The sequence below is a fragment of the Lolium rigidum genome, chromosome 4 (genome assembly GCF_022539505.1).
Source record: "Lolium rigidum isolate FL_2022 chromosome 4, APGP_CSIRO_Lrig_0.1, whole genome shotgun sequence".
NCBI classification, from domain to species: domain Eukaryota; kingdom Viridiplantae; phylum Streptophyta; class Magnoliopsida; order Poales; family Poaceae; genus Lolium; species Lolium rigidum.
The window spans coordinates 42,748,063-42,820,151 of record NC_061511.1 but is presented as its reverse complement, the minus strand read 5'-3'; the positions used below and the strand labels follow the sequence as shown (position 1 = coordinate 42,820,151).

At 44.8% G+C, this 72,089-nt stretch overlaps 1 protein-coding gene across 1 annotated transcript; it reads right to left on the bottom strand.

The window, feature by feature from the left end:
• Positions 1-40,984: 40,984 nt before the first annotated feature.
• On the bottom strand, positions 40,985-49,647 carry LOC124646963 (disease resistance protein Pik-2-like). The gene is made up of 5 exons (XM_047186988.1): positions 48,592-49,647; positions 44,262-44,481; positions 43,903-43,988; positions 41,835-43,631; positions 40,985-41,329 (listed from the first exon to the last, which is right to left on the bottom strand). Exons 1-5 carry the CDS (start codon positions 49,645-49,647, stop codon positions 40,985-40,987), a joined length of 3,504 nt encoding a protein of 1,167 aa, XP_047042944.1.
• Positions 49,648-72,089: the final 22,442 nt, after the last annotated feature.

Sequence of the window (72,089 nt, the reverse complement as noted above, 5' to 3'; positions counted from 1 at the left end):
GGGTTGAAATCCTTATGCGGCTTGCCACCGAATCCAATTTGAGTTTTGGGCTGACGAGATGCGTTGCCGCTCTGTTGTTCAATTCCAGGATCGAGTCACTCAAACCCGTGCATTTGTTGATCATTGCTGCAGTGCGCTAGGCATGGTGTACAAGACTATGTTTCCTCGCAATTCGCAACCCGAAGAATTTACTGACCTTTTGGTGAAATTCAAGAGCGCCGAAGATGTTCGTGGTCTTGTGAGGGCGCAGATGATCGCTGGTGCAAAATGTGCTCTTATCTGGATTAGAATCTGTCACCCGAAGATTGATCTTGACGAGGTTGTGAGTAAGGTCCTTCTGAAGTGCTCAAAAAGGCGGATAAACATTGATCGTTATATTGAAACGGTACAAGGTCCTGCCGAACAGATAGTCGACAAATTACTTCAGCTGGATTCTGATTTTTTCAGGGGTTCCTGATATAATAGTATCTTCCTGTAAACACCTGCTTCTGATATGTATAGATGAATGCAATTTCCTTCAGTACTATGTATAGCTATATTGAATTATGCGTGAGGTTTTCCTCAAACCAAGACGCACACTTGTGATCATATACTTTATTGATTTTGGTGTATCCGAGATAACTGGTCATATACGCTATGTTGCCAAGCCCCCGAGCGTCGGGTGGCGAGGAATTTGCTTGCGAGACTTTTGTGTAAAGCCAAGGCGAATATATTGTTTTGTCGAGTTAACTATATTGAGTTCTGCGGGTCAAGCCCCCGAGCGTAATTTCGGCAAAGGATAAAAGACCAAGATTTTCGATATCAGTATTTTTATTCCAACCATGCTATATTTCAGCAAAGCAAGCCCGCCTCATTAAAAACCTTTCAGTCCCACTCGGTACCCTGAAAGGAAAAGAGTGCGTCTCAAAACTTGCGAGCTGTTCTAGTACAATGTATGTTCACATGGTGCTACCAGATTCTGTTTGCTTTCTTTTACGCGTAGAAGCGCCACAGCTGTGCGACGTTCCACGGGTTCCCTTCGTCTTTGCCTGTCTTCTTGTCTTTCAATCAATAAGCTCCACCAACAATAACCTCTGTGATGATATATGGTCCCAACCACGGGGACTCTAGCTTTTCATGATCATCTTGCTTGAGCCGAAGAATCAAATCACCAACTTCAAAAGATCTGGGGCGGAGTCGTCGACTGTGGTAGTTTTTCAGATTCTATTGATATGCACTTACTCTGGATAACACGACATCCCTTGCTTTATCGACTGCATCAATGTCATCTTTGAGTGCTCTTTGTGAGGCTTCTTCTTCATATTCCACAACTCGAGGAGAGTCGTGTGCTATTTCTATCGGAAGTACAGCTTATGCACCGTGAACCAGGAAAAAAGGAGTCTCTTGAGTTGCTGTGTTCGGCATTGTTCGCAAGCTCCACAACACGAAGGGTAACTCGTCGATCCAAGCATGTCTTGCTTTTTCGAGTGGCGCCAGTAAATGTTTCTTGATGCCATTGCAGATGAGGCCATTTGCTTTTTCGACTTGACCATTGGTTTGTGGTTGTGCTATGGACGCAAACTGTAATTTGATGCCTAGCCTTTCACAATAATCCTTGAACTCTCGGGAGGTGAAATTGCTGCCGTTGTCTGTTACTATGCTGTTTCGAATGCCGAACCGAAAAACTATTCTCTTGATGAAGTTGAATTCTGCTGTTGCATCTGCCGATGTTACTGGCTTTGCTTCAATCCATTTGATGAATGTGTCGACTGCCACAAGTAAATAAACGCGTCCTCCTGACCAAGACTTGTGCAGTTTTCCCACCATATCTAGTCCCCACTGGGCAAACGGCCATGCCAAAGGTATTGGCATTAATTCGGCTGCTGGAGCGTGTAGCTTGGATGCAAATCTTTGGCATGCTTCACAGGTGCACACAATATTCTTCGCATCATCTATGGCTGAAAGCCAATAGAATCTGGCTCGAAAAGCCTTGGCTGCAATTGCTCGGCTGCTTGCATGATGTCCACATATCCCATCATGTATATCCTTAAGTATAAGCCTTCCTTCTTCGGGTGTGACGCATCTCTGCAGGACACCCGATATGCTGCGTTTATAGAGTTCTCCCTTGACCACTGTAAATGCTTTGGATCGCCTAATGATTCTTCGCGCCTCCACTGGATCTTCCGGTATTACTTTCTTTGTGATATATGCCAGATACGCTTGCATCCATGGGATTTGTATCATCATCACCTCTTCTGGCTCGTCTTCTTCGTCCGAAGTCGATGACTCTAGGGCTGCTGCAGCCCCCGTGGCTTTCTTTAACCTATCTTTTTTCTTCGGCTGCTTCTACACTATGGATTTCTTCGGCTTGGTTGATCTCTCGCTGATTTCTTCCCAAAACACTCCTGGTGGTACGGGCAAACATTGTGACCCAATGTTTGCGAGAACGTCGGGTTCATCGTTTCTTAGTCTGCTCACGTGGTTTACTTCACACCCGTCGAAAGTTTTTTCGAGTTCATTGTATGCGTCTCTGTATGCTATCATGCTGTCATTCACTGTGTCACACTTGTTCATTACTTGATGTGCTACCAGCTGAGAGTCACCGAAGATTTTCAGTCGTGTTGTGCCACACGCTTTTGCCATCTTCATCCCATGGAGAAGAGCTTCATATTCTGCCTCATTGTTTGATGCGTTGGGGAAAGTCATTCGTAATATGTATTTCATCTTGTCACCTTGTGGGGAAACAAGTATTACGCCTGCTCCTGCTCCTTCTGCTCTCTTGGAACCGTCAAAATTCATGTGCCAGGTACTCGATAGGTCTGGGGGTCCTGTATTTTGGAGTTCCATCCACTCTGCTACAAAATCTGGCAAGATCTGCGACTTGATTGCTTTTCGTTTTTCGTATGTGATGTCCCGAGGGGAAATCTCTATTCCCCAAAGGGAGACACGTCCTGTGGCTTCCGGATTATTCAGGATATTCGAGAGGGGCGCCTTGTTAACTACTACGATCGGGTGTGCCGAAAAATAGTGCCTTAACTTTCTTGCTGACATGAAGACTCTATACGCGACTTTCTGATAATGCGGATACCGCTGCTTTGACGGTGACAAGACCTCGCTGAGGAAATAAACTAGTCGTTGAACTCCATGGATTTTTCCTTCCTCTTCCCGTTCTACAATGAGGATTGTGGTGACCACCTATGGTGCGGCTGCAATGTACAACAACAGGGGTTCCTTTTCTTGTGGCGCCACTAGTACTGGTGGTGTCGAAATAGTATGCTCCAGGTGCTCAAAAGCTTTATGTGCTTCTTCATTCCAGTCAAACTTTTCTTCTTGCTTTATAAGCGCATAGAAGGGTAACGCTTTTTCTCCCAACCTGGCAACGAATCTGCTTAAAGCTGCGACTCGCCCCGTTAGCTGCTATATCTCCTTGACCTTGGTTGGTTTCTTCATTGTCAGGATAGCCTATATTTTCTCCGGATTTGCTTCAATCCCCCTAGCTGACACCAAGTATCCGACAGGGCCAGTTTGGATTTGTTTACCTCCGTCCATTGCATTGCTTGCTGCCGACGATGATGATGATGATGGTGCCATCGAGATCAGGACCTTGCTACCTCCAATTTCCCACAGACGGCGCCAATTGACGAGGGTTTAACTCATCAATGCCTACAAGTAGTAGACTTGGGTTTCGCGGAAAGTAGAGGGCAAGTAGATCTCGAAGGTTGTCAGATGAACAAAGGCGTCCCACTCAAGGAAAAAGTAGTGGCTAGGTTAACAATGATTCGATCCCTATTTCGCCCTCAGCTTCCCCTTTATATAGGAGGTGAAGCCGACGGTCTTTCCGTGTCGTACAAGTACAAATTATCGGGCCACGTTGGGCCTTTCCTATATTGATACAAGTTTCCTATAATAACTCTATTTTCCTAATCCGAGCATCTTCAATCTCCTGGGCCTTGAAGTATTCGAGTCCATGGGCCTTCTGTACCAATTATAAACCAGGGGTACTCATGCGACATACCACTTAGGCATACCTATGTCATGTCCTTCTCATAGAAAACCTGAGCCACGTCATTGGCTAGGACGAATGGTTCATCTCTATAACCAAGATTATTGAGATCCGCAGTTGTCATTCCGTACTGCTGGTCTACCTTTACCCCTACTCCATTCAGCTTGACCGATTTGCACCGAAACAAAGGGACCTTAAAAGAAGGTCCATAGTCAAGTTCCCATATCTCCTCTATGTAACCATAATATGTGTCCTTTTGCCCATTGTTGTTTGTTGCATCAATGCGGACACCACTGCTTTGGTTGGTGCTCTTTTTATCTTGGGCTATCATGTAAAATGTATTACTGTGTAGTGTGCTTGAGTGAAAGAATGCCCGTCCCAACATATTACTGCTTTCTTTCCTAGCGTGCCTTTTCCATCCAGTCTCCCCTCATGCCGCGATTGAGGAACACCAATTGGCTTAAGGTCAAGAATAAAGTCAACACAGAACTCGATGACCTCCTCTGTTCCATAGCCCTTGGAGATGCTTCCTTCTAGCCTAGCACGGTTATGAACATATTTCTTTAAGACTCCCATGAACCTCCCAAAGGGGAACATATTGTGTAGAAATACAGGACCGAGAATGGCAATCTCTTCGACTAGGTGAACCAGGAGATGCGTCATAATATTGAAGAAGGATGGTGGGAACACCAACTCAAAACTAACAAGACATTGGACCACATCATTCTGTAACCTTGGCAGAATATCTGGATTGATTACCTTCTAAGATATTGCATTGATGAATGCACATAGATTCACAATGGGTACTCGAAGATTTTCCGGTAGAAGCCCCCTCAATGTAATCGGAAGCAACTGCATCATAATCACGTGGCAGTCATGAGACTTTAGGTTTTGGAATTTTTTCTCTGCCATATTTATTATTCCCTTTATATTTTACGAGAAGCCAGACGGGACCTTGATACTGCTCAGGCATTCAAAAAAGATTTCCTTCTCTGCTTGTCGTCGTGGTGGAACGGCAGATGCCATGGGATGGCTTAAGTTGGGGCCGGATGTACGCTTGAGGATCCGGGTGAGGGTAAGGTTTAGAGAGAAAGAGAGATAGAACTCAAGATTGTATTGATGAACTTGGCCAAGAGCCAGAGGTTGACGATGTACGGCTATAAGCTGTTGGCCAAATTGCTACAGAATGAATCTGTCCAATGTTTCTTCGTCTCTGTATCCTCTAATGGTTGATCGTCCCACGCAGGGGTGCCCCTCCTCTCCTTATATAGGGGAGAGGAGGCTTAGAAGGGAAGGAACCCTAGGGGTATCTTTGCTGACCTAAGCTACTTTATAAAGCTACTTTGGCTTCTCTTGTCTTTAATCACAGGGCTGATGTCCTCCGGTATCTTTTAGCGTCAGCTTCTCCTTTGGCGTCAGGGCTTCGATTAAAGTTGTAATGCTTCGCTCATCTTGTCCTTTAGTCCTGGAGAGAATCTTTGACTGGAGTGCCGACATGCTACAGTTGAGCCTATGCCGGTTCTCCGGTATCCTATGCCAGTTCTCCGGTATCCTAAGCCGGTTCTCCGTTATCTTTATCCGTGAGGACCGGCTTCTTACCCTTTGTATCTCAATTTCTCCTCTTGGGCATATCTCCAGCTTAGATATCACCGGTTGCCTTTACTCCGGCATACCCCTCCTGGTATACCGGATTGTTTCATCCAACACTGTTAAACTAAGCCATCATAATCCAGTTTATTCTTTAATCCGATTTTGTTTATGCCGGTATCACCTTTTCCGGTATACCCCTTGGGTATACCGGTATACTTCTTCGGTATACCGGATTGCTCAACCCAGGCGACCTTCAAACCGGTCACCCTTATCTTTGGTTAGAAACGACCATGTCCGGATTACCTGTGTAAACCGGTTTCTGGCTATCTTACTTAGCCAAGCTTGGTACACTCTTGACCTACCGGGGGTCACCCCCCCAACATTAGTCCCCGAAGCTGGTGCGGGTCAGCGGCGCTAGCCGATGGGCCGTACCAGGTTCACTCAAACTCCATACCGGATTAGTTATTCCGGTTTCTATTTTTACCGCTCCGAACATCATCTGCGTTTTTCCAACGCAGGACCGCACTAAACCGGAAACATTCATAACTTATACGGTTTTTAACCGGTGGGCCCCCTTAATCAATTCATCCTCGAAGAAGGGCCCTACTGCACCTCCTCCGGTTTCTTTTATCAACAAGCCTCCGTCCGCTGAAAAATTTGCACTCTCATAGCATGATATTAACCAATACCGGTTTACACATGAAACCCGATGTACATATACTCACAGTCCCCGAAATTCGGGTTAAGTGAGAAACACTTAGCGTGAATCTTCTAAAAAATCCGGTATGCATAGTCCCCGAGTTCCGGGTTAAATATGCACATAAAGCACTTCCCCTTTTATTTAACCGGCATCTTTTTCATACCGGTATATAGCCTTCTTGGGCGTTTACCGGAATAGATTTTGCCAGCTTGGGCATGTTTGACACTTTGCCTGCTTGAGCTTTTGTCATGTACCGGTACATAACCTTCTTGGGCGTTTACCGGAATAGATTTTGCCAGCTTGGGCATGTTTGACACTTTGCCTGCTTGGGCTTTTGTCATGTACCGGTATATAGCCGAAGAACCCGTTGAAGATACTGCTGAAGATACCACCACTGCTGACAACGAACCGGCCACCACTGGCCAAGCTCCGGAGAGCTCCTCTCCGGAATATGTCTGATGAACTTTATCCATGTGTCTCAAAAAACAACTCGTGAAATCCCCAGTATGCCGGGTGGGATGATGTAATATACAGTTAAGTCCTTTTGGTGCCTTGAACTAAGTAGCTTTTAGGTCTGGTATGTTTAGACTATGTTTGGTTTCCGTGAACCGTTATGTCAAGCACTCCGGGTTCAATCCCGAGTTCAATTCGGTGTTTTCTTAGCTTTCTGACTTTAGCTCTGTCTACCTCTTTTGGGTGTTTTGACGTATGAGGTCCAAAGTCTTTTTGCCAAATACACAATTTCTTAAACTTAGAGAAAAAACTTCGAGTAACTCGAAAATTTTGCAAAAAACCGGTATGACCGGGGTTAGTTAAATTTTATTCCGGATTGTTTGCTTTCGGTTTCTTTCTCGTCGTTCATGTGTTCAAATCCTTCCGGTTTGTCTTGCATGCCATGAAGCCGGGTTGCGGACAGCAGCTAAGTCGAAGATTTACCTTTAGGTTAAACACAGTACTAAACCGGAAAAGAGAATTTCAAACAAACAAACCGGCGTATAGAAAAAATAAACACATTGCATTGATAGAGGCCCAAAGTGGTAAAGACTCCGGATTCATTCCCGAGTTCAATCCAATGTATGCTCAGATCTTTTACTTCGGCTCTGTCTACCTCTTTTGGGTGTTTTGACGTATGAGGCCCAAAGTTCTTTTGCCAAGCAAACAATTTCTTGAACTTAGAGAAAAAACTCGAAAACTTTACAAAAAACCGGTATAACCGGGGTTAGTTAAACTTTCTTCCGGATTGTTTGTTTTCGGTTTCTTTTTCGTCTTTCATGTGTTGAAACCCTTCCGGTTTGTCTTACTAGCCATGAAGCCGGGTTGCGGACAACAGCTATGTCGAAGATTTACCTTTAGGTTAAACACAATACTAAACCGGAAAAGCGAACTTTAAGCAAACAAACCAGTATACGGAAAAAATAAACATATTGCATGCAATTTCGATAAAGGCAGTTCTCGAGATACATTCGAGGTGCCGGCATGTTATTGATAGCAAATAAGGTACAAAAAGAACTCCTTACATTACGCCTTCAACATGTTCTCGTCCCGCTCGGTCGGAGGCTTTGCCTGGCGCCCGGACTTGGTGCGCCCGGCTTCTTCTCCAGCAGCTCCTTTGCCAGCACCTCCTGCGCCGGCCATCATCACCTCGACGCTGCCGGCGGTGCGGTCGATGCGCAACCCGCGGGCAGCTGCAGATCTTGGTGGATCCGGCGCCACCAGCACCAGTGATGGTTACCGGGGCTCCAGCACGGTGCCGAGGTAGACGCGGTATGAGCCGAACTCAATGATGCGGCCGTTCTTGGGGAAGCGGCCGCCGTTGGCGAAGCAGCTGGCGTTGTCGTTGATGAAATCCAGCGAGCCGAGGCACTGGACGAAGCCAGATGCCACACGCTCGCCGGAGACGATGAGGAGACCCGCCCGGATATGAACTCCAGCAAGCGCAGCTGCTGGCCCAACGGTGGGCGCCAACTGTCGTTATGGTGGAACGGCAGATGCCATGGGATGGCTTAAGTTGGGGCCGGATGTACGCTTGAGGATCCGGGTGAGGGTAAGGTTTAGAGAGAAAGAGAGATAGAACTCAAGATTGTATTGATGAACTTGGCCAAGAGCCAGAGGTTGACGATGTACGGCTACAAGCTGTTGGCCAAATCTCTACAGAATGAATCTGTCCAATGTTTCTTCATCTCTGTATCCTCTAATCGTTGATCGTCCCACGCAGGGGTACCCCTCCTCTCCTTATATAGGGGAGAGGAGGCTTACAAGGGAAGGAACCCTAGGGGTATCTTTGCTGACCTAAGCTACTTTATAAAGCAACTTTGGCTTCTCTTGTCTTTAATCAGAGGGCTGATGTCCTCCGGTATCTTTTAGCGTCAGCTTCTCCTTCGGCGTCAGGGCTTCAATTAAAGCTGAAGTGCTTCGCTCATCTTGTCCTTTAGTCCTTGAGAGGATCTTTGACCTGGGTGCCGACATGCTATAGTTGAGCGTATGCCGGATCTCCGGTATCTTTACCGGTGAGATCCGGCTTCTTTGCCTTCGTACTTTAATCTCTTATGTATCTCGAACTCCGGCATACCCCTGCTGGTATACCGGACTGTCCCAGCTTAGCACAATTCAAGCTTATCTTTCTGGATCCGGATTGATCCTTAAACCGGTATACAAATGGTTTATCATGGCATTGCCATAGTCTTGGCCTACCGGGGGCCGTCCCCCTGACACTGCTTTGGTAAGAGCGTAGCTGGCAGGACTTAAGTAATGACGTCCTTTATCCTTCGCGTTCTCTCGATGCATGATGTCTAGTTCTTTCATACATTGCTGGTCCTGCCGTGCTTCCGGCGTATCTTTTATCTTCCCATACATGCCCAAGAAGCCTAGCAGGTTCACGCAAAGATTCTTCGTCATGTGCATCACATCGATTGAAGAGCGGACCTCTAGGACTTCGCAATAGGGTAGCTCCCAAAATATAGATTTCTTCTTCCACATGGGCGCGTGTCCGGTAGCGTCATTCGGAACATATTGACCGCCAGGACCCTTTCCAAAGATTACTTCTAGGTCTTTGACCATACCAAATACATCATCACCAGTACGAAGGACAGGCTTCTTCCGGTTATCTGCCTCACCTTTGAAATACTTTCCTTTCTTTCTTACGGGATGCTTGGTGGAAAGAAATCGACGATGCCCCAGATACACAACTTTCTTACATTTTTCTAAATATGCACCTTCAGTCTCATCTAAACAATGTGTGCATGCATTGTATCCCTTGTTTGTCTGTCCTGAAAGGTTACTAAGAGCAGGCCAATCATTGATAGTTACGAAAAGCAACGCTCGTAGGTCAAATGGCTCCTGTTTGTGCTCATCCCACACACGTACACCTTTTTTGCCCCACAACTGTAAAAGTTCTTCAACTAATGGCCTTAGGTACACATCAATATCGTTGTCGGGTTATTTCGGGCCTTGGATGAGCACTGGCATCATAATAAACTTCCGCTTCATGCACAACCAAGGAGGAAGGTTATAAATACATAGAGTTACCGGCCTGGTGCTATGACTGCAGCTCTGCTCCCCAAAAAGATTCATGCCATCTGTACTTAGACCAAACCTTAAGTTCTTTGCGTCATCTGCAAAGTCCGGGTACTGTCTCTTGATTTTTCTCCACTGCGACCCATCAGCGGGGTGTCTCAACATCGCGTCTTTCTTACGGTCTTCTTTGTGCCATCGCAACAACTTGGCATGCTCTTTGTTTCTGAACAAACGTTTTAAGCGTGGTATTATAGGAGCATACCACATAACCTTAGCAGGAACCCTCTTCATGGGGCGCTCGCCCTCAACATCACCAGGGTCATCTCGTCTGATCTTATACCGTAATGCAGTGCATACCGGGCATGCATCCAAATTCTTGTACTCCTCACCGCGGTGAAGGATGCAGTCATTAGGGCACGCATGTATCTTCTGCACGTCTAATCCTAGAGGGCAGACAACCTTATTTGCTTCGTACGTACTGGCGGGCAATTCGTTATCCTTTGGAAGCTGCTTCTTTATTATTTTTAGCAACTTTTCAAATCCCTTGTCAGTCACACCGTTCTCTGCCTTCCATTGCAACAATTCCAGTGTGCTACCTAGCTTTTTCTGGCCGTCTTCGCAATTTGGGTACAATAATTTTTTGTGATCGTCTAACATGCGCTCCAACTTCAACTTCTCCTTTTCACTTTCGCATTCTCTCTGCGCATCAACAATGGCCCAGTGAAGATCATCTGCGGGCTCATCTGATGCCTCTTGATCTTCAGCTTTCCCCGTTGCAGTATCATCGTATTCAGGGAACATAGGATAGTTGTTATCATCCTCTTCTTCTTTATTGTCTTCCATCATAACCCCTCTTTCTTCGTGCTTGGTCCAACAATTATAGCTGGGCATGAAACCAGACCGAAGTAGGTGGGTGTGAAGGATTTTCGAGGAAGAGTAATCCTTCTTATTCTGACAGACACCACATGGACAACAAATAAAACCATCCCGACTATTTGCCTCAGCCACACCGATAAAATTATGCATGCCCGTAATGAACTCGGCAGTGTGTCGGTCACCGTACATCCATTGCCGGCTCATCTGCATTATATAATTAAGTATATCAAAAACCATTACAGAACATCATGAATAGAGACATGAGCTGTACATCGACACATGCATTTTATCAATGACTGATGAAAGGATAAAGTTGCTAACCTCGATCGAGGAGAAAAAAAAAGAGGAGAAAGCTTAAGTGTGGCTCGGACACTTCATATCATGTTTGTTTTGTGTGAACTCAAGTGGCATCATACTCTCAGGCATTTCATCGAGCACCTCTTGTGCATAGGAATGGAAAAGCAAACCAGCATACACCTCTTAAAGCTAAGAAGGAAAAAGCAAACCAGCATACACCTCTTGGGCAGGGGGATGATAAATATGGAGAAAATTTAGATGGACTTTTAGTCCCAGTTGGTGTCTTCAACCAGGACTAAAGATGGACCTTTAGTCCCGGTTGGAGACACCAACCGTGTCTAAAGGTGCTCGCACCGGCCACAGCCTGCCGCACCCCTTTTAGTCCCGGTTGGTGTCTCCAACCGGGACTAAAGGTCCCGTTTGAACCGGGACTGATGCTGGCCGTGCCCGGTGTGACGTTCTAACCGGGACTAATGTGAGCATTAGTCCTGGTTCCAAACGCGGCCGGAACTAATGCTCCGGGCAGCTCTGAATGGAAGGCTTTTTTCTAGTAGTGGTCATGGGTGGACCCATTCACTGGTGGAAAAAAGGGCTTTGGTCGCGGTTGGCAACTGCCATTAGTCGCGGTGGCCCAACCGCGACCAAAGCAGCGCGACTAAAGGCCCCCCCCTTTAGTCGCGGTTCCTTACGAACCGCGACTAAAGGCCCGTCCACGTGGGCCGCGAGGCGGCGCCGGGCGGAGGACCTTTAGTCGCGGTTCTTCGGCCAACCGCGACTAAAGGCCTCCGCGGGGTTTAGGGTTTTAGCCCCCTCCCCCTAAATCTGGTTTCTTTTTAATTTGTATTGTTTTATTTCTTTTGGGTTTTAATTTTGAAGGAGTTTCACATATTCTACGATGCTTGTATACATACATGCATATGAATGTACAATTTCAAACAAATTTGAAATTAGAACCAAAAAGAATTCAAGAGGAATATACAATATATATTCAATATCGGATCACCATATACAATATATATTCAATATCGGATGACCATATACAATTTTGAACAAGTTAGTTACAAATTCTGGTGCATATAAAGTTCTACGTCATCGTAATAGTGTTCTCCTCTAGGATCGATGACTTCCCTCGCCAACCATCCAGCTAGTTCCTCTTGAAGTGGTCGGAAGCGAGCTTCGGACTAAGCGTCTTCCGGAGGTTATTCCTCGGGATGTTGTTCTCACACGTCCGGTCCCGCTCATTGCGGTATCTCCGGATCCTCTCACAAACATAGTATCCACATAGATTGGTCCCCGGTGGCTGAGTATCCCCAGTCGTCCGCACTGCCATTTTAAAAGATAGCTCTTTTTTGAATTCACCGACCTTGGTATCTACGAACCGTCTCCAAACCCTACGAGGCAAAGAAAATTAAATAAGCAAGAGAGAGTTATTAATTAGTTACTTGATATTAGGAAATGATGAACGAAATAGGCCGATCGATATAGAGCGCAAATGAATGAAAATAATTACTTTTGCAACATTTTTCTCATGTCGCCCCAAAGCGCCGGATCCATATTCGAGAGAGTCGTGGACGAGAGCCGAGGAGGTCTGAACTTTAATTACCATAAGAATCCGAGTGGAACCTGCGGACACGATACATGCACGATCATGCATAACTCATCGATTAGCCACATACCATGCATGGAGTAAACAAAAGAGAATGTGCTCAAGACAGAAACACTCACCCAAAATGGTAAGGAAATAGAATATCACTTTTACTGTTGCTGTTTTCTAATAAACCGCCACAGGTCATCCTCCACGTCGGCGGGGTGGTGTTCTAACACATGTGAATTAACGATGTGTGGGTCAATGAACCCAACATCATGGATGTTCCTTATTCGCATTTCCCGCTTCTTCATTCGCATAATAGCGTACACAACAAGATAGTTAGGACAGTGCGAGGCAATGAACGAGATGGGGTAGAAATTAATAAATCACTTACGAACGTAGCAATCGATGATAGATTTGTCGAGGTCGCGCAGATTGAACAGTCTGGAACAATTCACTCGGAGGAATTTGTACCCGGTAATGTTTGAAGTGATGCTCATATCTAACTTCCGCATAGATATAGTCTTTGGCGTTTTTATGTTTTATGTAACCCTTGTACCAATTTAGCGGACCTAGCATTTGTCGAGGTAGATCCCCTTCCTGCGCGAGGCTCGACGAGAGGGCCATTCTTCACATATGTAAATACTACGTCCTTCATTGGCGCCTCATCAAGGCCTAGCGAGTGCACGAAGAGTGATACCTAACTCGGCCGCTTGTTCTACGGCACTCGTTACGGTCAATCCATGTCGCTGCCGCAGCTGCTATGATATCGGGGGCATCCGGATCGGCGGCTTGCACTATGAGCGGGGCGATCGATTGTTTACTTTGTTCCCCGAGCTGGGCAACTTCTTTCCCCCTTTCTAATTTTGACTCGGCCTCGTCCTTCACGGCTTTCTTCTCCGCCAACTCTTTCCTGTTCTTGAACGCGAGTGCTTGCCTACGAAGTTCACGTAAATAGTCGTCAGGCAGATTCTTCGCGGCTTGGGACGGTGTGTTCAAAAATGACTTAGCCCACTGCTTTTCCTTGTCAGAATATACTGGCTTGGGCTCGCCCTCTATTTTCCTCTTGACGCTCGCCTTCCATTTCTCTAAATCAGCAGCCGCGCCGCCTCGACTTCCTCGGCACTACTTTCCCAAGGCCTCGTGGGGAGAGGCTTCGGTGATACCTCCGGTACCTTTGTTTTCTTAGGTACGTAAGGGTCCGGGTTAATAACCCGGGACTGCTTCACGCTTCTTCGCCGGAGGTGGATTGGGGGCGGTACCGGTGTCGATCACCCGCCGGACGAGGACCGGGGGCGGCGGCGTGGGCTGACGTGAATGAGGTGTATTAGGTGAAGCACCACCGCCACCGTCACCGCCACCGCCACCGTCACCGCCACCGCCACCGCCACCGTCACCGCCACCGCCACCACCACCACCGTACGGGGGTGGACTTGTTGGCGCCTCGCACTGGAAACTTGATAAATTTCTTCCGCCATAGAATGAACTGGCGCTTGACATCTCCAAGTCTTTTCACCCCTTCAGGTGTAGCAATGTCAATGTCCAGGTTCTCAAACCCTTGGACTATCTCCTCCACCGTCACACGAGCATAGCCATCTTGAATGGGGTTGTTGTGGTGGAGTGCTCCAGGTGGTAAAGCACTGCCGATGGCTACCTTCATGGACATGTTCCCGATAGGATAATACAGATGACATGCTTTCATCTCCTTTATATCGTCCACGGGGTAGCGAGGAGGCTCCGGTGCAGTAATTTCGACCACCAGAGGCTCCGGTGCAGTAATTTCTATCGTCGGTGCACCAGCCGGTGAGGCCTCCGTGGAAGCCACGCTGCTTCTTCTCTGCTGGCTTCCGAGATCCATTGGATGATCTTCAGCATGCTGCGCCCGAGCTGCATCTCTTTCGGCGACTAGTACACTCACGGTTTTCTTCATCACATCCATTTCAGTTACCAACTTCGCCACAACATCTGCATCCCGATCCATCTTTCTCTTACGGCTTACGTAACCGTACGGGTCATCGTTCCGGGGAACCCTATTTTCCACGGAATGGGCCCCATGCCTCGTATACGTCCTCCGTGTTCAGGATTCCCGAGGGCTTTTGTCAGGGCGTCGTTCTCTCTGTTGAACCTGATCCTCCCCTCTTGAGCCTCCCTCATTGCCTCAATAAGCTTTTGGGTGGGTGTAATTATTTTGCCCTGATAAACACACTCCCCTGTCTCCGGGTTCAGCGATCCCCCATGCCCGTACCACCAGCTTTTGGCCCTTGGGTCCCATCCCTCCGTACCTGGACGGATTCCTCCCGCCCTCAGCTCGTTCTCCATCTTCTCCCACTTAGGCTGCCAAAAGCGATACCCTCCTGGCCCCATTTTATGATTGTACTCCTTCTTGGCCGCATTTTCCTTATTTTTTCTCGATAGTTCAAGGAACTGCTCCGATTTCTTTTGCTTCACAAATTCTGGCCAATCATGTTGCAGTTTCTCATATTGTCCTATGAAATCCGGAGTCTTGCCCTGGTTGACAAAGTCATGGGCTAGATTTTGCTTGTATTTCCGGAATGCGTTGGCCATCCTAGAAAGAGCGAACTGTTTGACTAGCTTGCGCCTCTCCTTGTTTTCCGCAATCTTGTTACCCTCCTCATCGTATTTGCGGTATTCCGGAGGTAGAACGAAATGTTCCATAAGCTTGTTGAAGCAATCTTTTTTCTCTCTTATCGACAAAAGTGAAACCAACACGTGCCTTCTTTGGCTCATTCCACTCCTGGCGGGTGATCGAGACGTTGTCTCTAACAACGGCTCCGCATTGGCCGACAAACTTGGTGGCGTTCTTGCTTGGGCTCCAGCGGCCTGCCGGTTGCTTCATCGACAACATCGATGGTGCATGTTTCTCCTGCTTTCATCGTCTTGGTTGCGCCACGCTTTGACGACGTACTCGATTTTTCGACGATCCGGCCGAGGGCTAAAATAAGAAAGAGAGTCGCGCGCGTTAGTACACACACATTTATTCAAATCAGACGCTCAATATGTACATATATATATATACCTCGGCGCCGGAGGTGGTTGCTACTTCCAACTGAAGATCGTCGTTTATCGACGTTTCTTCGGCATCATCTGCTTGCTGACGGCGCCCTTCATCTTCACACTCAAGGTTCGAGATAAGAAGAGATATCATCTTCTTCTTCTCCGGTCGGCACATATGGAATATCGCCTTTTATGATGCCGAACATATGGTCTTCGACGTCCGGATCATAGTTGTCCGAGAATCGGGTCAGCTCTATCGTCCGCCATATGTCAGTCCTGAAAACATGTAGTCAAAACAAATTAATTAAGTGAAGAAGGGGTGGTGGCGGTGGCGAAAGGGCGGTGGCAAAAGGAGGGGGCGAGGAAGGGGTGGGAGAGGGTGTCGCGGTGGATGGATGGCCGAATCAAGACGATGGGCCAACAGGGCGAAAAAGAAACTCGTGCATGCGTTTTCCTTTCATTTTTTTTATAAGAAAGAAGAAGGAGAATAAACGGAAGGGAGCGGGCCGGAGACGTGCGGATTCATCGGACAAGTGCCGTGGCGAGGGGGGGAAGGGCGACGTGAACCGGTTGGGCAAACAGAGAAGGCAACCGCCAACCGGGTGGGCACGCGCGCGGATTTTGATTACGATTTTTCGGGAAGAGAGAGGCCCGAGAGGCGGAATGCGTTTCGTTTCGTTTCGTTTCGTTGGCTAGCTCAAAATTAAACTTATTGTATTAAGTTTAAACTTATTGTAATAAGTTAAAATTAAACTCAAATTTTAGTTATGTTTTTTTTGTTAACTGTAGTTTTTTTGTTAAGTCAAATTTGAGTTTCTTTTTAGTCAAATTTTAGTTTTTTTTAGTTATTTTTTCTTTCAAAATTAACAAGCAAAAAACTAAAAAAAGAAAAAAAAAAGCCCCGGCGGCCCCTTCGATCTCTCTCCTCACAGAGAGAGCAAAGCGCGCGCCGGCGCGCCGTGCGTGCGGCAGAGGGACACCGGCGGCGGGCTGTGCGTGGTGAGGGCCGCCGCGGCGCCCACGGCCGGGAACGGCGGCGAGCTCCGCGCGCGGGCCTACGGCGGAGGCGGACGGCGCGGTCTCGTGCGCGCGCGGCGGCGCGCGGCCGCGGCGTCTCGTTGTGCGTGCACGGCCGGGCGGCGACGACTTACGGCGGCGGCCGGGCGGAGGTGGCGGTTCGTCGGCGGCGGTTCGTCGACGGCGTCGTCGGCGGAGGAAGGCGGAGGAGAGGAGCAGCCTGACGGCGTCGTCGTCTGCGAGGAAGCTCGATCGGCGGCGTCGTCTGCGAGGAGATGAAGTGTGAACCGCCGCGCGAGTTTAAATAGGGTAGGGCCTTTGGTCGCGGTTGGGGTCACCAACCGCGACTAAAGGGGTACCTTTAGTCGCGGTTGGTGACCCCAACCGCGACCAAAGGGTATTTTCGCCGGGTTTTCGTTTCCCGCGGAAAAATAACCTTTAGTCGCGGTTGGTGACCCCAACCGCGACCAAAGGCTATTTTTCAAATTAGTTTTCATTTCAAAATCTGAAAAATACATATAATATATCAATAAATTCAGAAAATTAAAACTAATTCATTTAAAAATCTTAAAAATACAAATAATATATCAAAAAATTCAGAAAATTAAAACTAATTCATTTCTAAATGTTAAAAATACAAATAATATATGAAAAAATTCAGGAAAATAAAACTAATTCATTTAAAAATCTTAAAAATACAAGTAATATATCAAAAAATTCAGGAAAATAAAACTAATTCATTTATAAATGTTAAAAATACAAATAATATATCCAAAAATTCAGGAAAATAAAACTAATTCATTTCTAAATGTTAAAAATACAAATAATATATCAAAAAAATCAGAAAAATAAAACTTATTCAATTCAAATTCTTAAAAATACAAATAATATATCAAAAAAATCAGAAAAAATAAACTAATTCAATTCAAATTCTTAAAAATACAAATAATATATCAAAAAAATCAAAAAAATAAAACTAATTCAATTCAAAAATCTTAAAAATACAAATTATCAAAAATTCAAAAAAATAAAACTAATTCAATTCAAAAGTTCGTTGGCCCCCTCTTCCCGCCTCTTTCCGCCGACCCCCTCTTCCCTCCTCGTCTTCCCGCCATTTCTTCCCTGTCTTCCCGCCTCTTTCTTCCCACCAATTGTTTCCCGCCAATTTCTTCCGGCCTCTTTCTTCCCGCCAATTTTTTCCCGCCAATTTCTTCCCGCCACTTTCTCCCCGCCTCTTTCTTCCCGCCTCCTGTCTTCCCGCTCCCATTTTTCCCGCCATTTGTCACTACATATAGGTAGCCCGGCTTGGCCAGCATCACATCTCTACAATCTCTCATCACTCTCTCATGGCTTCCACCGCACCCACTCTAACCTACCAGCCAGGTGGAGGAGCTTTGCGCCTCGAACTACCCTTGCCCTCCGGGCTACCGCGTCCTCGCCGGCCGGAGCCTAAGCGCCGGCGGCGTGCCGGTCCCTCCCGTCCCTCGTGGTACCGCGCGCCGGGCGGCCATCACGAACCACTACTACCTCGACCTCACGCCGGAGCAGCGGATGAATCCCCGCCGGCATCCCGATAACCAGCATACTTGGGACGCCTTCTTCATCAATCGGCGTGAGAGGGCGCTCGCCAGTATGAGGAGGACGGTCCGCCTCCCGGAAACTTCCACGAGGCCGGCCGTCGGCTATGGTGGTACGGCCGGACTGCTGCAGAGCGTCATGGACTACATCACGGCCGGCGATATCCCCGCTCGCGCTACCCTCGGTTCGAGCCACGAGCGCCGCCCGACGACAGCGACGACAGCAGCGACGACGACGCCGGCAACTTAGAAGGCGACGACTACCAGTACAATGGCGGCGGCTATGAAGACTACGAGTATGCATATTATACGCCTAGGCAGGAGTATGACTAAATCACTCCAAATTTCAAGTATGTAGGAGTATGACTTAGTCACTCCAAATTTCTCGTATGCGGGAGTATGACTTAGTCACTCCAAATTTCATGTATGCAGGAGTATGACTTAGTCACTCCAAATTTCATGTATCATCGGTGCTATCTCGAGTCAATTGAATCATTCGAAAATGGACACCAAACACATCACGGGTAATATAATTCACATGATTCATTCAACAAAGTTTGGTACAATAAATTATTACACATCATTTCTTCCCTTGTGTCCCCGCTTGCTTACGATTGTGCCGTATCCATGGAGCATCCTCATCATTTAACTTAATGCTTGGGTCGGTGTTCACTTTGAAGGGCGGAATTTCAGCAAACATATTATAATCTTCCGACATGTCCGTCTTGTCCTCCACTCCCACGATGTTTCTTTTCCCTGAAAGAACAATGTGGCGCTTTGGATCATCGAACGATGTACCGATCGTTTTCTTATCTTTCCGTTTCCTCGGTTTGCTACTCATGTCCTTCACATAGAAAACCTGAGCGACATCTTTCGCTAGGACGAATGGTTCGTCAAGATAACCAAGATTGTTGAAATCCACCATTGTCATTCCGTATTGCTGGTCCACCTTTACCCCACCTCCCGTTAGCTTGAACCATTTGCACCGGAACAAAGGGACCCTAAAGGAGGGTCCATAGTCAAGTTCCCATATCTCCTCTATGTAACCATAATATGTGACCTTTTGCCCATTCTCGGTTGTCGCATCAAAGCGGACACCACCTGTTTTGGTTGGTGCTCTTTTTATCTTGGGCGATCGTGTAAAATGTATTCCCATTTATCTCGTACCCTTGGAAAGTCGTTATAGTCGAAGATGGTGTCTTGGCCAACATGTACAGCTGATCTACAACCTTATTGTCACTCATTAAATGTTTTCTCAACCAACCGCCGAAAGTCTCCATGTGGGCCTTCCTAATCCAGGATTCGAGCTTCCCGGGGTTGTCCGAGCGTAAAATATTCTTGTGTTTCTCAAAGTACGGAGCAACCAAGCTGGAATTGGTCGAACCGTGTGGTGTGCTTCGGTCGGAGAATGGCCGTCCATACATATCATTGATTTCCTTCCGATCGTGCCTTTTCCACTTAGTCTCCCTCGTGCCGCGATTGAGGAAGACCAATCGGCTTAAGGTCGGGAACAAAGTCAACACAAAACTCAATTACCTCCTCATTTCCATAGCCCTTGGCGATGCTTCCTTCCGGCCTAGCACGGTTACGAACATATTTCTTTAATACTCCCATGAACCTCTCGAAGGGGAACATATTGTGTAGAAATACGGGACCGAGAATGGAAATCTCATCGACTAGGTGAACCAGGAGGTGCGTCATAATATTGAAGAAGGATGGCGGGAACACCAACTCGAAACCGACAAGACATTGGATCACATCGTTCCGTAACCGTGGTAGAACTTCCGGATTGATTACCTTCCGAGAGATTGCATTGAGGAATGCACATAGCTTCACAATGGCTACTCGAACATTTTCCGGCAGAGCCCCTCAAAGCAATCGGAAGCAATTGCGTCATAATCACGTGGCGCTCGTGAGACTTCAGGTTTTGGAACTTTTTCTCCGCCATGTTTATTATTCCCTTTATATTGGACGAGAATCCTGACGGGACCTTCATACTCGCTCGGCATTCAAAAAAGATGACCTTCTCTTCTTTGGTCGAGCGTAGCCGGCACGACCTTGAAACCGTTCCGGATCGCCGGTCATCGGTGGTCTTTCAAACTTTGCTCGGTCCTGCCGTGCTTCCTTTGTATCATTTGACTTCCCATACACGCCCAAGAAGCTTAGGATGTTCACGCAAATATTCTTCGTAACGTGCATCACGTCGATTGCGAGAGCGGACTTCTAGGACTTTCCAATATTCTAGCTCCCGGAATATAGATTTCTTCTTCCACATGGCTACGTGCCCGTCGGCTCCCTTCGGAACCGATTGTCCGCCAGGACCCTTTCCAAAGATGACTTTCAAACCCTTGACCATATCAAATACCTCAGTACCGAGTGTGTTCCGCAGGCTTCGGCCGGTGATCTGCCTTGCCGTTGTAATGCTTGCCTTTCTTTCTTATCGGATGACCTTTCGGAAGAAATCGACGATGCCCAAGGTACACGTTCTTCTTACAATTTGGCAAATGTACACTTTCGGTCTCATGTAGCAGTGCGTGCATGCATTGTATCCCTTATTTGACAGTCCCGAAAGGTTACTAAGAGCGAGGCCAATCGTTGATGGTTACGAAAAGCAACGCTCGTAGGTCAAATTCCTCTTCTTTGTGCTCATCCCACACACGGACACCGTGTCTGCCCTCACGACTGTAAAAGTTCATCAACTAATGGCCTTAGGTACACATCGATGTCGTTGCCGGGTTGCTTCGGACCTTGGATGAGCACCGGCATCATAATGAACTTCCGCTTCATGCACAACCAAGGAGGAAGGTTGTAGATGCATAGAGTCACGGGCCGAGTACTATGGCCGGAGCTCGCTCGCCAAAAGGATTCATGCCATCCGTACTTAGACCAAATCTTATGTTCCTTGCGTCAGCTGCAAAATCTTTGAACTCTCTCGTCGATCTTTCTCCATTGCGTTCCATCTGCGGGGTGTCTCAACTCCCCGTCCGACTTACGGTCCTCTTTGTGCCATCGCAACAACTTGGCATGCTCTTTGTTCCCGAACGGACGTTTCAACCGTGGTATTATAGGAGCATACCACATCACCTTGGCGGGAACCCTCTTCCCGGGTTTCTCGGCCCTCAACATCGTCACCGGGGTCATCGCCTCGATCTTATAACGCAATGCGGTGCATACCGGGCATTCATTCAAATTCTCGTATTCACCGCGGTAGAGGATGCGATCGTTGATGCATGCATGTATCTTCGAACCTCTAAACCTAGAGGGCGGACAACCTTCTTTGCTTCGTACGTAGTGGCGGGCAACTCGTTATTCTTTGGAAACATATTCTTCAACATTTTCAGCAAGTTTTCAAATGCCGAGTCAGCCTACACCTGCTCGTGCCTTCCATCTCAGCAAATCCAGTAGTGCAGCCCAGCTTTTTCGGACCATCATCGCATCCGGGGTACAGCGCCTTCCTGTGATCCTCTAACATGCGATCCAAATTCTCCTCTCTTTTTCAGTTTCGCAGCGTCTCCGTGCATCAGCAATGGTCCGACCAAGATCATCAACGGGATCATCACGTGCCTCTTCTTCACCTTCCCCTTCATCGTCCCCTTCACCTTCAGCATCCTCCATGAAAGTATCACCGAAATGAGCAAGATAGCTTTCATCGATGAAATCATCCCCTTCTTCATCTTCCATTATAACCCCTCTTTCTCCATGCTTGGTCCAACAATTATAGCTTGGCATGAATCCGTGCCGAAGCAGGTGCATGTGAACATCTCTTGAGGAAGAGTAACCCTTCTGATTCTTACATTTAACACATGGACAGATAACAAAACCCTCCTGCTTGTTCGCATTAGCCACTACGAGGAAATCTTTCAAACCCGCACTGAACTCGCCGGAGAGTCGGTTACCGTACATCCATTGTCGATTCATCTGCATTATTATAATATAAAATATATAATTAACCATCATGCATTTGTTAAACTAACTAGCTACAAACAATATAAATTAAACAATGAACTAATGCACATTTTATCAACGACACATCAAAGGTTCAAGTTGCTAACCGCGATCGAGGAGGAAAAAATAAATGAGAAAGCTCAAGTGTGGCTCCAACACTTCATATCATGTTTGTTTCATGCTCTTGGGGCATTTCATCAAACACCTTATGTGCATAAGAGGAACCAAAATCAAACCTAACACCCACTTGTGAAGCTTGTGAAGAGAATGGCACCAAATGGCTAAGTGTTGGCTCGCTGGATGGGTATATATAGGGGAGGGGCTTTAGTCCCGGTTGGCCTGGCCAACCGCGACTAAAGGCCTTCGGACACTTTTAGTCGCGGTTGGCCCGGCCAACCGCGACCAAAGACCCCCCACGTGCACCGGCTGGCCACCGAGCGCCCGGGCCCAGGCCTTTGGTCGCGGTTCTCCTCCCGAACCGCGACTAAAGGTACCATTTGTCGCGGATCCTGCAGCATCGCGACTTATGGGGCTCACCCGAAGCCTGTTTTTCCACCAGTGATTTCAAAATATTCAGCGGCCTGGCCGGCCCGTTGGGCATTGTGGGTCGGTCTAAAATCTAGTTTTACTTTGCCTTATTAAGTGAATCGATTCTGTGGCACAGGAAAAACATACATAGATTTTCGTCAAGAAAAATAAAAGACAAAACCGAAGGAGACATATTGCTTATACGCTTTGTGTCTGAAGATCTCACAGCCGGTCAGGGAGATTGGTCCTTGTGCTAGTTACTAGTGGAGTACTAGTTATTTGTAAAAAAGATTCCGTCCAGGGATTTAACTCAAGAAATTGCCCAGGCGTTGTACCTATCATGTATTCCTGCAAAAAATACAACTAGCCATCTGCTGTTGCTAATGGCTCATAGTACTACCTCCATCTCATGAAACTTGTCTGAGATTTGTCAAAATTTAGATGCATCTAGATGCTATTTAGTGTCTAGATACATCTGAATTTAGACAAATCTTAGACAATTTTCGTGAGACGGAGGGAGTAATTAACATTTGAATTACAAGAACTACCGACTAGTCTCACATGTGCATGGTAGCGGCTCCAGGAAGGATGGAAGCGGCCGGCGGGATGGCGAGGTGCTGCGAGCCTGACAACGAACGAGAGGTAGCGCCACCACTGGTGCATAAGGGCGTAACTGCCGTGAGATATGACATTGCAAGGTGGGTCGGCCCCGCTAACCCAACAGGTCGTTCGGTGCCGGCTCCATTGACCCAAATCTCGTTCAAGGCCAACCCATTTGGCCCATTATTGGTCTTGAAGTTTTGGGTTGGGCCGGTGACCCGGCGGGTCGACCCAACCCATTCCCAAGACCTCTCCCACAGCTCCACCTCGACCTCAGCAGTCCTGCCGCCATCATCATCATCGCCACTATCGCTGTTGTCATCATGGGTGCACCCATTTACTGGTTCTTCTTCCGGGACACCCCCGCCAAGAAAGACGCGCCGCTGAAGTCCACCAGCGGGCTGTAAGATAAGGTGGTTTGAGCCACCGTCCTGTAAGCTGGTCGGGCTGAATGAGTACATGATTGCACTTGTGCATGCATGCATGAATAATTAAATATTTTTGATTCGACCTTCCTTAATTAAATAGTTTGATTTGGAAGCAGGCCTTATATAGTTCTATACATGGTTTCGAATCAATACACCTCTATCCTATGCTAGCTGTGCCCTAGCTACGCGGCACTTGCTGCAGCTGGGAACATGGTCAGGGGCATAGGGCCCTTGAGTAAACAGTTTATGTTTTCGTAGGGAAGGGGACATTGGCCCCCTACCACCTTATTGTTGTGGGCCCGGACGGAGTGCGGCCCTGTTAATGAGTTCGACCTTCAATCGGTGATTCAAACCCGTCGATGTTCCTACAACTTCCCGGAAATGCTATATGCCGCTCAAAGCCGAGCGGATGGCTCGTGCCCGCATGGAGCGTTCGGCGGTGGGCTAGGCCTATTTTGTCATTGTGTTTGTTTTCTCAAACGTGTCACGCCCGAGCAACACCCGTTTTTTTGGCTCAAGTTTTTCTTGTCCGTTTTTATTTTCTTTTCTTTTTCCTGCTTCCTATTTTCCTTTCTTTTTTTTCTTTTTCTTTTCTATTTATTTTTTCATACATTTCGTTTCCTTATTATGTTCCTCGCGTATCAAAAAAAATCAAGTAGTTTAAAAAATATTTCACAAGGTTTAAAAATGCGTTCATAGATTAAAAAAAATAGGTTTTACATATTCGAACAAATGTTCATGAGGTTCAAAAATTGTTTATGGGTTCCAAATAAATACTTATACCGATGCAAAAAATGTTTTCTTCCATATTTAAAAATTGTTCATATAGTTTGAAAAATGTTCACGATTTTTAAGAAATGTTTTCATTGATTCCATAAAAAGGTTCACAGATTCAAAAAAAAATGTTTGCAAGATTCAAAAAAATTGTTCATGGGTTAAAAAAATATGTTCAGTAATTCGATAAATTGTTTCGGGGTTCGAAAAAGTATGTTCATTTACTCGGGAAAATGTTCGTGCTACAAAAAGTGTTCATGTTGCGTATAAAACAAAAAAAAACTTTTTCGTAATAGTAATAATATTGATGAAAAAATGAAACATAAACTGTAGAATATAAAAATGGAACGAAAAAAATACACATTAAACATAGAACGAAGTCTAGAAGGCAGTCTGGGTCGGGCCAGTACAACAGCCCGGGTGCGCGGCGCGGGCAGGTATTGCCGGGCGGTGTCAGCAGTTTGTCGCCTCGTCCACCCGAACACAGCGATTTTACCGGCAACGGTACCTACCGGTGTTACATCTACTGTTCAGTCCCTGCTTTGAGATTGGTGAGCCTTTTGATATTTATCTAATATAAAATTAATAATTGAAACACAAGTGAAATTTTTATGAAACAAAAGTGATACATGAAAAATATTGTGAAACATTGTGACAAAAAGTGAAACTGATGATGTTACTACTGACGTCACTCCAGTTTATTTCACAAAAATATTCGTGTTTCAGTTATGTTTCAATTATGTTTCAGATTTGTTTCATAATTTTGTGAAAGAATTGTGCACCACATGGGTGACATCACTGCTGACGTCACTGTTGTAGGTGTAGTTGCCTTTAAAAACAGGTTTTCGCCGTCCACCCCCAATGGCAGCACCACTGGCGGCGGTTCTTGACGTAACCCCCGGCCGTTTCCGCCCCATGCATGTAGGAGGAGATGTCCGAGGAGTTGATGGCAGACAGCTCTCTAGTGGCGGCCAGCCTCCTCACAGACCACCTCATCCTGCAGATCATCTCCCACCTCCCCGTCAGATCAGTTCACCGTTTCCCCGTCAGATCGCCCAGCTAGCCCACCGCAAAGAGCGGCGCCAAACCCTCAGCGTCACTAATATGTCACTGATATGTGTTACCGGCCACTATCTTCCATTTGTGCTTCATCGATAGCCAGGCGGCTATAAGGTTTTTTCAGTAGTGGCCGCTGATTCTTTCCCTGTGATGTGGTCGCATGGTTTGCTTCCAGAAATCGGCAGGAACTAGCCATTCTTAGGGAGCGCATTTGCTTGCTAATATACTATGACTAGCTAATACAATAAGTCATGCACAGTTCAAATTCTTTAGTTTGGGGTTTCCACAGATAACACGTACTCTGTTCTAGGGACATATATAACCTGATGGCGTGATGAAGACCTTGCACGGACGATGAGGACCTTGCACAGGGCTAAAATTAAAAGAAAGAATTCATCGTCCTCGGTTCGACTTTACATAAAGAATTCTAGGGACATTCTCCGGTGAAGGAGAAGATAATGGCTCCGGTGAAGGAACCTTAGTTATTCCAAAGTCCGGCGTGGTATATAAATTAAGCTCCGCTGCTGACTAGATGCATTAACTGATTTGTAAATATATATATATTGACGATGAATTCTTTCTTTTAATTTTAGCCATCCGGATCGAGTCAATCTTCTGTAAAGTCGAAGCGAGGCCCGGCCAAAAAGTTAGCTGATGGTGTTAGGTTCGACATCCTCGAAATCACTAATAATGGCCGATCGACTGCTCCCGACAAGGTGGTAAAATCATTTGTAAATCAATGCGGAGTGTTTGTTAGGGACTGCATCCCGATCTCCGTTCGAGACTGGCACCAGCCAAAGGCTGCAGAGGTTGAAGAAGGTACTTATGCCGATGATGTAGCCAAAAACAACCTTTGGCATCAACTCATGGCACATTTCAACCTACCTCCAGTGGAGAATCCCGATATAGCCAGAAAGATGGAGGAGAAAGTCAAGGAGTATGCTCTAAAGAAGATGGCCGAACAATTCATGAACCACAAGAAAAGATTGCACCAGTTGTTTGTCAAGCAAAACAAGACTCCGGACTTCACTGGAGCGTATGAGAAGATAAAAGATCACTAGCCCGAATTCGTTAAGTTCAAGCTTTCAGATGAAGCTAAGAGAAGGTCGGAAACAAATAAGTCAAATGCTGTGTTGAAGAAATATCACCAAGTTACGGGTCCAGGTGGCTACAAGGCTAACAGACCTAAGTGGGAGAAATCTGAGGCGAAACTGATCAACAAAAGGATCGATTTAGGGACATCCGGTTGGACCGAACGGGCCAAGAAGTGGTTCTACGGGGTTGGGGGAAAGTTGGACCCAGAAACAGAGAAGTGCATTTATACAAATGAATATCTCAAAAAACCTATTGAAGACCTTGTAGCTGCACATAAGGACGTGATATCTTTGCATAATATATGGCAAAAACTATTAACTAAACTTCTGATTCTATCTCACAGAAGAAATAAGGTTTAGAGCCCTTCTATCATGATAGCTAGAAACCACCTAACCCATTATTACTCCTATGTTTAGCAAAGCCTCTATATGGATGTATATCAGTAACACCACAACATTGTAATGGATAAATTCACCTTAGGCCAGCACCTATCACTGTCGATGTGAAAGGACACAGATATAGAAGCATATATGTGCATTCATTGCATGCAGAATAGTACTTGTACTGAAATGATGATTGCTTTGTGAATAAATGTTACAATCAGAAATGAACTGGATTGGACGGTAAATTTTTTATGCATGATTTGCTGTACTACATTTAAATTCCCTAAACTCTAGTTAGTTGATATCTTTCATTTCGTCATCCCCAAACTGCCGCTACTTGCGAGTACTAGTTGGATGTGTGTGTTGTCTGATTTGCTCCCTTATCTTTCCTGATGTTCTTGTATGTTTGAACAATGCAAGTATTTCATAATCGTACCATTTCTTTTAGGTGAATGGACCTTCCCAAGGCCAAGAGCATGCTGTACTCCATTAACGGCATCGTCCAAGGTGAAGAGCATAGTGATACTCCCCAATCTGTCCGTCATGCTGCTACTTGAGCACAGAAGGATTATTCACCCATCTTTGGTGAAAAATAAGCATAAGAATTTCTTATATATGTAGCTAGCATGTTGCAGTTTGCCCTTCGTTTGTTAGTACTTTGTTAGTACTGGTGAACCCGAGTGTTTCTAGAGTGAATGAAATAGTTGATGTTGTAAAAAACAAGTGCCGGTTATGCATGAACTAGTATTGTCAAAATATGTATTGCTATGGATTATTGTGTGATCTTTTGCTAAAGGAAAGTTTTATAATGAATGTGTTTTTTGAATCAGAAGTGTGAGATATTTTGCTATCAATTTTCATTTTTTTGAAATGAATTTTCTGCTGTATTTTGTACTGCCTGGGAAATACATTCCTGACGACCAACATACACTCCTGTCCCAGTGTCCTTACCGTCAGGTTTGATGCTGATTCCTGACGGTCTTTTGTGCCGGCCCGGCCGTCGGCGATGGCCTGTATCGTGGGTAACATGGTTCGTCAGGAACAACCGCGGGAACAATCTTTTGTGACGGTTACCGTCAGGAATGCCGACCTTTCCTAACGCCTTATTCCTGACGGCTGATTCCTGACGACGCCCATCGGGAACACCCATTCCTGACGGTTTTCGAGATATTCCTGACGTTTCTTGGCCGTTAGGAATTTCCCTGTCTTGGGTATATCAGTCACTGCCTTTTCTTTTTCTTTTTCCAAACGGCGTGTACTATGGTTTGGGCATCTTCATTTTCAGTCAATAGGTAGAGCATGAATTGGTGTGGATGTTTGATATGTTGATGACGTTTATCGAAATACATATTGGTTCATGGACATCGCTATGTGCCCGACATGGAATGCTCCGTCAGGCACATCCCCTCTACTAATTGTGGAGAGGTGATTTCAGTTTGATTGATTGATGAAGAATGGAAAAAGCATTACTAGGAAAACAGCTATAGGTAGGATGCATACCAGTGGCGCATTACAAAAGTGGTGCGCTACCACTTACCCGTGACGCACCGTTAGAAGTGATGCGCCACGGGTATATTTGAACCGGGCTGGCAGGGGTGGCTCCCCTTACACGTGGCGCACCAGCGCCACGGGTAACCTGACGCACTGGCGCTGGTGCGCCACGTGTAACCTCCCAGCTGAACCGGGGAACCCCCTGCCGTTTTTCTTTTTCTATGCTGGTCCTCCCACCTCTCCTCCCCTTCCTCTTTCGTTCTCGCACGGGGGAGCCCGAGCACGCGACCTCCGACGAAGGCGCCCTCGTCCTTGCTCTCCCTGCAGCCTCTCCCCCTCATTTTGGCTCGAGCTCGGCCGTCCCAGCTCCGGCCACCTCGTCTCCTCCTCGAACTGCAAGGCCGACGCCGCGCGCCTCGTCCGCCGCTCGAGCTGCCCCGCACGCCTTCCTATTCTATTGTCGGCACCTGGTGATGCCGGCACCCTGAGTGTGCTTGCGTGGACCCGCCTCTCCTCCGCTGCCTCTCTTTGCTCGCCGCTCGCCTCCAGCCCGAGCTCGTCCCTGACGGCCACCCCCGTTCCCACGCGTGCAGTCCCCCATCGTGCACCACGACCTCCGGCCGCTCCATCTCCGGCAGGTCCTTGCCACCCTGCGCAACGCCTCTGGCCGCCTCCCTGCTACCTCCAATGCCAAGGCCCCGATGCCGCTTTCGCGCGCCGTCAGGACCCGGACCCGCATGCCGCACGCGAGCTCTCGACTTTGTCGTCCCTTGCTTCCCCTTCGAGCGTGCCACGCGCACGTCCTCCGGCGTATCCCGGCCATCGAGCATGTCCTCCTCGCCATGTCCAGCTCGGCCCTGACCTGCGTCATGTGCATGTCCTGTATAAATACGTGGACAGTGTATTAAAAAAAATTCGAAATTATACCACGCGCGCCACGGGTAGCAAAATGTGGTGCGCCACGGGTAGTCTATTCCCTAGTAGTGAGTGATACGTCCAATTTGCATCACTATTTTATATCATAATTTGCTGTTATTCACTGATATATTTCATATTTAGAGATGATACTTATGTTACTCCATCTATTTTTGCATGTTTGATTATTATTAGGGAATTAACTGCCGGAGCCAAGATTCTACTGGAAAAAGGACCGTCAAGACACCATATTTCTGAAGAACAACAATTCGCAGAAAATATACGGAAACTCCTATTTTGCCAGATGACGGAGGAAGCCAGAAGGGGAGGCAGAGATGGGCCAGGAGGGGCCCACACCACCCCTAGGCGCGGGCCACCCCCTGGCCGCGCCTAGGCATGGTCTGGGCACCCTGGCCCCCCTCTGACATCGCCCCCTCGCGTATTTTATCCCCCCGAGAACCCTAACATCGGGGAAGCGAACAGAGAAATATTCCGCCGCCGCTACGGGGCGGAAAACCATAGAGAGAGAAAAGCTCTCCGGCAGGCAGAAATCTGCCGGGGAAATTCCTTCCCGGAGAGGGGAGATCGTCACCATCGTCACCATCATCGAGCTGGACTTCATCGGGATCATCATCATCATCATCTCCACCACCAGCACCATCATCACCGCCGTCTCCACTCCGTCCCGCTGCAACAATTTGGGTTTGATACTTGTCTAGTTCATAGGGAAAACTTTTCCGGTGTTGATTACCTCTTGTAGTTAATGCTATTGAGTGGAACCATTGAATTAAGGTTTATGTCCAGATTGTTGTTCCTCATTATATCACCTCTGATTATGATCCATATGATGTCTCGTGAGTAGTTCGTTTAGTTCTTGAGGACATGGGAGAAGTCATGATGTTAGTAGTGGAACTATGTTGAGTAATATTCAATGCTTTGATATTTAATTTGTGGTGCTATTCTTCTAGTGGTGTCATGTGAACGTCGAGTACATGATACTTCACCTTTATGGGCCTAGGGAATGCATCGTGTATTTGGCTACTAATTGTGGGGTTGCGGGAGCGACAGAAACCCAAACCCCCGGTAGGAAACCGGTGCACGAGGGAGTGTAGGATCTCAAAGTTTAAGGCTGTGGTTAGATTTATCTTAATTACTTTATTGCAGTTGCGGATGCTTGCAAGGGGTATAATCACAAGTATGCATTAGTCCAAGTTGGGGTAGTGCATTAGCATAGGTTCACCCACACAACACTTACCAAACCAATGACGATTATTTAGCTATGTGAAGCGAAAGGACTTGACGAGATTCCCATATGTCCTCAGGAACATTTGGTCATCATAAGTAACACAACCGGCTTGTCATTTTCTCTGAAAAGGATTGGGCCACTCGCTGCAATTATTATTACTGTCTTTTATTTACTCGTACTTTATTTACCTGCAATACCAAATACCCCTGCAAACCTGTTTGGTAGTGTTTACAGTGAATCCTTGATCGAAACTGCTCATCAACACCTTCTGCTCCTCGTTGGGTTTGACACTCTTATTTATCGAAAGTACTACAATACACCCCCTATACTCGTGGGTCATCAATACTATTTTCTGGCGCCGTTGCCGGGTAGAATTGGTAAAGGAAACTTTTACTGTAAGTGCTATTTTTATTTTATTTTACTGCTTTATTTCATTATGGAGACGTCTCCATTTGATTCCCTATTTGGGATTACTACTACCACTATTATGGTAGTGGATGAACCACTGCATGCTCAAGTGGATCCTTTTAAAATACCTATGAAAATTGTTGAACATGTTATGAATAACTGCTATTTAGGAGATGGAACTGTCCATCCGGGTGATCATTTACTCTTTATACATGAATTATGTGAGTTGTTCAAGTGTGTAGGTATTTCAATGGATAAAGTTAAGAGGAAGTTATTCTCTTTATCACTTAAGGGAAGAGTCGCGGAATGGTACAAGATGCTGAAGAATGGCCGATCTATTGGATGAGAGGAAATTGTACCTCTCTTTTATTCTAAATTCTATCCTCCAAGTGAGATTCATAAAGATTGGAATCAAATATATAATTTCTGGCCTCAAGATGGAGAGAGTATTGCCCAAGCGTGGGGGAGATTGAAGTCACTAATGCTCAAATGTCCCATTCATGAGCTCCCATGTAATATCGTTATTAATAACTTCTATGCAAGGCTTTCTCTTCATGATAAGGATTTATTGGATGCTTCTTGTTCCGGATCATTTACACGTATGAAAGAAGAAGCTAAATGGGATCTTTTCGACCGTATTCAGGAAAATACTGAAGGATGGGAGAATGACAAAGGAAGAAAGTCAGGTACAAATTATGATTACGAATGCATTGAATCTTTTATGAGAACTGATGACTTTCATAATACTAGTGCTGTTTATGGTCTTGATTCTCAAATTCTTGCAAATTGTTTTAAGGCTTTTGCCTCTTATCTTGATGTTCGTAAAAAGGAGTGGAATAAGTACCATGCACCTTATAAAGATATTGTTAATTGTGTTCCTGCTAGAAATATTGAAGTTTGTACTGTTGATCGTGTTTTGCCTGAACCTTATATTGAGAAAGTACCTTTTGCTGCCAAGGTAAAGAAACATTCTATTATAACTAGTGTGGTTAACAAAAGTACAAAGAAAGCTATAAAACCTGATGAACAAATAACTATTGAACCCGCGGTAGCAATAGTAAAGGACCTTGTTACTGAAAATGTAGAAGATGGACACATTATCTTTTGTGAAGATGCTTCTAATATTGTTTCACGTCCTAGTAAATCCAAGAAAACTAGTGTTCATGTGCTTTCTATCAGAATAGGTGATCATTGCTATTATGGTTTATGTGATATTGGTGCAAGTTCAAGTGTTATTCCTTATGAACTTTATAGAGAAATAATGCATGAAATTGGTTCTTGTGAACTTGAAGAAATTGATGTGGTTATTCAGCTTGCTAATAGAGAGACCATCTCTCCAATTGGTATTGTTAGAGATGTGGAAGTTTTATGTGGTAAGATTAAATATCCTGCTAATTTTCTAGTAGTTGGTTCAGCTGCTAGTAAGACTTGTCCTATAATTTTTGGTAGACCTTTCTTGAATACTTGCGGTGCTATTATAGATTGTAAGAAGGAGAAAATTCTTACTAAATTTGACGGAGAGTCTTATAAGTTTAATTTTTCTAAGTTTGCTAAAGCTCCTTATAAAACTAAATTGCCTAATGAGGATTTTAGAGTTGAACAACTTGCTTCTATTGCTCTTGCTCCTAACAATGCTTTGCAGCAATATATGGAGGACCACGAAAGTGATATCTTTATGGAGGAAAGAAATGAGATTGATGAGATTTTTCTTCGTCAACCGGAGATGCTTAAGCACAATTTACCTATGGAGGACTTGGGTACCACATTACCACCCAAGGAGGATCCCATTTTCGATTTAAAACCTTTTCCTGATGATCTTAAATATGCTTATATTGATGATAAGAAAATATATCCTGTTATTATTAGTTCTAAACTTTCAGGACAGGAAGAGGAAAGATTATTGGGAGTATTGAAGAAACACCGAGGAGCCATGGGATATACTCTTGATGATTTGAAGGGGATTTCTCCTACTATATGTCGGCATGCTATTAATATGGAACCTGATGCAAAGCCAGTTGTTGAACATCAACGCCATCTAATTCCTAAGATGAAGGATGTGGTAAGAAATGAGGTATTAAAACTCCTTGATGCTGGTATTATTTATCCTATTGCTGATAGTAGATGGGTTAGTCATGTGCATTGTGTCCCTAAGAAAGGAGGAATTACTGTTGTGCCTAATGAGAATAATGAGCTTATTCCTCAAAGAGTAGTAGTTGGTTATAGAATGTGCATTGATTTTAGAAAAGTTAACAATGTTACTAAGAAGGATCATTATCCTTTACCCTTTATTGATCAAATGTTAGAAAGGTTGGCTAAGAAAACTCACTTTTGCTTTCTTGATGGCTATTCTGGGTTTTCTCAAATTGCTGTTAAAAAACAAGATCAAGAGAAAACCACATTTACTTGTCCTTATTAAACTTATTCTTATAGACGTATGCCTTTTGGTTTGTGTAATGCTCCTGCTACATTTCAAAGATGCATGTCTGCTATTTTTCATGGTTTTTGTGAAGAAATTGTGGAAGTATTCATGGATGATTTCTCCGTCTATGTGACTTCTTTTGATAACTGTTTGCACAATCTTGATAAAGTTTTGCAGAGATGTGAGGAAACTAATCTTGTTCTTAATTGGGAGAAATGTCACTTTATGGTAAATGAAGGAATTGTTCTTGGACATAAAATTTCTGAAAGAGGTATTGAAGTCGACAGAGCCAAAGTTGAAGCAATTGAGAAAATGCCCTGTCCTCGGGATGTTAAAGGTATTCGTAGTATTCTTGGCCATGCTGGTTTCTATAGGAGGTTTATTAAAGATTTCTCTAAAATTTCAAAGCCTCTTACTAATCTTCTCCAAAAGGATGTACCTTTTGTTTTTGATGATGATTGTAAGGAAGCTTTTGAAATTTTAAAGAAGGCTTTAACTACTGCTCCTATTGTTCAACCACCCGATTGGAATTTACCCTTTGAAATTATGTGCGATACTAGTGATTTTGTAGTAGGTGCTGTTCTTGAACAGCGAGTAGATAAGAAATTGAATGTTATTCATTATGCTAGTAAGACTCTTGATGCTGCTCAAAAAAATTATGCTACTACTGAAAAAGAATTTTTAGCTGTAGTCTTTGCTTGCGATAAGTTTAGACCTTATATTGTTTATTCGAAAGTTACTATTCATACTGATCATGCTACTATTAGGTATCTTATGGAAAAGAAAGATGCTAAGCCTAGGCTTATTAGATGGGTGTTGCTTTTACAAGAGTTTGATCTGCATATTGTAGATAGGAAAGGTGCTGAAAATCCTGTTGCTGATAATTTGTCTAGATGGGAAAACATTGCTTATGATCCTATTCCTGTTAATGATAGTTTTCCAAATGAACAACTGGCTGCAATAAAAGTAACTTCGCGAGAGAGTCCTTGGTACGCTGATTATGCTAACTTTACTGTTTCCAAGTACTTGCCTCCAACATTTACAGCTCAGCAAAGAAGGAATTTTTTTATGATTTGTGGCATTATTTTTGGGATGACCCACACTTATATAAAGAAGGAGTGGATGGTATTATCCGAAGATGTGTTCCAGAATATGAACAATGAGAGATATTGAGAAAATGCCATGAAAGTGCTTATGGACGACATCATGCTAGAGATAGAACTGCACAAAAGGTTCTACAATCAGGTTTTTATTGGCCTACTCTTTTTAAGGATGCAAGAAAGTTTACTTTATCTTGTGATGAATGCCAAAGAGTTGGTAATATTTCTAGACGCAATGAAATGCCTATGAATTATTCTCTTGTTATTGAACCATTTGATTGTTGGGGATTTGACTTTATGGGTCCTTTTCCTCCTTCAGAAGGTTATACTCATATACTTGTTGCTGTTGATTATGTTACTAAGTGGGTAGAAGCTATACCTACAAAGAGTGCTGATGGTGAGACCTCGATAAAAATGCTTAAGGATGTTATTTTTCCTAGGTTTGGTGTGCCTAGATATCTTATGACTGATGGAGGTTCTCATTTCATTCATGGTAGTTTTAGAAAAACCCTTGCTAAATATGATGTTAATCATAGGATTGCTTCAGCCTATCATCCCCAAACAAGTGGGCAAGTAGAACTATCAAATAGAGAGATTAAATCTATCTTGCAAAAGACTGTTACTAAATCTAGGAAGAATTGGGCTAATAAGCTAAATGATGCTTTATGGGCTTATAGAACTGCTTATAAAAATCCTATGGGTATGTCTCCTTACAAGATGGTTTATGGAAAAGCTTGTCACTTGCCTTTAGAATTAGAACACAAAGCTTATTGGGCAGTGAAAGAACTTAATAGAGATTTTAAACTAGTTGGTAAGAAAAGATTGCTTGACTTAAGTTCTCTAGATGAATGGAGGAATGAAGCCTATGAAAATGCTAGACTCTTTAAAGAAAAACTTAAGAAGTGGCATGATAGGAGAATTATTAAGAGAGAGTTTCATGTTGGTGAGAAAGTTCTATTGTATAGGTCTCGTCTCAGATTTTTTGCAGGAAAATTACTCTCGAAATGGGAACGACCTTTTGTTATCGAAGAGGTGTATCGTTCCGGTGCCATAAAAATTGCTTCATTGAAGGATAACACTACACAAGTGGTGAATGGGCAAAGACTCAAGCATTATATTTCTGAAGATTCTTATAATGAAGACATTGATATTATCCAAGTGGTGAGTCCGGAAGAATTTATCAAGGAGCAAATCCAGAAAACTGCTGAGTCCGTTTTCGAATAGGTAACAGTTTTTTAAAGTTCGCGTTAAACTTTTCAGCTTATATTTTTTCATTCTTATTAAATATGAAAAATTATGAGACAAAAACGGGTAGGAGACGGTGCCCGAGGGCACCACACCACCCCTAGGCGCGGGCCAGGCCAGGCCGCGCCTAGATATAGTGGGGGCTCCTCAGAGCTCCTCTCCGACCCGGTTTCGCCTTGTTCCCTTCCTTTTGTTATAAAACTTTTTGCTATATAATCCCCTGGATCCCCCGAGGTCCGTATATCATGTTCTCGTCATGTTTTCGTTTCGATCTGTTTCTGCCAGGATTTGTTTTCAGATTTAGAGCCACCATGTCTTCTCCTGGATCACCCAAGGGTAACCCCTCCGTGAACGTCGACAACCCGTACATGAACGAGCTGAAGATGCATCCTAAGGAGTTGTTGCTCAAGGATGGGAAGTTGCAAGTAGAAGATGTTCGGGGTCCTAAAGGAGAAGGCAGTCAGGAGGCTAGGATGGAAAAGCTGGAGCAAGAAGTCTTTAGATACAAGAAGATGGCAGAACGTGAAGTGGACATTATCCATAGGATAAATGAAGAACTCATTGACGAGCACAGGAAGGAAGTTGCAAATCTTTGGGATGATATCTTCTCGCTCCACGAGACCACCAATAAATTACAAGCCCAACTCTACGATGTGCAAAACCAAAACTGTGAGTATGAGACTAGGTTTAAACGCATAAGTTCTGCTGCAAGTTTCAGGATATTGGAAACCAAGTCGTCTTTTTTTTATGGGGAGCCTTTACCTTGGAAGTTTGATGACGAGAAGGGCATACCACCACCACCGAAGGAGTAATTCTTCATTGGCATTGGCACCCCCTTGGCTTTTTCCAAGCTTGGGGGAGTGCCGCGGTATCACACCATTATCTCTTACCCTTTTACTTTTCAAGTAGAGTCATATCATGAGTAGAGAAGTTATCATATAGGATGGTTTGCAGTGTGGAAGTATCTCTCCTTTAGTTGGTTATCTATGTATCCCTTGGTGTGAGTTGTCGTTATGGAATATTAATGAGAAGTTTTTATCATTTATTTTATGCACACTTTATTTTAGCTTGTCTTCTGTCATATGATTAATCTTGTTGGTTAGTATTGGTATCACTTTGGAAGCATCAAGTAATTCTAGTTGGTTTTGGCAAACTTAGCATTGGTCAGTGGCAACAATACTTTGAGGCTTAAATAGAAAAGAGAGAAATACATGTAGATACATTGTTCCATTATCTTTCTTTCTTGTCAACTCATAAGCTTAGTATTCTTAAGTTAAAGTCGGCGCCAATTGACAAGGGTTTAACTTGTCAATGCCTACAGATTGTAGACTTAGGGTTTCGTAAGAAGTAGATGGCAAGTAGATCTCGAAGGTTCAGACGTACAAATGCGTCCGGTAAAACAAATTACGGTGGCTAGATTAGACAATGATTCGATCCCTCTTTTTTCCTCAGCTTCTCCTTTATATAGGAGGAGAACCTGAGGCTCATATCGTATCGTATAAGGAGTTCTACCTCGGGTCGGTTTCGACCTTTCCTTATATTACATATATTTCCTATACTGACTAAAATTCCTCAAGCCGCACGTTCTTGACTTCATGGGCCTTCAATTCTTCGAGTCCATGGGCCTCAAGCTCCTTAATAAGACTAAGGTACTTTATTTGGCATGTCTGCTAGGCATACCTATGTCATTCGTACTCTCAAGGAAGATTGCATGATTGTTTTCCATCACATGTATATTTGTTTGTTTCATTCAACTCTTATGCTTGCTACCAGCCTTGCTAGCCAAAAGCCTGTACTAAGAGGGAATGCTTCTCGTGATCCAAACTGTGAACCAAAAACCAACGCCATTTGTGTCCACCATATCTACCTATATGTGGTATTTTACTCCCATTCCAAGTAAATTGCTTGTGTGCTACCCTTAAAACCTTCAACTTCACCTGCTTTGTGCCCCTGTTTTAGCTCATGAGGAAGTATCAAATGCTTTATTGCCTTTCATGACCTCATACCTTGACTAGCATGAATAATATGCTTAAGTCCTTAATATTGCAAAAAGAGCAAGGCAACTGGGTGCCCAGCCCAACCTAAATAAACAAATAAAGCTCCACACACTATGTATTGGAGAGATCCTAAATAATGGTGTGCAAAAGGAGAACTACATGGGAGCCGCTCTTGAGGTTACTATATGAAAGGATGATGAACCGTTTGATACCAGTCGTTGACATAGACATACACCACTCTCAAAATTACATTTTCATACCTCTGATTTATTTAAAACAAAAAGCTCTAGCACATGAGTGATCCCTGCTTCCCTCTGCGCAGGGTCTATCTTTTACTTTTATGTTGAGTCAGTAAACCTATTCCCCTCTATCTTAAGCAAGCATTTGAATTGTTGTGATCCAACCATTTATGAGTTTTGATGTATTTGATCATGTCTTTTATCCTTCCTTGTGTAGCACAATGCTTTTATCTGATTGAATATAACTTTGGAAGTTAGCAATGACTGTAAAGAGATTGTAATGATTGAGCATGTAACTTCTGCGATATAAGCTCTAATATAAAGACTCTGCTCGAAAGATAAGTACAATTTGTTAATTGTTCTCTGACCAAGAAGAAAAGTTTGCCATCATCAATTATGATTTTCTCTATGCATCTCTGTTAGTGATTCTTTTACTCATTGCAAGTGAAATTGTTTAAGAGGATGTTGCTATCTTAAATGACTTGTGTATTGGTAAGTTTGATGCTTCTTGTCCGTATTTTGTTTATCAACACTTCACTCCATAAACCCGTGGTCTGGTTTACTAAGTTCAGTCTTTCGCTTGTGGACAACCGAAGTCTAAGCTTGGGGGGAGTTGATACGTCCAATTTGCATCACTATTTTATATCATAATTTACTGTTATTCATTGATATATTTCATATTTAGAGATGATACTTATGTTACTCCATCTATTTTTGCATGTTTGATGATTATTGGGGAATTAACTGCCGAAGCCAGGATTCTACTAGAAAAAGGACCGTCAAGACACCATATTTCTAAAGAACAACAATTCCCAGAAAATATACGGAAACTCCTATTTTGCCAGATGACGGAGGAACCCAAAATGGGAGGCAGAGATGGGCCAGGAGGGGCCCATACCACCCCTAGGCGCGGGCCACCCCCTGGTCGCGCCTAGGCATGGTCTGGGCACCCTGGCTCCACTCTGACATCGCCCCCTCGCGTATTTTATCCCCCCAAGAACCTAACATCGGGGAAGCGAACAGAGAAATATTCTGCCGCCACTACGGGGCGGAAAACCACAGAGAGAGAAAAGCTCTCCGGCAGGCAGAAATCTGCCGGGGAAATTCCTTCCCGGAGAGGGGAGATCATCACCATCGTCACCGTCATCGAGCTGGACTTCATCGGGATCATCATCATCATATCCACCACCAGCACCATCATCACCGCCATCTCCACTCCGTCCCGCTGCAGCAATTTAGGTTTGATACTTGTCTAGTTCATAGAGAAAACTTTCCCGGTGTTGATTACCTCTTGTAGTTAATGCTATTGAGTGGAACCATTGAATTAAGGTTTATGTCCAGATTGTTGTTCATCATTATATCACCTCTGATTATGATCCATATGATGTCTCGTGAGTAGTTCGTTTAGTTCTTGAGGACATGGGAGAAGTCATGATGTTAGTAGTGGAACTATATTGAGTAATATTCAATGATTTGATATTTAAGTTGTGGTGCTATTCTTTTAGTGGTGTCGTGTGAACGTCGACTACATGATACTTCACCTTTATGGGCCTAGGGAATGCATCGTGTATTTGGCTACTAATTTAGGGGTTGCGGGAGCGATAGAAACCCAAACCCCCGTTAGGAAACCGGTGCACGAGGGAGTGTAGAATCTCAAAGTTTAAGGCTATGGTTAGATTTATCTTAATTACTTTCTTGCAGTTGCGGATGCTTGCAAGGGGTATAATCACAAGTATGCATTAGTCCAAGTTGGGGTAGTGCATTAGCATAGGTTCACCCACACAAAACTTACCAAATCAATGAAGATTATTTAGTTATGTGAAGCGAAAGCACTTGACGAGATTCCCGTGTGTTCTCAGGAACGTTTGTTCATCATAAGTAACACAACCGGCTTGTCCTTTGCTCTAAAAAGGATTGGGCCACTCGCTGCAATTATTATTACTGTCTTTTATTTACTCGTACTTTATTTACCTGCAATACTAAATACTCCTGCAAACCTGTTTGCTAGTGTTTACAGTGAATCCTTGATCGAAACTGCTCATCAGCACCTTCAGCTCCTCATTGGGTTCGACACTCTTATTTATCGAAAGTACTACGATACACCCCCTATACTTGTTGGTCATTATTGAGGCATAGAAGCATCATTACCTTGAGAGAATATGGTGAGTGGTGTTAAATTACTGAACAAGGTAATCATCGGACTACTGTATTGTATTGCACATTACCGTATTCACCAACTTTTGGAGATAAATCTGGAAGCTGCCTCCCCTCTTCTTTCCCTTCTTCAGTCATTTCTAAAGTAAGCCCCAACTCTTTCCCATTGATTACTTTCTCGTAGATCCACTTAGGGAGGTAAACAGTGTTCAGGGTCTCGGTACTTGGGTCTGAATTTTCTCCTCCCGCTCACCATTTCTAACACCAGCATGCCGAAACTGTGCACATCTGACTTGTAGGATATGCCCCCAAATCTCCGAGAATATAGCTCTGGTGCAATGCACCCATTGTGCCTCTTTCTGCTGTTAAGGTGACGATTCTTTGGTCCCTTGCACACAACTTTGCAAGCATAAAGGTCTGAGATCTTGGGGTGGAAGTTGTTGTCTAGCAATATTGTGAGTCGTGATGTCAAAGTGGAGGATGCGCTGGTTGTTGAAACAAAAAGGAGGTCGCGAGGGACTCCGCCAACTCTACCCCATCTTGTTGTAGACTGAAATCTGAACGGTGTGGCGTTCATCTTCTGTTATGGAAGGTTTGTCCCAATTAATTAGCCGCCTGCTATTGAGGGATTCTTCGTCTTGAAAGGAGGGCAACTCGATGCAGGCCGAATCGGACCGTTCGAGGGCTACCGCCGAACGTGGCGGTGAAACCAAAATGGCGCGTTGTCTGCGGGCCTTTACACATCGTAGCACCTGGAGAGATACATACTAGATACTACCGCAAACCATAGTCCAGGGGGCGGATTAGCCACCAATCATCATGGAGAACAACAAGGAGTCATTGTCAATGGAAGAGATGCCTCTAGCGGTGATTCCTGTGGCGTTCCCCTTCCAGTCTCCTCCGGTGACAGCCTGGATTTGCTTTTGTTTCTGTTTTGTCTCAGTATCGCGCCTGTTGGTCCACGAAAAAATAGATTGAATATAATATGCGATGTTTCTAATGTAAAAATAGTCCTCGGCGAAAAGGTCGAAGGCAGCGGCCTCATGTGGGTCCATCCTAGGTTGGTCCGAGGCAGCCCGGGACCCACCTCCAACAGTATTATTGGCCATGTTTGCAACAACTCTTAACTCGTAAATTCTACCGTTGTCCTGACAATACAGAGATATATATGACATACCAGGTGCATGACTACGGTAAAAACTGTTTTTGATTAAAAAAATTCACTTAATGCATGTTTTTTTATGAAGGGTGATCCGTTACTATCAAGTATATCCGGCCTCGACAACCACACAATGTCAAGGCTAGTCGAGACATAAATGATTAAAAAAGGAAAAAAAAGAAGCCTTTTGATTTGGGATACTTTCATCTCCCCTGGAGTGAATCTTTCACATAGATCTTACAGTTTTTTTTTGTAGCTCTTAGCTCTAGATATTTGTTTGCCTAGATCCTTGTACTAGCTAGTTTTTCCTTTGTTCTTTCTGTACATAATTTTCAGAAAGAAAAATACAAAAATATAAGCAGTAGAGAAGCGTACTGTTCATCCTCAAAAAAGAAATGGTAGAAAAGAGAAGAAAATATCAATCGCCATTCTGTGTGGAGACAATGTCTGTCGTTGTCGATCAGTACACATCATCAGCTCGACCTTGATTGCACCAGCTTGATGACAGGTTTTTTCTCCTCCTGAAAATTGGAAAGTTGCTGCTTCAAATTTTGCTTGAATGTGTCGCTACAGTAACCTATAAGCCAGACCTCCTTCAGAGACTTTAGATTCTCTAGCCCAGAAAACCGCAAATCCGACCCTCTATAGCACCGAACCTTAAGCACCTCAACAAGTTTGGTTTTTGTGAAAGTCACCTTCGACTTGGAGCTGCAATCAATTTTGAGGTTCTGGAATTTAATGGACTGACAATTCAGCAGATCCAAGTGAAGTTCACCATCTTGAACCAGCTTGACACAAAGACGGCGCAAATTTTTTTTACGTAGCAATTCTTGAAGGGGCCGTAGGTCCTCTGCCGCTGTTATGACCATCTCAATATCCCAAAATTTGACACTTTGAAACATCTCGATCCAGAGTGTCAAGTTGAGTGCATGCTCCCCATACAGCTTAAGGTTCCTTAGGTTCTTGGGTAGTGGCCCCGGAGTTTGAAGGATATGATTCTGCATATTCTCTTCAAGACGCACCGACAGGGACTCCAGGTGGCGGTGACCTGTGATGGCAGAAAAGAACTGTTGGATATTTCCCCTATTTACGCCAGTCACCTTGAGTCCTCGCATTTGAGTAAGTTTCTCTAGCTCCTTCAGGAGAGCCTGTCCACCTGCAGCACTGACATTGACAACACCAAGTGTGTGCAAGGCTGTGAGGTTTCGAATCCCTGTAGGAACCTCAACACCCCTATTGTCACCAGCTTCTTGTGGTGGCGTTGTCGTCCAGTCCTCATCATGTACTCCTGGTTGGGTTGTGACCGTGCGATCATCTTCATACCATGGTTCAGTGTTGCCTGCATGGATGTACTGTAGCATCGCCAGCTTACAGATCTCCGGTGGCAGCATGACTATGGAGGTGTGTCTGACATCTAGAGTCTGTAGCTGCCTCATGCCACCAATTGATTCTGGCAGACGATTAATCCCTTTGCATCCTCGTAGGGAAAGGAACTTGAGTCTAGTCAGTTGCTTCACCATCTCCTCGAGATGTGTGTCTACTACACCGTTTGTGTCTTCTAGATCAAGTACCCGAAGCCGCTTCATCTTGTCAGAGACGAGGAATGAAGCCCAATCTCCAAACACTGTCAAAGACCGCAGCCGTGTGAAGTCGATGCTCTGAAACACATTGATGTCTCTATGCCAGTTGCTCCTCACGGTGAGGTGTTGTCCTGTGCGTCGCGAGTTGAGCTTGCAATGCCCTTGTAATGCAAACACAAGGTTATCTTCCATTGGCCGTGAGGTGATGTATCCATGGAAGAAACTATTAACTTGGCACACATTGCTTGTTGTAAACTGCTGGATTATGCTTAAGTCGATGAGATCGGAGAAGTACTTTTTCCCATTCTCATCTGCAGTAGTACCGTCAGATCTGCCTCTAGAGCTGTCCCAGTCCTCCGCAATACTACCAAATCTGTCTCTCGAGTAACCCTCTGCGATCCACCGCGTAACCAAACGCCTTCGCCTAATGTTGTGATGTATAGGAAAAATTGACAGATAGAAAATACACGGCTTGAGTGAATCTGAGCAGGCATCAAAGTAGGACTGCATCCAAGAAAATAGACCCCTCAAACTGTCAATTCTTCTGTAGTTATCCAAAATTCTGTGAGCATGCCAGTCACTTGTAGCTAACTCCAGTTCTTTGCCTACAGCAGCTATTACTTTTGGAAGCCCACCACTAATGACGATGGTACTGTCTGTGAGCCTGTCCATGCCATCCTGAGTCAAACCCGTGATAGATGTCGGAGCTACCTAACATTCAGAAAAACTAAATATAAATTCAATTTAGAAACAATACTACTACCTGAATTATTAAACCTTAAATGAACTGCAATTGAAAACATAAACCACAAAGAAAAATCAGGGATGGGGCATGAATAGGTATAGGAAGAAGGTGAAGAGGAAGGGATTAAGTTTTTTCTTCTTGGGTTTATGTGTACTGATATGCATAGAGGCTGGAGAGGAAATTAGCTTGATCACATGAATTAGAACAGAGCAGGGCAATGCTTGAGTGTAAACAAACCTCTGTGAAGAGTGAACGGGCGTCCTCGGCTGGTAGACCTTTGACGATGACCACCGTAGAACCAGCCACATGCCTGATAACATGCTCTGCCACATTTTTTTCATTTGAAATGACAACAATACAGCTTTTGCTAGTGTTAATCTCGGATGAGAAGGCGTGTTTGATCAAGTCCCAGTCATGTGTGGACCGCATACCATCAATAACAACGAGGCATCTGTGTTGACGCAGAATTTTACAGCACTCTTGTACTGGGTCTCGTCCTTCCATGATGCTAATTGCTGCAGTATGCTTGTTTTGAAAATTATTTGAATGAAAATCCAGAAGCATGTGCCAAGACAAGTCCGTCAAATTAAACTGACCGGGCACGTCTACCCAGCTGAACATTGTGAACTCTCCTTTTTCTTCCTGGTTGTGGTAGATGCTTCTGACGAGAGCTGATTTCCCAACACCAGCAATCCCCCACACGGAGACGAATGCCGTCATCCTCCCTAAACGGCCTTCAAGGCTTGTCCTTTCAGACGTACGCCCAAGAATTTTTTCTTCCTCGCCGCGTGCCCTTTTCTCTCCGTTCCTCTTGTTCTGCAGGTATGATATGATGCAGAGTTGTTAAATTATCAGAAACTAGAAGAGTAGCCGGTGCATTTTGCACGGCTAGAAAAATTAAACTATGTTCTTATATTTATATTGATTTTATTTCCTAAACACGTACTGCCATCAAATTGATTTCAAATTATAGATTCCATGAAAACATAATAATAATTTGATACTAATATATCTATTAAGTGCATTGGATTGTTATGATAACGGTGGACAAAGAACATGAAATAGCATCGACGTATGGGATTGTTGTATGACCCCATGGATTTCCTTTCTCCGGTGCTCTCACTGTCAATGTCCGTGTCCATCTTCTTACTAATAATCTTTTGAAAAATTTCACAATTAACTATTCTCCTGCTTGAACCCAGTGATCTCTCCGTCCACCCGCCTCTTTTTTGGATGAATTGTGGCAGTCTTTCTCGAGTGTCATGCTTCCATATTCTTCCTCATTGGCTAGTTCATCTTAGACTAATCGTTCATGTCGCGCGACCATCGCAATTAAACTACCGATCACAAAAAATGCCAACATATCCTCTCTGAGTGACTTCCATCATGGACTGTTATTTTTATCTTGTATGTGCTATTTTGTATTGACTTTGAAGCACAACCAAATATGTTATTTTTACAACACACTTGATCGATCTCCCTATTATTCTTGCACAATGGTGTGCATGTTTTGCGCCTACTCCGGGTACATGTTTATAGGGATATTTGGTTTGTGTTATCTTGCTCTTGGCGCACCGCTCAAGTCCTGGCAGTCACCGGCAACGTTTATCTAAATCGACAATTTTATGGAAAATGATTAGATTCCCCCGGGGGACGGACGTCCCGCAGCCTCCTGCTCGTGCGTGCGACGCGTGTCGCTGGGCCCCACCAAACTGGTCGTCCCCTACCTCCGGTTTTCCTCCCCGAAATTCTCCAACGCCTTTCTTCGATCCCGCGCATGGCCATGGCCGCCTTCTACTTCCTCCAGCTCTACTTCCATGGCCATGGCCCCCGCCGGAGCCGCGCGCGACTTCCATGAAGAAGGGCGACCGCGAGCGCGAGAGGCGACCGTCGTCCCCGAGATCAGGCCGGGACAGGAAGGAGCGACCGCGGCGGCCGGACGGGGGGATGCACATCGTGGTGCCGCTGCAGGGGGTGGTGCAGGGCCGGGGCGGCCTCGTGCTCGGCTCCCTCATCCCCTGCGCGCTCTTCTACTTCCTCCAGCTCTACATCAAGCGCAACCGCCCGCCGCCCACCTCGCCGGGATCCCCCTCCTCCGCGGAGGCGGCCTCCTCCAACTTCAACCCCGCCGCCGCGGCGATCCACCGCACCCTCTCGCGCAGCCTCCCGGCCCTCTCCGCCCGCGGCGCCGTCGCGCGCGCCGGGGACGACAACTCGCTCTACTACGCCGGCCTACGCCGCTGCGCCGACGACCCCTACCACCCGGCCTCCATCCCTTCCGGCGTCATCCAGCTCGGCCTCGCGGTGGAAAACTCACGGGGGACGGGGGAGGAGCAAACCGCAGCAGAGCGGAGCTTGGAGGAAACCCGTCGATGGGCGAGGTGCTACGGCGCTGGTGTTACCATCTCTGTTAGGGGTCCGTGGTATAATAAAAACACCGATGCTAAGATTATACTACAATTTTTCGGCTACAATTGTTCTGCTGTTTTGCTAATTTGGTACTGAAAATTTGCTATGATGTCTCCGGCGAGTTCTAAGATCATTTTTGCTATAATACCATATAATTTGTGCTACAATCATTGTGTGATTTTGCTTTAATAGTAATTTATTTTTGCTATGTTATCTCCGGTGATATCTCCGGTGAGATCACCGACAAATTCTCTATCAACGTCTCCTGTGAGGTTGACTTGTAAAAAATGCTGTCTGTTATTTTTTTTGCTATAATTGTTTTGTTGTTTTGCTACTTTAGTATAGAAATTTTGCTTCGAGGTCTCCGGCGAGGGTCTCCGGCGAAGTCTTCGTTAATTTTTCCGATGATATTGGGTTTTGGTACATTAGCATTTTTTTGCTACATTAGCACATTTTTTTTGCTACGTGGTCTCCGGCGAGGTCTCCGGCGAGGTCTCCGACGAGCACAGCCTTTTTCTTTTCTTTTCTGAACGAACCGTTTTTTGCTTCAGTCATTTGCTGCCGGGGGTGATTTTTTGCTGCCGGAGGTGTTTTTTTTGCTACATGCAAATCTAACCGTTAAAATGGTTGATCCGACGGCTGGGGACCCGGGGGCTGGGGAATCAGATCCCCCGGGGGACGCCCAGCAGTTTCCCAATTTTATTGCCTCTTCTAACATCTACGAACTACGCAAGGGACCACCCATCCAAGCATACGTCTAGTGGTCTTTGCTCTATTCATGTTTGTGTCTTTTCTATATAAATTTAATCAGCGCATGTTGACTAAACTAACCAATCTACACATGTTGATACATCTAAGGCATGCTAAGTTGACATTCGTCCCATGTCACTACATAATGTGTGATCTCCGATAGAGATAACATTCTTAACTTTGTTCCCCAGTTTTAAATCCAGTTTCATGTCTAAATCAAACAGCTATTCACATATACTTATTCTAAATTTAGCTATTCATGGATATGTATGCTTTTTTTTTGCCATTTTTTAAATTGTTTTTTTTCAATTTCATGTTTACAATAGACTTGTAATTTTCATTCACTTATTTTCTACCGTACATTTTCTTCTATGGAATTCATGTAATTCCCATTTTGAAGTCACCACCGAAGCACATCATCCCTTCGTTTGTATCTATGAGTAGGCCAAATTAGAAATTTTGATCGCAAACTTTTTTAGAGACTGTATATACAGATTTGAATTTAGCATGAGACCATTTTTAGAAGTTTGTTAGAATTTTTCAAAGTCATATGTACAATAGGCTTGTTTTTTGTTCACTTATTTTATACGGTACATTTTCTTTTAAGTAATTCATCCAGTGCCAATTTTGAAGTCACCATCGAAGCACATGCTACCTCCGTTCCTAAATAGATGATGTCTAGATATCTATGGAAAATAATAATGATGCAATTATCATTTTGGTAATATACATATTTTGTGTCCACGTGTAGTCAATATTAGAAATTCTGACCGGACACTTTATTATATATGTTTATTAATGAGGGATGAGAAGTACCTAAATATATACACCTACACTGATACAAATCCAATGCATGCATGCAAGAAATACGTGGGCTCCACCATTTTAATTACTGACATGTCAATTAGGAGGCACAAACTATATAATAGAAATCCGGATCTTAAAATTTCCCTCCGCCTCTCACAACGCGCCTAGGTTGCGGGGACGGGATGATCTCACGTTGAGGAGTAAAGTCAGGTAAGCTACAGTAACCTGACTTCTTATCTTCCAAATCGTATGATTGAGGCGAAAATGATTTAAATTGTTTTACACAATACAAATTTATGTTATGCATTTAGAATAACTACATACAGACAAAATTATGGTGTAATAAAATTTAGTTCAAACTTTTTATACCTACATTAATTATCTACAGTAATTAATTACATCACATAATAGGGTACTCATGCTTGGGTGCCCTGACTTTACTACATTCTTTTCCACGACTTTCCTCCTCAACGTTAGAGGAGCCGGTTCCTAGGTTGCGATGCAACATCTAACCTGTCAATTAATGTACTATACCATATAGTACTCCTAGTAAATATTTAGACTGGTCAAAGTATCATGTAAATCTTCGGTGTTTGTTTTTGAGAACTATTTAACTATGGGTGCGTCTAATTCTCAGTCAGGTGATGTCATTCAATCTCAGTTGCAACCTCACTTGCAACCGATTTTTTTTTCAGTTGTAACCCACATTTAACAGAAAAAATTTCAGTTGCAATCTCACTTGCAACTGAAAAACTCAGTTGTTGCAACTAAAAATTCTCGGTTGCAACCGAATCGCGATGCAAATCCAAAGGCTTAGGATCTAACCGAGCTCTTAACTTAATTCTCAGTCGCAAAACTGATTAACTAGAAGCTAGCGTTAATTAAGTAACGCGGCAAACTTTAAAACATAATTGAAACGGAATTGAAGTAGTTGAGATGTAGGAGCAGTCCCGGGCTTACCTTGGTGAAGAAGGCGCAAAGAGATTGACCATCAGAGGACCATCTGAGGTCCGATACTAGGTGCGGTGGCTCCCCCGCGCACAAAAGCGCAATCCCTAACTGCCGCGACGACACGACGATCCGGCTGCCGTTGTTACTTTCCAGCAGGCACTTTCTGATGGCATTCCACTCTACCACAGTGGATACTTGTTCCAGGATGACGAGGTACTTCTCCTTGTTCACTCGCTGCATGTGTTCGTTCACCTGCTGCGAGTTGATCTCAGCATGGAAGTGATCATCGCCGGGGGGGTAGAATTGAGCTAGCAAGCTCTTGCAGAACTCGTGGAGGTTAAACGGATGCACCAGCTTCACCCATGCGCGTCTCTTGAATACCTTGCAGATCTCTGGGTCAGCGTACGCCTTGATCAAGATGGACGTGGCCCCTAGAAGATCACCTCCTCCTGCAACACTTGACCATGCCGAGATGACTTGATGGTCACTGCCACCATCACCGGTGATCAAGTTGTGGAGGCCCAAGCCGCATTCGGTCTCCCACGCATGGCGTAGGATGTGGAATGCCGGTAGGCTTGCTCTTGCTGGCTGCTCCGCCGGCTTGGAGTCGGTGTCGGAGATGAGGTTGTAGCGCGTGTAGCGCTGGCTCACTTCCTCAACCCTGGCCTTGAGCAGCTTTATCTCTTCGGCGGCATCGTCCAAGGGCCGCCGCGGTAGCACCAGCTGGGTAATGGAGGACGGCAACAGCTCGGTGATGCAGGACGGCACCACGTCCCAGTCCCACCACCAGGCGGCCGACTTGTCGTCCAGGTGGACAACAAGCTCGACCCAGTCCTCGACGTCGAAGGCCAGGTCGCGGAGCTGCCTCACCCAGGTCCGTAACACTTTGTTGTTGTTGGCACGCTCCGCGTTGGTGATGTTCAGGAAGGCCTGCATCATTTCGAACTCGCCTGTGATGACCACTAGGTCTTGCTGAACCCGCGCCTTCACCTCCACCTCCTTCTCTATGGCCCTCAGCATCCCCTCCACCGCCATCCTCGTCAACCCAAACGCAAACTCCGCCATTATCGATAACTCTAGCTCTTCTTCTGGACGCTAATTAATCCTCGGAATTGTGCATCGACTTAGGACTTGGAGATGCGATTATATAGAGGAGATCGATGACCAATGTTAAATTAATCCTGGCCCCTAGCTCAATGAAAATTGGACCCACGCCACCAATTAGATGTCAACACGCGAGAACATGATAGTAATTGCAGCATGTGGCTTCTTCCACGGGTAGGCCACATACCGTATACGTGCGTGCCATTCCTTGGCAGACCAACGCGAAATTAATCTTGGCCGTTAGCTCAACGAAAATTGGACCCACACCACCAATTAGATGTCGACACGCGAGAACATGATAGTAATTGCAGCATGTGGCTTCTTCGATCATCATGTCCACTCCATAGACCTTATGTGTCAGGTCTGATGCATTCACACATCAATTACCCAGGCAGCTATAGCTGGATTCATCACGAGTCAGATGTATTCCCACGGTGATACTACATTGCATTACGGTACTAATGATATTATTTTGTTTTTCTAAATAATAATATATTTTTACATATAATTGATCAAACTTGGTAAAGTTTAACTTTGACCAAAACTTATATGCGGAGTAATATGGAACAGAGGGAGTACCTATCGAAGTATCTAGCTACTGCTAGATTAATCGTGGTGATTGTAATAATCCAATTATCTATTTTCGAAAAGATGGACAACCTTGCATTTGCATTTCCATATATTATTGAGTATTTTAAAATACCAAACAAAGCCACTCTTATATGCCAAACAGACAATATTATTGAGAAATAACAATAAAAAACTTGAGACATCCAAAATGGATCCGCCTCGTGACACTATCTCCACTATCCTACCTCGAACCCTGTGACATGTTTCGAACAATGAAAAGTATACTACTACCTCTGTTTCAAAGAATAAGGTGCACGCGTATTTCAAGACAAACTTTGATCATAAAAATTAAGCAACAAAATCTTGATTATATTATATTATATGTAATTTGTATCGTTGAATTCGTATTAAAAAACACTTTCTAATGATGCTGATTTCATATAAATAATCTTTATATATTTGAAGTAATTCTTGGTCAAACAAAAAACACGAAAAACGAAGGCGTCTTATTCTTTGAGGTGGAGGGAGTAACTCATAGATAAGGCCTTTAAGAAGGGATCGCCGTACGTGCACCGTTCTTGAGGAGTCCAACGAAAGGTCGACCTTGAGATTATTATACCATAAGCCGATCTTCGAGCTAACACCTTCAAAGAGGGCACATCGCATGTACGTTGACATTGCCCAACAACCTGAAAAGTTAGATCATGTGTTTCCACCTGAAGTACATGCATACTTGTCATCGAAATTGTCGATGCCATCAACCTATCTACCGGTTAACAATTCTCGCTAGCCGGTCCTGGTGCTGAGAGGGTACTATGCCCGCCCATGCCACTGTAAGCAGGCTAATTGAGAATCTTGTCGCCTAATTTCCAGTCTCCGCGGTACTTCCTTCGATCCCCGTCAATGGAAGAGGGACAGACGTTGGATGTAAGTTATAACAAGATCCAACCGCCATTCTACTCATCTCGGATCTGTTGACCACATTCTCCATGCGATTGCCCTAGCGTCCCCCATCACGTCCCCCACTGACCGTCACCAGCAAGAGTCCTTCAGCCACGACGCACATCGTGGGTGCCCCAATTTGGCGAAGGGATCAATGAATCCACCGCGCCGGTCGATGGACGCATCATGCTGCCACCCCCCCTCCCCCCTCCCCCCCCCCACACCAGAGAGGAAGGTTGTCGTTGCCACCAAGGCCTTAGTAAGTGGGTTATGTCACAAATCACAATCTTCGGAAGTGGGTCATGTCACCACAATGTCCGAGGCCGGGGGCAGCGGCAGCGAGAGAGGATCCGGAGAAGTTATTTTTTTTGGTAGTGGCTAGGGTTCGTCCCTATGTAGCCTAGGGGACGGCGACACAGGAGCCATAATATTTTATTCGGCGTTTGAATTTGGTAGAGATTTTCAATTCTCCTAGTCTCTTCACCAACTAGGATGCGCACAACCTTGAGTACCAGATTTGTAATGTTGGTGATTTCAATCTTGGTGATGCACAAAGCCTGACTCTTAGGCATAAATAGGAACACCAACCCAAGTGTTTGGTCTACACATCTACTGCCCCAACATCCCACTAGTAGGAAAACCCTTATAGGGGTCACAGTACTAGCAGCGCACCTAAATAATTCCAGGTGCCGGCATTCCAAAAAATGGTACGCCACCAGTATTTGCTTACCGGCGGCGTGCGTTAAAAAAGGTAAGCCACTAGTAAGTGGGACCCAGGGATGAAACATGACCTAAGTTAATAGCAGCATACCTTTTTCTGGCTACGCCACCGGTATTCGCTTACTATAGCAGCGTGCGGTTAACCTAAATGCTACTAGTACGAGAGGTAGTGGCAGCGCTGAATTGTGGCCCGCGCCACTACTCCCACCGATCGACCGGCCCACGCCGGCCACTCGTTTCCCACCAACCCCCAGCCCCACCAACCCCACCTACCACGCACACTCGCGAGCCACACATGACACATCATGTCGATGCCTAAGTACCAAGTTAGGGATCGATCCCCTCTTGCAGCTCTGGATCGATCGATCCACTGGCCAAAGTCCACGCGCCCTCCTTGACGCCTATCTCAGAGCAAGCCCGCAACTCGTCCCTCGCCGACGTCCATGCGCGGCTCTCATACTCGCTGCTAGCCAGTCAGCCCTTCACCCTCAAGTACCAACGAGAGCCTCCTTCGCGCGGCTCTCGCAGCCGCTGCTCGCCGGCCAGCCCCACATGCCCGACTCGCTCATCTCCGTCTCCACCGACGAGGACCTCGCAACCTCGCCAATGAGTACGACCACGGTCGTCACTGCCTGCTCCGGCGACGGTAATAGCTCCTCCCGCACCTCTCGGATATGGATCTTGTTGTTCCCGTCCAAGCCCGAGTGCTCCTCCTCCCTCGTCTCCCTCCTCGACGATGACTCCAAGTCTAAGACCTGCTGCTGCCTCAGCTCCCTCCTCGACTCCTCCTCTAGTCCGAGACCTGCTTCATCGATGCCCTCAACAGCGCCATCTTCGGCTCCTTCGACGACATTCCACGCAGGATCTCATGGTCTAAGGAATAGAGCTACTTCGTATGTGTTTGATATAGCAATGTAAACTTAATGACTTGATCGTATTGCTATACCTACTTGGGTGTGTGTTCATCACATCATTCTTCCAATGACGTGACCCCGTTATTATCATCATCCAATGTTCATGATCAGGAAACCGTGATCATTAGTTAATCAATGTCGGGGGGATGACCCCCGGTATACAAAGAGTATGGCAAGGATGCCATGTTTTTATCCTTCCGGTACCTTTTTAAAGTATTCCGGTATGTTTCTAAGTGTGTGCCATAGAGAACCGGTATCCCAAGAGGGGGTACGCCGGAGTGCTGGAGTCCAGAGGATTTCAGCACTAAGGCAAAGGTTCCGGAACCCACGGTAAGATACCGGGGGTCCGGCATGTTTTCTTTGGTAACACGGCAACGGGCAGTCAAAGATTCCCCAAGAGCTAAACGACAAAGATGAGCGAAGTAGTTCAGCTTTAATCGAGGCCCTGGCGCCAAAGCAAGTGCTGATGTTAAAGGTACCGGCAGGGGTCACCAGCCCCTGTATAAAGAAGGTGCCGGCGCCAGGAGGACAAAGTAGCTGTATAAAGTAGTTTGTCTAGTCAAAGATGCCATTAGGGTTCCTTCCCTTGTAAGCCACCCTCTCCCCTATATAAGGAGAGGGGGCAGACCCTTGCGCGGGGCGATTAGACACACAGAGGAGAGGCCATTAGCTGATAGTTGGATAGTTCATGAGATAGAGCTTGTACTGTGCTTCTTCCACCTCTGGCCAAGGCCAAGTTCATCAATAAAGATACCGGTATTCATCCGGAATCCACCCTTGTGTTACCAAAACCCTCCCCGAATCCTCTAGCGCACATTCGGCCCCAACTTAAGCCATCCCATGGCATCTGTCTGTTCACCACGACGACAGTTGGCGCCCACCGTGGGGCCAGCAGCTGCGCTTGCTGGAGTTCATATTCGGGCGGGCATCCTCACCATCTCCGGCGAGCGCATTGTGTCTGGCCTCGTCCAGCGCATCGGCTCACTGGACTTCGTCACCAACAACGCGGGCTGCTTCGCCAACGGCGGTAACTTCCCCAGGAACGGCCGCATCATCGAGTTCGGCTTCCACCGCATCTACCTCGGCACCGCGCCGGAGCCCCAGTACCCATCGCTGGTGCTGGTGGCGCCGGATCCACCAAGATATGCAGCTGCTCGCGGGCCGCGCTCCGACCGTGCCGCCGGCAGCGTCGAAGTGATGAAGGCTGGCGCAGGAGGCGCTGGCAAAGGAGTGGCAGAAGAGGGTGCTGGGCTTGCCAAGTCCGGGCGCACGGCGAAGCCTCCAACGGAGCGCGACGAGATCATCGCCGGCACATCTACCGCGCCACCGGCGGCAACCCCGCTGCAGGCCGCCATGAGCTTGTTGGCCGCGCCCACCGCTATCAACCCCGGTAATGTAAGGAGTTTATGTGCTTTGTTAAGTGATTTGCTATCAATAACATGCCGGCACCTCGAATGAATCTCGGGGACTGTCTTCACAAAAATTGCATGCAATATGTTTATTTTTTCCGTATACCGGTGTGTTTGCTTAAGGTTCGCTTTTCCGGTTTAGTAGTGTGTTTAACCCAAAGGTAAATCTTCGACTCTGCTGCTGTCCGCAACCCGGCTTCATGGCAAGCAAGACAAACCGGAAGGGTCTGAGCACATGAAAAACGAAAAAGAAACCAAAAACAAACAATCCGGAAGAAAATTTAACTAACCCCGGTTATACCGGTTTTTTGTAAAAGAATTCGAGTTTTTCCTCTAAGTTCAAGAAATTGTTTGCTTGGCAAAAGAACTTTGGGCCTCATACGTCAAAACACCCAAAAGAGGTAGACAGAGCCAAAGTAAAAGAGCTAAGCATGCATTGGATTGAACTCGGGAAGGAATCCGGAGTCTTTACCACTTTGGACCTCTATCAATGCAATGTGTTTATTTTTTCTGTATACCGGCTTGTTTGTTGGAAACTTTCCTTTCCGGTTTAGTAGTGTGCTAAACCTGAAGGCGAATCTTCGACTCTGCTGCTGTCCGCAACCCGGCTTCATGGCAAGCAAGATAAACCGGAAAGATTTGAGCACATGAAAAACGAAAAGGAAACCGAAAACAAACAACCCGGAAAAAGTTTAACTAACCCCGGTCATACCGGTTTTTTATGAAAAATTTCGAGTTTTTTCTCTAAGTTCGAGAGAATGCTTGCTTGGCAAAAGAACTTTGGGCCTCATACGTCAAACACCCAAAAGAGGTAGACAGAGCCAAAGTAAAAGAACCAAGCGTGCATCAGATTGAACTCGGGAAGGAATCCGGAATCTTCACCATGCAAGATATAAAGCAGAATAAACCGAAAGGTTAAACCAAGCATAGTTTAAAACATACCGGACTTAGCAAGTCTAAACATGCCAGACCTGAAAGCTATTTAGCTTGAGGCACCAAAAGGATTTAACTGTATATTACCTCTTTCCACCCTGGCATACCGGGGGAAATTTCACAAGATTGTTTTTCATGAGACAGGAACAGAGTTTTCACAGGTAAAGTGGGGATGAGCTCTCCGGGGCTTGCGTGGCAGCAGCAGGTGTTTCTAGGGCTTGCGTGGCAGCAGCAGGTGTTTCTGGGGCTTGCTCAGGGGCAGCGAGGCTCGAGCAAAGCCGGGCTGACATTCCTATGAGTAGAGTTGCTACTAAGGTTAAATATATATGATCTATATGCATTGACTAATCTTGTCTTTAGGCATAACTATTTCCGGATGAGAATTCATCGCTACCATTAACTTTCCGGTTGGCCAAAGTATCATGCCCAAGCTGGCAAAAATGTTAATCCGGTAAACGCCCAAGAAGGCTATACACCGGTATATGACAATCCGGGACACGCCGCAATGAATACACGGAATGCCAGCAACGCTGCTTAGACACAAATGCAAAGACATCAGATGGCACAACCAGGCATATAGTGATCAGACACCAAGGAATCATGAAAGAAGCCCAAGAACTTATTGAAACATCATCTATAGCAGAGCGGGCTCCCCAGGTAAATGAAACCTTCACTTTGTGTACAAGTTACAAACATGCAGAGAAACTAGCAACTGAATGGGAAATGAGGCCAACCTTCATGTGTACTTTACAGAATTACATATGACAGTGGCTAAAAGGTCTATTCTTGAAATATAAACATATGTCTCTGATAAGCAAACTGTGCCATTTTTCTTAGGGAATCAAACTGTGCCAGTAAAGTGGCAACTCATGTGCCAACTAAGTTTTATGCTTGGCAACTAAAATCACACAAGAAAATCAACAATGACAGGCGATGCGGCACAACAGATACCCAAGAAACAGAAGCACCAAATCAAAATATGCAGTTGACTAAGGTATGATGGAAATACAGTTAATAATGCAGAAGCATGGACAGTTGAAAAACAATGTGCTGTTAATAATGCATAGATGCTCATAGATACTGTTTTATTGCTCATAAGGAAATATGCTGTTTTATTGCTGATAGAAACTGAAATAACATTGGGCTTTCTTGTTTTATTGCTGATAAGGATATACAGTCTACATTTCTGTAAGATTCAGATCATTGATTCCATGTTGTTAATTTGTTAATGTGAAGCTTCTATAAGTTGCAAAACCGAAAAGACAAAATAGAGCAGACTGCCTGGAACGACTTCCATTACTGTCGATCTGTATATCTTGTGGCGTCTGGAGTCGGAGTGTACACAAGCAAGCTTTAGGCTAGTCTAGGCAGGGCCCGCTAACTATATGGCCAATCACAAAATACGCCGCCATCTAACCCTAACTTGCTTGGCACCGTTGCCGGCCTAGCCTGTGGCTGCCCGTCGCCGGCCTTGGGGGATGTTGACAGAACATATACATTCATCATATTTACAAAATCAGTTCACACCTTATCACTCTTCGAACTGCATGGATGAAATCTGAGATGCGCACATGTTTTTACCAAGCTAGAATCAGCAAAAGAACAAATACTTTTTTCACGAAATACCAATTATGGGTGACAGATGCAGTGATGCTAGAAGTAAACAGATTAAACGTCTACTAAGCAAAGGGTAACAGAACAAGGATTAGGTCTTGTGAAAAGACATACTATCAAGCATTTAAGTTTATCTCTTGTAACCTAAAAACTCTAATCAGCATTATGCAAGATTTTTTGTTAAATCTTTCAGACATTCACGTAATTCAACTTACTCTTGTTAAATCAGTAAATAATAACACTATGACTATACTAGGGCAAAGCATAATACTTAGCATCTTGGGGGAAATACTTAAGTAAACAAGAAGTACTGCAATTTGTGTCAATGATCAACTCAATAACTCACATGATCTGGTCAGTGATTCACCTATCTCTAATAACCAAGATAGCTCCTATATGAAATTGAAATTTCTTGTCTCATGGCAACAGAGGGTAGCCAAGATAGCAACCTTGATGATGGTATGGCCGAGGGAGCTCTCGTTGAGCTTCTTGCCACGATTTATCTCCTTGCTCTGGCACTGCGCCCGCTGTCCCCACGCTGCCGTTGTCGGCCTAGCATGCGGCTGCCCGTCGCAGCCTTGCGAATCGAGAGAGGGGGCGCGGAATCGAGGGAGGGGGCGAGGGGAGCACTGGAGGTGGCAATGGAGAGGGAGAGGCTCCCGGAGTCGGAGGAGGAAGGGCGGCCATGGCGGTTGGCGGCGCTCCGGTGGCGGCGCCGAAGACTTGGTGGCTCGGGCACGAAAAGGCAGGCGGCTCCTAGTGACCTAGTCGCTGTCGCTGCGCTATGCGGCGCTCTACGGCAACCGCGGACCGGCCCGCATAGGCCGTTTTTTTCCTTGACTAACCGTGGGCTCCCGCATAGATAGTTAGGTGGGCCGAAATCTGCGGCGCCGCAGACGGCCCGTTCCCGCTTACACCGTGAGAGGCGGAGCTTGGGGCGCTGGAGGTCGCCCGTGACACTCCCTCAAGACGAGTCAGTTTTCGCGTTTCGACCGCCTATCTTGTTGGCATTATTTTGTGCTTGCTGGATGTATGAAATGGCTGGTGATCGTCTAAAATTCTACATCTCTGTGACCATGCATCCAAGTTTACCTCTTAAACTATGGCATGTCTAAATTTGCTCCTATATTTCTAGAGCAAACTGTCATTGCTCTGTAGTGTTAGCATAATGGCATCCCATGCCTTTGTTACTCAATCTGTAGTGCGACTAATGTATGCCATGAATGACTCCAGTACTTCCACAAAAGCTACATTGCTTTCCTCAGCCATATGCACATGGCTGAAACGGTATCGATCAAAAAGCCAGTAGCCAGTAGCAAGTACATAGGAACGGAAAGCGTGTTTCTACCTCTCCATCAAAGATGGGATATGTTCGTCAGTTTTAGTCATGTACCGGCTGTACGTGTTGGAAGGGCCATGATACAACCAACTTCCGGTGCTGAGGCTTCATCCGGCTGTACGTGTTTCCACCTCGCCATGAAAGATCCATACAACCTCCATTCAAAAGTTTAAGGCTTATATTATTTCTAAAAAGTTAAACTATGTCAAATTTGATTAAGTTTTTACCAAAAATCATTAACATGCAAAATACAAAATCAATATCATTAGATAGCTAATAAAATATGTTTTCATATGGTATCTACAAAATATCATATTTGTTAATAGATTCTTCTAAAAGTTTGGTCAAATTTTACTTGGTTTGACCTTTAAAAAAAATTATATACCTTAAGCTTTGGGATGGAGGTAGTATGCATGAGAAAATATTTTTTGCATCTATTTTTTTAACTACTTGGAGTAACTGACTTCTCAAGCGCCCAGATAGGAGTTTACCAATGTACATGCCCTAAGAGGCTAAACAAGACCTAGCCGATTCCTCTAAGGCTTTAGAAGAGTAAAAATATACTCATCGTGATCTCCGACTCTCAAATATACTCGGTCATGGCTCGTCCTAAGAAAAAAATGTGCCCTTCACACCGCATTGATAGGCTCCTCTGTAGGCACCATATCTTCATCGTCTTTGTCTCTTGCGACAATTACTAGACTCCGCCAAGACCACGCAGCCTCCGTCGCCCTCATGCCCCACTACGACTCGCTCCTCGGTTCCTGCAGTCGCCATAACTCCGCACCACCCTGTCGATTCCGCCACCCAACACACCACCCAACGGCCGGCAACCTTCATCCTCCGAGCCCCTCTGTGGACTTTCGGCTTTCTAACAGACCGCGTTGTTGTCGTCGCCTGAAGCAGGCCATAGCTTCGTCGCGGCCACGTTGACTCCGTCACCCAGAAGTCCAGTCGGCGACCAGCAATATTCATCGTACGAGCCCCTCCGTCAACTTGCGGCCATCTCGCAGCCTCGTTGTCGCTTGCCCGTTTCTGCCGTCGATGGAAGTGGGCCATAAATCTGCTACGAATTGACTAGGTGAGGATAATGAGCCGTTTGGGGGTTCAGCTCGAAACCACTTTTGTTTAGGGGAGCAAATATAAGGAGTCAAAAGATGAAGGGTCGTTTGAGTAGCTAAGTGTAACACCCCAAATTTTAAAACAAAGAAGAAAATGAATTTCACTTATTCCAAAATTTGAAACCAACAAAAACTTTATTTTTATAAGTCAAGATGCATAGTGCTCATGCAGGTATGAGTTGATCTTTGCCATGATTGTTTAATTATTGTTTTGAACATGATCTTAAACCCTAAACCATACCCATTTAAGTCAAAGAGGAATAAATAAGAAAAAGAGAAAATGCAAATACCCTTACATATGTGCCTATGGCTACTTTTGTAAAACTTTAACCTAGACCCTTCTACCTTGATTAGATGATTTGAAAACATTAATCAACACTATCTAGTACTTAACAAATCAAATCCAAGGTGAAACAAAAAGAAATAAAAAGAAAATAAAACTATACATAGGGGTATATGAGAGTAAATAGCCAAATTGTGAATTTGAGAATTGACCCTAAGACTTGGTGTGAATGGTTGGATCACTCCTCTATACCATTTCAACACTCAACCACATCTTTTGGGTCGAGAAAAATCAAATCAAAAATCAAAGAAATGTAAATTCCAAGTTACATGTGATAATGGTCACATGTGACATTTTTAGCCTGATGCCCACTTTGAGTCCCTGTATTAAGAGATTTCTAAACCAAACCCTCTCAACTCTTTACACCTCATCCAAGACCTCATCAAGGTGAACAACTTTGGTCAAAACCACCCATGCAAATTCTTCCTCAATTCCTTAATATACTCAAGCAAAGTAGGGACATCCAATCAGATACAAGATGGTGCCCATTTTGAAATTGCACAAACCAACTCAAATTTGCACCCCACCACCACCATTGTGTTCCAAATATTATATGAATCAACTCCACCAAAAAGATTTGCAAAATTTAAAAAAATTTCTTCTTGCGGCTATTGTGTCGAACACCTTGCAAGCAGGAACCACATAAGAGCCCATACCTAGTTTAAACAATGAAATCTGGCCTAGCTTGGATGCTCTGATCATCCACAGTACCCCTGCACCTCTCCTCTACCTCACCATGCCCTTGCACCACTGTTCCAAGGCCACCCATGACCAATGCCATGCCATGTCAACCATCATGCTCACCACCATGCCAACCCTACTCCCCTGCCCTCTCTAGTCCCTCTCACCTTGTCAATAGGACTTGACTCACCACACTGATCATCACCAAGCCAGAGTTGACCCAAGGAGAACCCTGCACACTCCAATGCCACCCCATGTCAGCCTCATGCTCACCATCATGTCACCCCTACCCCTGAACCTATCCTCTCCCTCTGACCATGTCCCTTAGCCTCACCACATCATGCTGAGCATGCTAGACATGGTCTCTGGCCAAGGAGAGCAAGCCAGTACCCTGGACACGACGTGGTCACCGCGCCCAGGTCATGCCAGGACACGCACGGGCACGCCCTGGACGTGACAGTGCACGCACGCGCCCCGCTGACCCTGACCGCCCCGCGACCTCTCCTTTCTCCCACCGACTCGCAGTGACCTCAGCAACCTCCCAGACACCCTCAATTGGCCGCGGACAAGCTGTAGACGACGACTTCATCCTCGACCGCCGCCACTGTACCTCGGTACACGCTTATGTCGCCGCTGATTTAGACTACCCCTTGCTGCGCCAGGACGCTCCCAAGGACTGCCTTGACGTCACCAACAGTCCTATGACGTTGCCCTGCCCCTTCCGCGCCTGTAGCGTCGTCTCCTTCCTCGACCTCACCGCACCCCCTCGGCACTCCTCGCCATCTATAAAAGGAGACCACCCCGAGACGAATTCCTCACACAAACTTGCTCTCCTCTTCTCCCTTGCTCTCCTCGAACACTAGCTAGCCCACATTGTCGCCGGAATCAAGCCAATTTCGCCGGAGGCCGCCGGAGCCAGTAGCAGAAGGCGCCGTCGAAATCGACCATCTCAGCACCTCCCTCGACCACCATTCGCCTCGCCGTCGTCAACAACATCGAGCACCGCCAACGCCCAGCCTCGCCGATCGCCGGTGAGCTCGCCGGGACCAAACCCTCGCCGCCAGTAGCTCTGGTTCTCGTCGGAGACAACGACAAGCCACGACCGCCCGATCCCTGTCTAATCCTACGGTCCTCGTTGATCGGTACCGCTTCGGGTTTTAAAAGAGGCTGACAGGCGTGCCCCACCTTGTCAGGCGGCCCGCGTGCAACGCGCGCATAGCTGGGCTGGCCCGTTATATTTTCCCGCGTGGCCCGTTAAATTCAAATCTGATTTATTTCTTTTGATTCAAATTTACTTGTAGATGCTTTATTCAAAATCAAATAGAATCAAATCCACTTGGCCAAATTTAGTGAATTTGATGTTGTTGGAAAGCTTGTGAAAATATCTATCCAACCCCACTGGATTCACATCAAGATCTATTGTAGAATTTGAATAGTAAAAAAAACAAGACAGAGAGTTTTCAGAATTCAAATAAATTTATAAAATCAACCATAATGAATTTTGAGGTGAATCCAATTGCTATAATTCACATTTCAAGTACCCTAATTGTTTATGTAAAAACATAGCATAGTTGTTTGTATGATCATGGGCTAGAATCAAAAATTGGCTATGTAGTCAATACTAGCCCATTTAAATTATTTTTAAATTTAGGATTTTAAATCTATGAGGTGTAGCACCTCATTTAAATCATTTTCCCAAGTAATGTGAAGTAATGTGATGACCCTTGTTGCATGGTCTCATACTTGCTCACTTGAGGATCTTAAATCAAAGTAGGATCTAAATTGCATGAGGGGTAATCCCTCATTTAAATCATTTTTCTCAAATGATAAGTGTGAAGTATTGACCTTGGTCAACATGATCTCACACTTATTAATTGAGGAGATTAAATCTTAAGAAGATTCAATGAGAGGAAATTATTTCTCCAAAGAACTAAATAGAAACCCTAATCCCTATTTCAATAAGAGGAGTTGTTTTCCAAACCCTAAGAAGAAACCCTAGTCTAATGTTGAGTAAGGATTGGGATGATGCTAGATCATCTTGTGTGAGCCATTAAGGCTAATTAGTCTACTTAAGTATTGTTTGGTGATTGTATCCTCGTATTCGTTTATAGACGCTAGTACCGGAGACTATCAGGAGGAGGAGCTCTTCTACCAAGAAGAAGAAGAAGAGAACTTTGACCAGTACACCAACCAAGGCAAGCTATACTCTTGCAAGTTACCCACATGCCAGCTCTACTTGAGCAGGGCGCCAATACTACACTACTTTGTGTTTTATTTTTCCAGTCCCAGTTTTTATCTTACAAAGTTTTTACTTTGATTATTAAGGTTTACTTTTATAGTTAACTTTGGTCTAAGTATAGAGTATTGCAAGAGCATCAAAATTAGCCTAGAGAGCTACAAGTAGTTAGCACCCCTCATGATTAGTTGCTAGTGCTAGAACTAAAATGGACTACTCTAGATGGGAAGCATGTGAATCAAATGACTTTGAAAACCTTGGAATGATGAGTCATTCTATTTGAGAGATTTTGAAGGTGAATATGACTTGTGAATGACATGGTGAATTTTACAAAACTGATGGTTGGGTTCGGATGCGATACCTTTCCAAATTTCAAGTACCCCCACAATACCTGAATCTGGGTAAGGCTTAACTGGAAACTTATGTAGTTTAGTATGGGTTCCCTCTGAACAAGCGTCATAGGGGTTATGCCGAGGCTGCCTCCATTGAAAGTGAAATGACGTGAAATGAGGTGAATGTCATATCCAAGCCCTGTGCGCTTCCCAGCTGACGGTTTGTCTTCACCGGGAGGCCAAGCTCATGGGGAGAGGTGCCTATACTAGGGTATGTAAATGAAAGGTTATGATTGGTAGTTCGCGCACCGAGTGCGATAAATCAGGGCCGCTACTCCGACGGACTATTGCAATTATTGTGGCACAAGTGTACAACCTCTGCAGAGTGTTAAACTATTCGAATAGCCGCGTCCGCGGTCATGGACAGTTGGAAAGGCCATACTGTTCCGTCATCAGAACTTTTCCAAAAATATGAATGGTGACTTGTGACTTGAGTTTGAAGGTGACTTTGACTTTGAATCACAACAGAATTGTGGGAATGACACTAATGTTCCCACTTGAGTTAGTTAGACAATCAAAGAGTCTTTTATTACTAAAGTGCTTATGAAATAAAACTGGCTTTATGCAAATGAACCTAGAGCTTAGCACCCCCTTACCATAGTTGATTGTACTTACATTAGTATTAGTTTGCGAGTACTTTAAAGTATTCATGGCTTTGTCCCTGGCTATTCAAATGGCCAGACTATGAAGAGGAGAACCAGTACCAGGAGGATGGACAGCAGGACGTCTATGATAACTAGGACTACTCCTGACGTCAACAGTTGCCTGTGGAGCAGATGGACCGCAACCGCTACTTCGCTTCCGCTATGTGTTTTGTAATTGGATCTCTAGATCCACTATGTTGTAAGACTGGATCATGTGATCCCTTGATGTAAGACAATTATGGTTTGTAATGAATGATGTTCTGTGATATCAATCTATTATGTCTCGCAAAAACAATATTCCTGGGATTGCGATGTATGGCATAATAGGCATCTGGACTTAAAAATCCGGGTGTTGACACTAAGTATAAGGGATCATCTAGTGACAAGGTATCAACTTGTCAATGCCTACAGATTATAGACTAGGGTTTTAGCAGAAGTAGAGGGCAAGTAGATCTCGAGGGTTTCAGCCGGAAAGGTACTCGACTGCTAGAAAGCTAGGATTATGTTGACAATGAATCGATCCTCTCTTTATCCCTCGACTCCCCCTTATATAGGAGGCGGAGTCAAGGGCTTCGTGATGTACAAGTTACAAAGTCCGGGAGACTCTTTGAGTTCGACCCGTAGTAGTTACAAGTCATTATTTCTAATACAACTCTATGTTTCCAAACTGCTCCATAACTGGGCTTCCGGGCTTCATAAACTTCGGGTCATGGGCCTTCAACAAACCCCGGGTACCTTCTTCGGCAAGCCCATTGGGGATGCCTATGTCAGTAGCCCCCGAGATTTTTCTTGAATCGAAGAATCAGGGAAAATCTCCGTCATTATAATAACACATAATTTTTCCAAATCATTTTATAACAGCCATACGTTGTACATGGATAATGGTAGTTGGGGCTGGTTCATCTGACGGATCAGGTACCAGTTAACTGCTCTCGTGGCAATCCGCAAAAACCTACTTCAAGATCAAGTCCCCGGACATGATCTCGGGAAACTGGTGTAAGTTCGACATGCGCCGCTTAAGGTCTTACCATATGCCGAACCCCAGTTTATGTTTTATCGGGTACCTAACGCGTCCGTTATGATTTTTCTTCGTATCTGTTGATACGGATAAAGTAGCAAAGCGCCGTCAGAGGCGGTGTCACGCCGCACAGGACAGATCCTGGGACTTACTGATACGTCTCCAACGTATCTATAATTTCTGATGTTCCATGCTAGTTTTATGACAATACCTACATGTTTTGTTCACACTTTATATCATTTTGATGCATTTTCCGACACTAACCTATTGACAAGATGCCGAAGAGCCAGTTGTTGTTTTCTGCTGTTTTTGGTTTCAGAAATCCTAGAAAGGAAATATTCTCGGAATTGGACGAAATCAACGCCCAGCATCTTATTTTTCCCGGAAGGTTCCAGAGCACCGAAGAAGGGCCAGAGAGGAGCCAGGGGGGCCCCACACGCCAGGGCGGCGCGGCCAAGGGGTGGGGCGCGCCCCCCTATGGTGTGGCCCCACCAGGGCCCCTCCGAGGCTGCCCTTCCGCCTACTTAAGGACTCCGTCGCGAAAACCCTAAACCAATAAGCCACGGGACGAGAAAAGTTACGCAGCCGCCGCCATCGCGAAGCCAAGATTCGGGGGACAGAAGTCTCTGTTCCGGTACGCCGCCGAGACGGGGAAGTGCCCCCGGAAGGCATCTCCATCGACACCACCGCCATCTTCATCGCTGCTGCTGCTTCTCATGATGAGGAGGGAGTAGTTCTCCCTCGAGGCTGAGGGCTCTACCGTAGCTATGTGGTTCATCTCTCTCTTTGTGATCTAGTTGAATATCATCTATGTGCTACTCTAGTGATGTTATTAAAGTAGTCTATTCCTCCTCCATGATGTAATGTTGACGAGTGTGTGCATCATGTAGTACTTGGTGTAGGTTATGATTGTGATCTCTTGTAGATTATGAAGTTAACTATTACTATGATAGTATTGATGCGATCTATTCCCCCTTTCATAGCCTGACGGTGACGGTGTGCATGCTATGTTAGTACTCGGTATAATTGCAATGGTCTATCATGCACTCTAAGGTTACTTAAATATGAATTCCGAATGTTGTGGAGCTTGTTTACTCCGGCTTGAGGGAGCTCTTGTAGCCCTACACAATGAATGGTGTTTGTTATCCAACAAGAGAGTGTAGAGTAGTTTCAGTTATGTGATGAATGTTGAGAGTGTCCACTAGTGAAAGTAGGATCCCTAGGCCATATTTCCGAACATCGAATCTCCGTTTATTTACTGTTCCACTTCATGTTTACTCGCTGCCATCTTTATTTCAGATTGTTATTACCACTCATATTCATCCATATCACTTGCATTTTACTATCTCTTCGCCGAACTAGTGCACCTATACATCTGATAAGTGTATTAGGTGTGTTGGGGACACAAGAGACTTCTTGTATCGTAATTGCAGGGGTTGCTTGAGAGGGATATCTTTGACCTCTTCCTCCCCGAGTTCGATAAACCTTGGGTGATTCACTTAAGGGAAACTTGCTGCTGTTCTACAAACCTCTGCTCTTAGAGGCCCAACACTGTCTACAGGAATAGAAGCGTGCGTAGACATCAAGCTATTTTCTGGCGCCGTTGCCGGGGAGGTAAGGTAAAAGGTATTCACATCCTCCGACTACTAAGCTATTTCCTAGCACTGTTGCCGGTGTGTGAGTGCTCGAAGCTATTTTCCTTTAGATCCTGCAATTGCATCTTTTTGTTTCTTGTTTACACTAGTTAGGCATAATGGAAAACAACTGTGAGCTTTTTAATCTATTTCCTGAGTTAAGACATGGATTGTTTGATGCGAAAATTAAAAAATCTATGGAACCTTATTTGCATGCTAGTAGCAATGATATTAGTATGAACGCTTTGAACACCATTGTTGCTAATACTATGGAAAATTCTAAGCTTGGGGAAGCTAGTTTTGATGAGCATGATATTTTTAGTCCCCCAAGCATGGAGGAGAAAATTTACTTTGATGATACTTTGCCTCCCATTTATGATGATTATAATGATAGTGGTATTTTGGTGCCACCTACTATGGAGGATAAAGCTTATTATGATTATACTATGCCTCATATATTTGATGATAAGAATAATAATGATAGCTACTTTGTTGAATTTGCTCCCACTATTACTAATAAAATTGATTATGCTTATGTGGAGAGTAATAATACTTTTATGCATATGAATAAGAATGCTTTATGTGATAGTTATATTGTTGAATTTGTTCATGATGCCACTGAAAGTTATTATGAGAAAGGGAAACATGGTTATATGCATCTTAATAATATTAAGTTTCCCCACTTTATGTTGAGAATCTTGAAGTTGCACTTGTGTTGCCTTCCTATGCTTGCCACTTTGTTCTTCATGAATTTGTTTATTTACAAGATTCCTATGCATAGGAAGCGGGTTAGACTTAAAAGTGTTCCTTATTTGCTTTTGATGCTCTCTTTTTGCTTCAACTCTTATTTCTTACGAGTGCATCATTAAAATTACTGAGCCCATCTTAATGGCTATAAAGAAAGCACTTCTTGTGAGATAACCCATGTTTTTATTTTACTACAGCAATTCTGTTTTATATTTGAGTCTTGGAAGTTGTTACTACTGTAGCAACCTCTCCTTATCTTTATTTTATTACATTGTTGTGCCAAATAAGTCTTTGATAGTAGAGTTGATACTAGATTTGGATTACTGCGCAGAAACAGATTTCTTACTGTCACAAAATTGAGTCGCCCCGTCTGTAGGTAACTCAGAAAAATATGCAAATTTACGTGCGTGATCCTCAGATATGTACGCAACTTTCATTCAATTTGAGGATTTTCATCTGAGCAAGTTAAGTGCCACAGAAAAATTCGTCTTTACGTACTGTTCTGTTTTGACAGATTCTGCCTTTTATTTCGCATTGCCTGTTTTGCTATGTTTGATGGATTTCTTTGTTCCATTAACTTTCAGTAGCTTTGGGCAATGTCCAGAAGTGTTAAGAATGATTGTGTCACCTCTGAACATGTGAATTTTTGCTTATGCACTAACCCTCTAATGAGATTGTTTTGAGTTTGGTGTGGATGAAGTTTTCAAGGGTCAAGAGAGGAGGATGATACAATATGATCAAGAAGAGTGAAAAGTCTAAGCTTGGGGATGCCCCCGTGGTTCATCCCTGCATATTTCAAGAAGACTCAAGCATCTAAGCTTGGGGATGCCCAAGGCATCCCCTTCTTCATCGACAACATATCAGGTCACCTCTAGTGAAACTATATTTTTATTCCGTCACATCTTATGTGCTTTACTTGGAGCATCTGTGTGCTTTTATTTTCGTTTTGTTATTTTCATTCTCTAAAAAAATTCATGCTTGTGTGGGAGAGAGACACACTCCGCTTGTTCATATGAACACTGGTGTTCTTAGCTTTACTTTTAATGTTCATGGCGAAGGTTGAAACTGCTTCGTTCATTGTTATATGATTGGAAACAGAAAATGCTTCATGTGGTAATTGGTATATGGTCTTGAATAATTTGATACTTGGCAATTGTTTTGCTCAAATAGATCATGTTTAAGCTCTTGCATCATGTAGATTGTACCCATTAATGAAGAACTACCATAGAGCTTGTTGAAATTTGGTTTGCATGATTGGTCTCTCTAAAGTCTAGATATTTTCTGGTGAGGTGTTTGAACAACAAGGAAGACAGTGTAGAGTCTTATAATGCTTGCAATATGTTCTTATGTAAGTTTTGCTGTACCAGTTCATACTTGTGTTTGCTTCAAACAACCTTGCTAGCCAAAGCCTTGTACTGAGAGGGAATGCTTCTCGTGCATCCAAAACCTTGAGCCAAAAACTATGCCACTTGTGTCCACCATACCTACCTACTACATGGTATTTCTCTGCCATTCCAAAGTAAATTGCTTGAGTGCTACCTTTAAAATTTCATTCTTTGTCTTTGCAATATATAGCTCATGGGAAAAATAGCTTAAAAACTATTGTGGTATTGAATATGTAGCTTATGTATCTTATTTCTTATAAGTTGCTTGTTGAGCGGTAACCATGTTTCTGGGGACGCCATCAACTTTTGTTGAATATCATGTGAGTTGCTATGCATGTTCGTCTTGTCTGAAGTAAGGGTGATTTGCCATGAGTTGTATGGTTTGAGTATGCATATTGTTAGAGAAGAACATTGGGCCGCTAACCAAAGCCATGTATCATGGTGGAAGTTTCAGTTTGGACATTAATCCTCAATCTCTTATGAGAATATTACCTGTTGTTGAATGCTTATGCATTAAAGAGGAGTCCATTATCTGTTGTCTATGTTGTCCCGGTATGGATGTCTAAGTTGAGAATAATCAAAAGCGAGAAATCCAATGCGAACTTTCTCCTTAGACCTTTGTACAGGCGACATAGAGGTACCCCTTTGTGACACTTAGTTGAAACATATGTTATGCAATGATAATCCATGTAAATCCAAGCTAATTAGGACAAGGTGCGGGCACTATTGGTGTACTATGCATGAGGCTTGCAACTTATAAGATGTCTTATGCATAACACATATGAATTATTACTACCGTTGACAAAATTGTTTCTATGTTTTCAAAAGAAAAGCTCTAGCACAAAAATAGTAATCCATGCTTCCCTCTGCGAAGGGTCATTCTTTTACTTTATGTTGAGTCAGTTTACCTACTTCTTTCTATCTTAGAAGCAAACACTTGTGTCAACTGTGTGCATTGATTCTTACATGTTTACCTATTGCACTTGTTATACTGCTTTATGATGACAACTATCCATGAGATATACATGTTACAAGTTGAAAGCAATTGCTGAAACTTAATCATCCTTTGTGTTGCTTCAAAACTTTCTACTAAGAATTTATTGCTTTATGAGTTAACTCTTATGCAAGACTTATTGATGCTTGTCTTGAAAGTACTATTCATGAAAAGTGTTTGCTATATGATTCAGTTGTTTAGTCATTGTCTTTACCATTGCTTTGAATCACTTCATTCATCTCATATGCTTTACAATACTATGATCAAGATTATATAAGTAGCATGTCACTACAGAAATTATCCTTGTTATCGTTTACCTACTCGAGGGCGAGTAGGAACTAAGCTTGGGGATGCTGATACGTCTCCAACGTATCTATAATTTCTGATGTTCCATGCTAGTTTTATGACAATACCTACATATTGTGTTCACACTTTATATCGTTTTGATGCATTTTCCGGCACTAACCTATTGACAAGATGCCGAAGAGCCAGTTGCTGTTTTCTGCTGTTTTTGGTTTCAGAAATAATAGAAAGGAAATATTCTCGGAATTGGACGAAATCAACGTCCAGCATCTTATTTTTCCCGGTAGGTTCCAGAGCACCGAAGAAGGGCCAGAGAGGAGCCAGGGGGGCCCCACACGCCAGGGCGGCGCGGCCAAGGGGTGGGGCGCGCCCCCCTATGGTGTGGCCCCACCAGGACCCCTCCGAGGCTGCCCTTCCGCCTACTTAAGGACTCCGTCGCGAAAACCCTAAACCAATAAGCCACGGGACGAGAAAAGTTACGTAGCCGCCGCCATCGCGAAGCCAAGATTCGGGGGACAGAAGTCTCTGTTCCGGTACGCCGCCGGGACGGGGAAGTGCCCCCGGAAGGCATCTCCATCGACACCACCGCCATCTTCATCGCCGCTGCTGCTTCCCATGATGAGGAGGGAGTAGTTCTCCCTCGAGGCTGAGGGCTCTACCGTAGCTATGTGGTTCATCTCTCTCTTTGTGATCTAGTTGAATATCATCTATGTGCTACTCTAGTGATGTTATTAAAGTAGTCTATTCCTCCTCCATGATGTAATGTTGACAGTGTGTGCATCATGTAGTACTTGGTGTAGGTTATGATAGTGATCTCTTGTAGATTATGAAGTTAACTATTACTATGATAGTATTGATGCGATCTATTCCCCCTTTCATAGCCTGACGGTGACGGTGTGCATGCTATGTTAGTACTCGGTATAATTGCAATGGTCTATCATGCACTCTAAGGTTACTTAAATATGAATTCCGAATGTTGTGGAGCTTGTTTACTCCGGCTTGAGGGAGCTCTTGTAGCCCTGCACAATGAATGGTGTTTGTTATCCAACAAGAGAGTGTAGAGTAGTTTCAGTTATGTGATCAATGTTGAGAGTGTCCACTAGCGAAAGTAGGATCCCTAGGCCTTATTTCCGAACATCGAATCTCCGTTTATTTACTGTTCCACTGCATGTTTACTCGCTGCCATCTTTATTTCAGATTGTTATTACCACTCATATTCATCCATATCACTTGCATTTTACTATCTCTTCGCCGAACTAGTGCACCTATACATCTGACAAGTGTATTAGGTGTGTTGGGGACACAAGAGACTTCTTGTATCGTAATTGCGGGGTTGCTTGAGAGGGATATCTTTGACCTCTTCCTCCCTGAGTTCGATAAACCTTGGGTGATTCACTTAAGGGAAACTTGCTGCTGTTCTACAAACCTCTGCTCTTGGAGGCCCAACACTGTCTACAGGAATAGAAGCGTGCGTAGACATCACTTACCTTCGCAAAGTTTTGCGGCATTCAGAGATTAATTCGCAACTGAAGCGCTCTGAGAATATATTGTCGAGTGCCTTTTTCGGCTGCTGGAATAGCACATTTATTCGAGTCAACGGATGACTTGTGTATTGTTATCTTGTCCTCCCGATGGGAGTATATGAAGAGTTATTTTGATAACTCGAAATATGCTCGCCAAGATTTCTTGAATTTCATCGGGCACGCGAATAGCGTTCCCGATGGGAGTAGCCCCCGAGGCTACATCCAAGTGCTTGCACTTGGTTGTAGGCTCACCTTTTTAACACCTTTGTCGCTATATTGTCATTTTTTCTGCTCGTTTTATCTTTATCGGGTGCGCGACCAGCGCTCCCGATGGGAGCAGCCCCCGAGGCTACAACCAAGTGCTTGTACTTGGTTGTAGGCTCACCTTTGCAGTATCGCATTTGCTATATTGTCGACTTTTTCCAGTGCTTCCATCTTTATCGGGTGCGCGACCAGCGCTCCCGATGGGAGTAGCCCCTGAGCATATGAACAAATGCTTGTATTTGATCATAGGCTCTCGCCTTTTCTTTCTTGCCATACTCGAGGTTTCCTTCTTTCAAAAGTAGCCCCCGAGCATTTGATCAAAAACTTGTATTTGATCAAAAGCTCACGAAGTTATCATCAATCCATCTCTCGTCGCCAATCTTCGAACAACACAGTCGAAATTTCTCTCTTTTAAAGTGACATCAGTGCTGACGATAGCCACGACCGTCGTATCGGGAGAACGCGAGTTCTGTCCTGTCACTGGCTTGTGGACCCAAAATCTCCAGCAGTTTGACACGTTACGCAAGTGGGGGACACACGTCCTCCGCTTTTTCTGGCACGCGCACTGCAGCGCCTGTCCAGTTCCTTCACAGTGAAAATACATTTTTACCCCTTTGAGCCACGTGTAAAGCATCAAGTCCATTACTGCAGCATCCAACGGTACGTCGATTCGCAAG

What these genes read in the sequence shown, in the direction of transcription:
- LOC124646963 (XM_047186988.1), bottom strand. Translation starts at nt 49,647, where the DNA reads ATGGCGGAGTTTGCGTTTGGGTTGACGAGGATGGCGGTGGAGGGGATG. An exon ending in TTTGCGCCTTCTTCACCAAG is followed by an intron (nt 44,482 to 48,591) that starts GTAAGCCCGGGA and finishes TCATACCTGCAG; the next exon opens with AACAAGAGGAACGGAGAGAA. An exon ending in CAGCTGGGTAGACGTGCCCG is followed by an intron (nt 43,989 to 44,261) that starts GTCAGTTTAATT and finishes AAAATGTGGCAG; the next exon opens with AGCATGTTATCAGGCATGTG.